Source organism: Elephas maximus, chromosome 21 (assembly GCF_024166365.1).
Source record: "Elephas maximus indicus isolate mEleMax1 chromosome 21, mEleMax1 primary haplotype, whole genome shotgun sequence".
NCBI classification, from domain to species: domain Eukaryota; kingdom Metazoa; phylum Chordata; class Mammalia; order Proboscidea; family Elephantidae; genus Elephas; species Elephas maximus.
The window spans coordinates 15,804,419-15,875,546 of NC_064839.1; the positions used below are offsets into that span (position 1 = coordinate 15,804,419).

Sequence of the window (71,128 nt, forward strand, 5' to 3'; positions counted from 1 at the left end):
TATCGACCCTAGTAAAAACAAAACACTGTCATTCCCATGATGGAAGTAGTCGAGTATAATGAACTTGCCACCAGGTTGCTGGCTGATCACCACTAGGAATGGTGCCACATTGGAGACTCAGTGTTGGGCTCGGTGGAAATTCATGTTGCTGAGTCCATGCATAACCTCCATCACTGCCACCATTAACAGTTTGTTCATGAGCCCATTGGGCAATGACAAGAGTGGCTGGAGAAAGAGGATGACTGGTATCCACAGAAGGTATCATCCTAGCCACTTGATTGTTAAAATCCTCCTCTGCCAAGGTCAGCCTTGGTGAGTATTGACATAAGACACAAATATCTTCACTTCTTTGGCCCATTCAGAGAGGTCTATTCACATACCTATTCCCCGTACCACCTTGTCACCAATATTCCAATCATGTTTCTTCCAAGTCCCTGATCATCCAGCCACAGCCCATGAATCAGTATACAATCACACATCTGGCCGTTTCTCCTTCCAAACAAAGAGAACAACCAAGTGCAATGCTTGAAGTTCTGCCCACTGGGAGGATTTTCCTTCAGCACTGTCCTTCAGGGAGGTCCCAGAAAGGGGCTATAGTCCTACCACTGTCCACTTTCAAATGATGCCTGCATATTGCATAGGGCCATCTATAAACCAGGTAAAAGAAGAGTCTCCTTTTCCTCAGTTAATTTATCATAAGGAACTCCCCAAGAGGCTATCCATAGGTGCAGATTGGGAGAGGGAAGGTAATGTGACAGGGGCGGGAACCCTGGGCATTTGGGCTACTTCCTCATGTAACTTACTTGTGCCTTCAGGTCCTGCTTGAGCCTGATCTCATACATACCACTTCTATTTAATGATAGAGTTCTGCTGTGCACGTCTGTCTTAGTCATCTAGTGCTACTATAACAAAAATACCGTAAGTGGATGGCTTTTACAAAGAGAAATTTACTTTCTCACAGTCTATTAGGCTACAAGTCCAATTTTAGGGCATCAGCTTCAGGGGAAGTCTTTCTCTGTCACCTCTGGAGGATGGCCCGTTATTAATCTTTCCTTTGTCTGGGAGCTTCTCAGCACAGGAACCTCCCATCCAAAGGACGTGCTGTATTCCCAGTGCTGCTTTCTTGGTGGTAGGAGGTGTTCCCGTCTCTCTGCTCACTTCTCTCATTTATATCTCAAAAGAGATTGGCTCAAGACACAATCCAATCTTGTAGATCGAGTCCTGCCTCATTAACATAACTGCTGCCTATCCCACCTCATTAACACCATACGGGTGGAATTTACAACACATAGGAAAATCCATCAGATGACAAACTGGTGGACAATCCCACAATATTGGGAATCACGGCATAGCCAAATTGATACACATATTTTGGGGGGACACAATTCAATCCATGACACCATCCAACTTTATGGCTCTATGGGTGAGGTAACACCCAGTTCATGATGGGCAGCACAGGCTGCATGGTGACTTGATGGCCAATGGTTAAGCATTCAGTCTCTACTAAGGCCCAGTAACAAGCCAAAGCTGTTTCTCAAAAGGAGACTAGTTATCCACAGAGAATGGCAGGGCTTTGCTCCAAAATCCTAAGGATCTGCACTATGATTTGCCAATAGCAACCTGCCAAAGACTCCAAACAACATTACTATCTGCCACTGATACTTCAAGTATCATTAGATCAGCTGGATCATATGGCCCAAGTAGCAGAGCAGCTTGCAGAGTTGCCTGAACTTGTTGCAAAGCGTTCTGTTATTCTGGGCCCCACTCAGAAGTAGCAGCTTTTCAAGTCACTTGATAATAGGCTGGAGTAGCACAACCAAATGAGGAAACGTTACTTCCCAAATCCAAAGAGGCCCACCAGGAATTGAGCCTCCCTTTTAGTTGTGGGAAGGGCCAGATATAACAACTTATTCTATACTTCAGAAGGAATATCTCCACATGCCCATACCACTGGACCCCTAGAAATTTCAGAGGTGGAATGTGCCTGAATTTTTGTCAGATTAAAGTCCCACCCTCTAGCACATAAGAGTCTTCCCAATAAATCTAGAGTTAATGACATTTCTTCTTTACTAGGTCTAATCAGCATAATGTCATCATTGTAACAGACCAGTGTGAGCAAGGTCCTGTGGACTAAATTATGACGTAGGGCTGAAGAGTTGGTATACCCCTGAGATAGGACAGTGAAGGTGTATTGCTGGCCTTGCCAACTGAAGGCAAACCACTTCTCGTGGTCTTTAGAAACCAGAATTGAGAAAAAAGCATTGGCCAGACCAATAGTTGCACACCATGTGCCATGAGCTGTATTAATTTGCTCGAACAGTGACACCACATCTGGAACAGCAGCTGTAATTGAGGTCACCACCTGATTAAGTTTACAATAATCCAATGTCATTCTCCAAGATCCACCTTTGTTTTTGCACAGGCCAAATAAGAAAGTTGAATGGAGATGTGGTGAAAATCACCACCCCTGTATTCTTCAAGTCCTTGATGATGACACTCATCTCTGCAATCCCTCCAGGAATACCGTATTGGTTTTGGTTTACTATTTTCCATGTAAAGGGCAGTTCTAATGGTTTCTACTTGGCTTTTCCTACCATGATAGCCCTTACTCCACATGTCAGTGATGCAATGTGGGGGTTCTGCCTGTTGCTGAGTATGTCTATTCCAATTATGCATTCTCAGAAATCACTACAGGGTAGGTTCAGGGATCCACTGGACCCACTGTGAAAAGGACCTGAGCTGAAACTCCATTAGTAAGCTAATCTCCATAAGCCCCTACTGTGACTGGTGGGCCACAGTGACATTTTGGTTCCCCTGGAATTAGTGTCAGTTCAGAGCTGGTGTCCAGTAATCTCCAAAAAGTCTGATTATTTCCTTTTCCCTAGTAAACTGTCATTCTCGTAAAAGCCCACAAATCCCTTTGAGAAAAGCTGGGAGAAAGATCAACAGTATAAATTTTTGGCAATTTAGTCAAGTCCTTCCTCAAGAGGACCTGGCTTCCTCTTCATTCAACTGGTTGTGGGTCTGTAAACTGGCTCAAGTCTGGGAATTGGCTGAGAAGCTGTGACTCACTATTCTGGTTATTCAAGTTAGAATGCTGTTCACTTGACCTAGAATTCTTCCATTTGTACAGATCGAGCAAATATTTGGTAGATTTCCCATCTATTTCACTGCTAGGGACACCACGAGTAAGTAGCCAATGCCATAAGTCCATACGAGTCAGACTACTCTGATTACTGCTTTGATTCCCCTGTCCATTACAGTAACCATGCCAATCTTGTCTTTGGTGATTGAGTGCTACCAGTTGGCCACAACCACCCCAGGGTCCGATCAGTCCCATTATAGTTAGGAGTCTTAATTCAGTTAGGGCAGTTTCCACTGTCAAATCTGACTTACATAAAATAGCAATCACAACAGTCTTCAGGGATGCTGGGGCTCCCTTCACAAATTTGCTCTTCACAGTTGTGGTGAAAGATGTGTCCTCTGGGCACTCTATGGGTGGGCCTGTAGGTCCAACCAGATGAATCTACTCTAACACGTCAATTTTCCTAAGTATTTTGACACCCTCTTCTACAGTGTACCAAGACAGTTCTGGCATTTCAATTTGATTTAGTGTAGATCACTGCTTAATCCATGCTTCAGTGAACCAACCAAATAAACTATTAGATCCTTTTCTAACCTCTTGAGCTGAAACATTGAATGAACGATCTGTACTTAGTGTGCCCCTATCAATAAACTCAGACTGATCCAACTTTATGTCCCTTGCACCATTACCCCACACCCTTAATAGCCATTCCCACACATATTCCTTAGGTTTCTGTTTGTATATTTTAGAAAAACTAAGCAGTTCTTTTGGAATGTAGTGTACCTCCTCATGGGTCACACTTTGTACTTCACCTCTTGGGGCTCACTGGGACTTAAGTCTAGTTATACGTCTAGAAGCAAAAATGGGCAGTGGACATGGGTCCTGGAAACATTCGGCAAAGTCTTGTAAGTAATTTGCCTCAGGCAATGCCCCAGGCAATGCCGAATGCACTGTCCTAGGTGATATCTCAAAGACTCTTTAGACACAGCTGGGTTAATCTCATCAGATGGGGGTGGAGGGGATAATGGTTTTACTGGAGAGGGTAGCTTAACAGACAAGATGGAGCAATCTCTTCAGATGGGAGTGAGAGGGCTGGTTCTGTCGGCAGAAGTGATTCAACAGAATTTAGGGGCTCAATGTCCCCAGCTTCCTGATTATCTGCCCATATGTCCCCATCCCAAGATTCAGAATCCCATTTCTTCCCAATCAATGCCCCCACTTTAACTTCAGACATTATTCAAGGTTGGGAATTCAAGTGGCATTGTAATTCAGCCACTCTTAGGATAAGACTCTGGGTTTAGTTTTCAGCAATATCAACTCCGTTACTACAAGAAATAATGCTTTCGTCCAGGGCACAAGTGGTAACTTTCAGGTCTTTCACGTAGCCCTTGAGCTGTGACTCTGTAGCCTTGAGCGCATCCCCTTCTTTCCCTACTTTGTCTAGTAACGTAGGCCCAATCAACCAGCTTTCTTACACTTCTTAGTCTGACAAAATTGTAGAAAAGTATCAAATATGCAATCACCCAGAGCTTGTGTCTCACAAATATTTGATCTAATGGTGTGATATTTTGCATATTTCTATTGCCACCTCATATCATTGATTAGCAGTGGCCTCTTTACTACTGGAAGCAGAGTCATCAGTGCCTTTAAGATAGACAGACTTGAGAATCAAGTCAGAAAACTCATGCTTAAAATTTTGTTCCTCTAGAACCACTCTCAGTACCAAATGTCTTAGGCTGGGTTCTCTAGAGAAGCAAAATATGTGAAGTGTATATAAAAAGATGTAGAGATTTATTTATGGGAAATGGCTCAGTTGTGGTGGCCGGCAAGTCCCAAATCCATGGGTCGGGCATCAGGCTGGAGGCTTCTCCTGACTCACATGGTTGCAGGTGCTGATGAACCCAAAATCTTCAGGCCAGTTAGCAGGTTGCTGGCTCATGTCCCAAGAACCAGAGGTCAGATGATGATGAGATGAGTGCAGGATCGAGAGAGACAGAGAGAGAGAGAACTTCGCAAGAACATCTGTATATATAGGATGCAGGCCACATCCCCAAGGAAGCTCCCCTTCCAACTGATTCACTGCTCACATCAGATCACAAAATGGGGGATGATTACATATATCTGCTAAGCCACTGAGAATCATGGCCTAGCCAAGTGGACACATAATATTAACCATCACACTAAGTGAAAGGAGGCAGTCACAAAAGACTACACATTATATGATTCCAGCTATAAGAAATTTCCAGAACAAGCCAATCTATAGACACAAGGATAGATACAAAGTATTTGAGTGGTTACTTAGGGCTGGGGGTGGGGATCATGGGATGGGAGGTTTGGTGGGGTGGTAGCTAAAGGGATCAGTGTTCATTTTTGAGGTGACGAAAATCTTCCAAATTTGTGGTGACGGTTGAACAATTCTGAATATACTAAGAAACACTGAATTGTAGACTTTGAGTAGGCGAATTGTACGTTGTCTTAGTCATCTAGTACTGCTATAACAGAAATAGCGCAAGTGAATGGCTTTAAAAAACAGAAGTTTATTCTCTCATAATCTAGTAGACTAGAAGTCCAAATTCAGGGTGTCAGCTCCAGGAGAAAGCTTTCTTTGTGGGCTCTGGAGGAAGGTTCTTGTCATCAATCTTCCCCTGGACTAGGAGTCTCTCTACTCTGGAACCCTGGGTCCAAAGGATGCACTGTGCTCCTGGCTCTGTTTTCTTGGTGGTATGAGGTCCCCCATCTCTCTGTTTGCTTCTCTCTTTTATATTTCAAAAGAGATTGGCTCAAGACACAATCCAATCTTGTAGATTGAGTTCTGCCTCCTTAACATAATTGTCCCCTATCCCCCCTCATTAACATCATAGAGGCAGGATTTACAACACTTAAGAAAATCTCATCAGATGACAAAATGGTGGACAATCACACAATACTGGGAATAATGGCCCAGCCCAATTGATACACACATTTTTGAGGGAGACAATTTAATCCATGTCATATGGTATGTGAATTATATCTCAAAAAAGCTGTTACAGAAAGAAAGGAAGGAGGGAAGGAAAGAGAGTGGGAAGAAGTGAGAATCCTTTGGACGTTTTTGAGCAAACGGCTACACGATGTTCTGAAAAGATCCCTCTGGTTGCCGTAGGGAAATAGGTCGAAAGGATGAGAATGAAAGCGGCAAAAGGATAGCTGCTGTAGCCCTCCAGAGGGTGGTGGTGGTGATGGAGAAAAGTGGGTGGACCTGAGGAGTAACAAGACAGACCTTGGTGACGGACTAGAAATGGGAAATGATGAAGAGGGAAAAGAAAAAGAGGTTCCTGGGTGACCCAGGATCTGGCTTGTACAACCGAGTGGTGGGCTGAGACAGAGCCACTGGGAGGAAGCCAAGTTTGTAAGGGGGTAAGATCATGAGTCTGAGTCTGGATGTGTTGAGTCTGAGGTACCTCTGAGACATCCCAGGGGAGGCATCAAGGGTGGTGGGATCTGCAGGTGGGAGGAGATGTAAATCTGTGAGACATAAAATGTGGGTGGTGACTGACCCCACAGATCTGCATGAGATTATAAAGGGATAAAGTGTGAAAGAGAAAGACAAGTGGCCTGGGACTAGCCAGATGAAGGAGGATGAGCCAGCAGAGGAAACTGGAAAGCAGTGGGCTGAGTACTGAGGAAAGGAACACGTGAGTTCTGCTCTGTCCTGGGTGCCAAGTGCAGCAGACAGTAAAGGCAAGGTTATGCTGCAAAACAAATCTCCCTAAAATTCCAAAGACCTAAAAAGACAAAGGTGGATTTCCCTCTCACTGTGCAGGTTAAGTGCTGTGGTTGCTAACCAAAGGGTCAGCAGTTTGAATCCACCAGGCACTCCTTGGAAACTGTATGGGGCAGTTCTACTCTATCCTATAGGGCTGCTATGAGTTGGAATCATCTCGACGGCACTGGATTTGGTTTTTATGGTTTTGTGCAGGTCCAGCACAGACCAGCAGGGACTCTGTTTGTCCTGGTCACTCAGGGACCCGTGTTAATGGAGGCTTCATCCTAACACCAGCTTCCACAATTGTCTAGGCAACATGGGAATCGAACACTCTCTCTTATTTGCTGGCTAAGAAAATTACATGACCTTGCTAACTTCAAAAGAGGCAGAGAAAGATACTCATACCAGGGGCTCCCAAAGGAAGAAAGCTGGGAGTTCTTGGTGGGCAGCACTAGTGACTAACACACCAAGGAAAGAGTGACCAAGAGGAGGGGTTGGCTGTCTGAGCCAGATGCTGCGAGCCAAGTAACAAGAAGACAGAAATGGCCTTTAGTTAATGTGATATGGAGGTCCTGGTGACCTGAGGAGGTGTTTGGGTGCCTGAACTGGCCAAAAGCCAGACTGGAATTGGTTGGGGATGGACTGGGAGGTGAGTAAATGAAGACAGGAAGTGTGGGCCACTATTTCCATTATTTCTGCTGGGAGAAGTAGAGAGAGACAGAAAAGATGCCAGCATGATATACGGAAAAAGTTCCATTTTTCTTTTTTAGTGGAAGATACCTTGAGTGTGTGTAAAGGATCGTTGAAAGGGAGAGGTCATCTATGCAAGAGAAAGAAGGGAAAATCAACAGGGTAAGGTGAACACAGAGATCTATATACATGAATGTACCTAGGACCCTGGAATTTCCTGTCCAAACAGCTCTGAGCTCACTACAAGGGCCTGCATGGTGGGCCTCTTCCTCAGGCCCATTCTCCTGTGGGTGGACAGCATCCAACAGTATGTGCATCCCAAGGTCCAAAGGGGGCCAAGCAGTGGCTGTTTGTAAGGCATGCAGACAGAGTCTGGAGGTGCAGGCTAGTGCGTCCATACGTGGTCCTGTGAGGGATGGGACCAGGTGTGGGAGAGAAGGGGGATGGGCCAGGGACCAGTTCTTCTCACACCAGTGTTCCAGCACACTGCTCTAAGGAACTAAGAATACCAAATTTGAGCCTGACCTTCCAGATCATTACAAAGGTATTTGTCAAGGTGGGAGAATATAACGTATTTTATTTAACAATTTGCTAGCTTGATTTACACCTTGTAACTATTTAGACATACAATATGCGGGCCTCCACTTATCCTCTTTTTCTGGCCCCTGCAAATGTTAGGGGTGGACCAAGATACGTTAACTGAAAAAAGCAAATCATAGAATAATGTGCATAATATAATCCCAACCCAATTTTTGTGGGAAAACTGTATATAATAGAGCTATGGAAGGATGCATTTTGATTAAGTCAGCCTTTGCTTTGTGACGAAGACCCATAAAATCTCAGTGACACACAACCATAAGGATTTATTTCTCATGTGTCTTTCACTCCTACAGCTCTGCCCCATTAGTCTCACTCTGGGGCTTAGCCTGGAGGGTCTGTAGCTCCCTGGGGCATTGACTTCCTGTGGCCATGGTAGAAGCCTGAGGCAAGCTCAGACACAGGAGCACATTTCAAGAGTCTGTTCCCTCCATGTTTGCTAATTTCCCTTTGTTGTTGTTGTTGTTGTTGTTAGCTTCAGTGGAGTCTGCCTCCCACTCATGACAACCCCATGCACAACAGAACAAAACACCGCTAGGTCCTGCACCATCTGCATGACCGGTTGCAGATGGTGATCTGCTTCCAAAAATCAGCCAATGAAAACCCTATGGATCACAACTTCCCTTTAGCCAAGCCCCAAATCGGGAGGTGGAGAAGCTCATTCTGCAGATCATAGGCTATGGCAAGGTTGCACATGCATAAAGCTACTTACTACAAGCCAAAAAAAAAAAAAAAAAAACCACAAACCCATTGCCATCCAGTTGATTCTGACTCATAATGACCCTACAGGTTTCCAAAGAGCGCCTGGTGGATTTGAACTGTAGACTTTTTCGTTAGCAGCCATACCTCTTAACCACTACGCCACCAGGGTTTCTGAAAGCTACTACAGTCACAGAAAAATCAGAATCAATCATTGAACCCATTGCACATACCAAACTAAGATTCTCTAAACCCCCCCCCCCGCCAAAAAAACCCCACCGTGGAGTCGATTCCGACTCATAGCGACCTTATAGGAGGAGGGAAATGAGATTTCCAGAGTGTGAGAGGGTTCATTGGTTATTTGTTGCAATTACTAAAAGAATACATGTTTTAATTCTTTCACAACTTGTATGCCTTCTCATATTCCTTCTGTAATAAAATAAAAATAAAAAGATCTCAGTTCTCTCCAATTCCTGTCAAAGTCCTAATATAAAATTTTGACTAGTTGATTAACCTGGAAGACTGGCTAGCCATTTTGAAAAAGAAATTCTTTTTAAGACCCTCAAACCATAAACAAAGCTTAATTCTAAAAGGATGAACCACCTAAATGTAAAAGCAGAACTGTAAAAATTCGTAGGGAGATAATATTTTGCAATCTATCAAGATGCTTTTTCTTTTTGCACATCCTTGGGTGACCTTCCAGCTTTTCAGCCAGAGGCTTGCATTGCCTAGAGGTGGAGGGGGATGGAAGGAGGGAGAGGAGAGGAGAAGGGGGAGGAGGAAGGCCAAGGGGTGGAGGAGGAAGGAGGAGGAGAAGGAGGAAAGAGAAGGGGCAGGAAGAAGGGAAGGGGCTGTCGAACACCCACCAGGCCAGGCACTTTTCCAGAGCAGCCTGGTGGGAGGTAGAGCCTCTTCTTCCCCACCGCCCCAACAGAGGCTCAGAAACCACCATATTCAGTAACTGCATCAAAAACCCAATTCTGCCAGGAGAGGCCATTTGGGGTCCTTGGACAAGAAGGGGGTTGGGATAGGAGGCAAAGGACCTGTGTGTATCAAAGGAGTCACAGGTAGGGTGTCTACTAGGCCTGGTGATGTGAGAAAAGCGAGTTGCAACAACAAGATGCTAGAGGAGATACACATTCAATACCATGTATGTAAAAGTTTAAAAGGTATACAAATGTTACCATTGTGTATGAATACATTCACATGCTGCAAAAAGAAAAATGTGCATGCGAAGGCTGCAGCTTCTGGATGCAGCTACAGGAGGAAAAGAAAGAACGGTTTAAGCTGGTCTGTATCATTTCAGAAGCCCTAGTAACACAGTGGTTAAGAGCAGTTTGAATCCACCGGCTGCTCCTTGGAAACGCTACGGGCTAATTCTACTCTGTCCACTACGAGTCAGAGTCTACCCGACAGGGATTTTTTTTTTGTCATTTCATTTTTAAAGAGGGATCTGAAGCAAATATTCATTTGCTTGTATCTGGGTGGTGGATATATAGGTGGCTGTTACATTATTTTCTATATTTTAAAATATGTGATGGGGAACACAGCCTGCAAATTAGTATAATTTGATCCCAAATTAAAAAAAAAAAACAAAAACACGTGTGTGTATGTGTGTGTGTCTCTCTCTCTGTGTTCAGGGGCTATGCACGTGTCTTTGCACTTGTGCTTCTGTGCATATGTATCTGTGTTGCGTGTGTGTGTACAACTTTATGTGTGTCTGTGTATCTACGTGCATCTGTGAGTGTGCCTGTGTGTGAGCTTCTACGTGTGCACCTTCTTGCGTCTGTGCAACTGTCTGTGTGTCTGTCTCTTTCAGCATCTGCACAGATCTGTGAGTGTATCCGTGTTTATGTGGCTGTGAAATTTTATCCGTAGTTGTACATTTCCGTGTATCGGCGTATGTCCTGTGCATGTGTGTGTGTATCAGTGTGTGGGTGCTTGTCTCTGTGTGCTCATGAATAGGAAAAAGACTTGGGTAGAAAAACACCAAATCATTGGCGTAGCTCCTTCTAGAAGGAAGAAACACAGGGGACTTTTGTTTCCCTTTTGTACATTTTACCGTCGTTTAATTTTTTTTATGATGATCATGTATTCTTTATTAATATTTAAAAATACTTCTAAAAAGACAGTAAAGAGATTCATGGTTTGAAAAATAACATGAAATTACCAGCAGACCCTCAGCGCCCTCTGGGGCTCCTCTGAGCTGATCTGCCCTTTGCTGCCTGGCCTGACCTTTGATCTCATAACTTCTCCACAAAAGCCCTAAGGGCAGAGGACCTGAGGGCACTTTCTAGCCCCACCCCAGGGGCATGGCCCAAAGCAAGCACAAAATTTCTCTGAAGTCTCCCGTTTTATCTTTAAACGCTGGGCAAATTTTGCATTCTCCTCTTTTATGTTTATCTGAAATATATTATCACGAGGTTTTAACACCCAAATCCTGGAGTCGAGGAGCTGGTCAAGGGGACGCCATCTCAGGCACTTTCCCAGGCTCCTTTGCACTGCCCGTGGGTGCTGCTCTCCAGCCTCTCTGAGGTTAGCAGCACCTAGAGAGGAAGATGGGGGCAGAACCACCTGAGAAGCTTTGGAAGGCCAGTTGGGAACGAGGCTAACCACAATCATTTTCAGCTCACACTTGCAGAGCACTTAAACAGGACATGCCATGTTCTACACGTGTGCTATCACATTTTAATTCTCTCAGGAACCCCACCAGACAGGTACTATGATTGTTCCATGTTACACACAAGGAAACTGAGTCTCCGAGAGGTAAACCCAAGGTTGCCCAGCTGGACTCAGGCTCCCCAGCTCCCGCCTGGCACAGATTGTCTCCTGACAGTTATGAGGAAGGGTCAGTTTACCGGCTTTGAACCAAGGAAGGAGTCCCAGGGCAGGTTTCTGATCCACTGGTCTGTTTTTCCCACAGGCTGGACTCCTCAGGAGGGAGAAATTCCCTCAGACCTTTGCAAATGCATGACCCCAGGGCCACTTTAGTGGTCACTTAGAGCCAGGGTAGTGGCCACACAAAGGTATTTACGGGCTGGACTCAATGTTTAAGGCTGTTTTCCTGGGGAACCAGAATAGGCTTAAATTGAGAAAATTGGAGGACCCCAGATAAGGCCTCCATGCCCCCTAGGGATCACAACAGCCTCATCTTGCCAGCCATCCTTCTAGCTTGCTCCATAGTGAGTGCTCTGGGCCCTTCGGGCTGTTCTTGGGCTTCTCCCCATGTAGGGCACCAGAGCTGTGTGGAGATTCATTGACCTGCTGAACCCCAATTGCTGTTGACATGGAACATCCTCACAACAACCCCAAACCCAAGGGGCTGCTGGGGGAAGAGGAAACGGTGAGGAGGGTGGAGGGTCCTGGGGCCAGTTGTCTGGGTGGACAGCCTGGAGGTAGCCATGCTGTCAGATCACCTTCATGTTTGAGTCTAGTCTCTCCTAGGGGTCGGGGAGAAGGCCCTGGAGAGGCCATCACTGTCTCAAGCTTTCCTGGAGCTACCTTTTAGGGCTTGGGGACCTCTCTTTACTGTTTAGTTGTCTGCTTCCCTTCCAGCTCTTAATCTTCGAGAGCCTCAGCCATTAACAGAAAATCCACCCTTCTCCTCCTCCCAGCAAAGCCTGACTTTGCCAGTACACACTTTCTTTGGACTCAGGGCTGCCATCCCATGCCCACCAGCCCAGGGGTAATTCTAGTTGCTCTTAAGAATCCATTCCCCACTAATTGGCTTGGGAATTGTCATGTGACCCAATCTGGGCCAATGGGGTGTGAGAAGGAGGGTTGTGGGGCCACTGGGATAACTCCCTTGCTCTGGATGGGTGTCTATGGAGACGGGAGACTTTGAGCTACATTAATCTTGAGATGAGAGAAGAGCTAGCCTGAGGACAGGCCAAAGTGCTGAGGATGACAGAAGAAAGTGGGGGGACCTGTGGTCCAGGAAGACTCTACTAAGCCACTGAATCAACTCCAGTGTGATTCTACCTCCCCTTTCACATCATGTGAGATAATGCCCCTTTGCTATTGAGTCAATTCCAACCCATGGTGACCCCATGTGTGTCAGAGTAGAACTGCACTCCATAGGGCTTTCAATGGCTGTGATCTTCTGGAAGTAGATTGCCAGGCCTTTCTTTTGCAGCACTGCTGTGTGGATTCAAACCACCAATAGATCCTTTTGAGAATTTAGTGAAAACTCTGAACCCACTCTTGGGAAAAAGACACAAATGCAGAGTTTTGGGCAATTCAGGGGTTGGTTCTCTTGGTCTCCCAGAGGTCCATCCACAGGCCACTTCCATGCTAGGATTCATGGTCAGATCTCCATCTTGCCTAGTTGCTGTCACCCGGATAATATCCCCTAGGCAGGGCAAAGCTACTTCAGCTCTGAGCAGCTGACCTGGACTAGTTGGAAGGCAGATGGTGGTCCTCAGGCAGGAAGAAGGGGGTTGCCTGTAGAACCCAGAGACAGCCCCTGCCATCCCCCACCCCCAATCAGAAACCCTAAGTGCTCACTGTGCATGGTGCCAGGCACCAGGCAGAACTCAGCGATTGCTGGCTGTTTTGTTTTATTGTCTTCAAAGTCTGGCAGGGGCTGACTTGGACCTCTGCTCTCCGGGGAGTAGGCTGGCTGGCCAACAGACAAGAGGCTGGGTTTGGAGAGGCACAAACAGTCCAACGTTTTATTACTTCATTTAGCCTCTGGGTTCTCTGGGGTCCTAACTAGGAGGAAAGAATGAGGATTCCCAAGGTAGAGACAGAAGCCAGGTGGATGTCAGACTCTGAGCTCTGGGCCAGGCCAGCTCAACCCTAGCCTGGACAGGGGCTGTCTCTGAGCCTCTGGGTGGGCTCAGACCAAGGACAGTCTAGGTTTCACCCCAGGGGGCCTGGAGGGAGGAGGGGAAGGAGACAGCCCTGCTGAGAGGGCAGCAGAGTGTCCTTCAGCCTGTTGTTTGCTGGTGTGGTCACAGCCTGCCTAAGAAGGTTGAGTTCAGCAGACTCTGTGATCTCATGTTACTTTCCTTATTGAGGTCCTAATTTTTAAAGGTAACTTTCAAACAACAACAACAAAAAGTACCCAATCACTAACTGGAAGCCAATTTGAAACATCTGGAAACCTGAGGTCTGACCTGCAGAATCTGGATACAAGGCCTGACCTGCTGTATGCTTTCTGTGAGCACATGCAAAGAAGCCTACCTACCACCAAGGACAAGCACCAAGTCCACATTTTCACAAGATATGAAGTATAAGTCTTAATGGCTGAATGACTTAGTCAAATCTCAGTGAAAAAGGAAGTTACATTCTGACTAGACACACATCGTATTTCGTCTCTTGGAATGCAATAATAAGACAAGACGTATTTCACAAGATGTTTCAATATCTTTTCCATCCTAATTATACATCTTCAACTAAAAAAAAATCACGCCATTTCATTATATACCAGAGATCATAAAATGCCTATCATAGTCCATGACCAAGTCTCCCAGTGTAAGAGATGGTTGTCATTTAGCCAAGAACTTTTAAAATACTTGAGAATAAATTATGACCCAAACTTGTTCTTAATGACATGCATAAAGTTCAGCTCTTCAATGAAAGGATTCAGGAATATAAAAACAAAGCACCCAGAAACATTTAGGAAATAAAGATCCTTCAAAATGGTCAGTTCTTGTTTTGATGGAACTGTGCATTTTTAATATAGTTGGTATAAAGTGAAACTCTTAAAAAAAAGGAGGAATTTAAAATAAAGTGGAACATCCTATTTTCAGGGTCACCAATACCACCGGTGAGTTTCGTCTCTTAAACAATGACACTTAGTATCTCTGTAGTTCTATGAATACTTTTGAAGTGTCATATTAAAACCAATCTCTGGCCTTGAGGCAAAGAGAAGCAATTAGTCTTGGAGTTGTGAATAAATAAAAATCCATTTATACTCCCGTCCTTGACATGTACCTTGCAAATCTTAGAAACTTCATCTAGTGGGAAAAGAAACGTTAAATCATGAATACCAATACTAATCACGTTGCGGTGTGGCTTCCTAAAACAGTTTATACCAATCTTTTAAGTATTAATTTATATGTATATATTCATTCATATTGAACATGAAGCAAAGAAACTTGAGCAGCCACCTAGGAGAGAGGAGTGAGGGGCCGCCAGAGCCATGACAAGCAGGTTTTGAGCGGGTCACTGCTCCTCAAACAGGAGCCTGGTGCATTTATCATCTCCCTGCCCGACCACCCCTCCCCAGCATGGGCCTCACTCAGCGGCCTGGAAAGGGGAGACGTTTCTGTCCACTAAGTTCCGAGCACCCACACAGGATGGCTTCCAGTTGTGATCCCAGTCAGTATTCTAGGGAGGGCTCAGGAGCTCAAAATACTTGCATATTTACTCCACTACTTATCTGGGTCCATTCCTTCAAAGCGGGAGCCCTGGTGGTGCAGAGCTTAAAGTGCTCGGCTGCTAACCCAAATGTCGCAGTTGGAACCCACCGGGCGCTCTGCCGGGCAAAGATGCCGCAGTCTGCTTCCGTAAAGATTACAGCCTTGGAAACCCTATGGGGCAGTTCTACTCCGTCCTATAGGGTCGCTATGAATTGGAATGGACTCCAGGGCAGTAGGTTTGGTTTCTGGTTTTCCTCAAAGCTGGGTAGGGTGTGTGTGGACTGGGCTTTGCTGTTTCTTGGCCCTGCAGCCCACTGGAAAGATAGGCGGTCAGCCAGTAAGCTGGCCAGCCCCCCAAGACCTGACCTGGCTAGAGTGTGGAGCGCAGTGGTGCTGTCTGGACGAAACTGGGAGCCAGAATCCCGGAAGCAGTTGAGCGAGGGAAGCCGAGCGGGCGGCCCTTGGGCTGCGCTACAGCCGCCGCACCGATCCCTGACCTACTTCCCGGGCTCCATTCCGTTCCAGGAGCAGCTAAAAATCCATAAATTAAGGAAATTAACTGATGGGGCCTGCGGCGTCTTTGTAAGCTATTTAAATCTATAAATTTACAACATCTTCTGCATATATCAAGTAATTGAACTAACTGCAGGGATGTAACTTTAATGAGAAAATTTCCCCCATCTCCTGTAGTTCGAGTTCTAAAATAAATAAATAAATAAAACCTTCCCTTAGGAGGAAAGTTTCTGCTTATTCCCGCTTGGAGAATTTACAGAAGCGCGGTCTGGGCGCTCCTTCCACGTGTGGGCTCCCCTAATCAAAGGACCTCGCTCCAGCCACCAGCCCGGGGCCTCCGGGCCGGCCCCCAGCGCCCCCCGTGAGCGCAGCCACCAGAGGGCGTCCAGGGCCAGACAGAGCTGGGGGTGCAGGCCCCAGCCAAGCACTCGGCCGGAGCGTACCCACCCTCCTGCGGGAGCCGGGCTCTGGCCTGGGCGCCCTCGGAGCCGGGCGGGGGCGCAGTGCAGGCCGAGCGCACTGGAGGCTCCTCGCTCGGTTTCCTAGGAGCCGGGAAACGGTCGAGGAGGAGAAGTGACGGGCGGGGCACAGGGAAAGAGGAAGGGGAGGAGGAGGTGGAAGAGGAAGAAGGGGCAGTCGACGCAGGGATCTGGGAGGGGCGCCCCGGGCGAAGGCCTAGGCGCCGCGGGAGCCTTGGCCGCAGACGTCTCCATAGCGTCGTGCGCGTAAAGGAAATGGCGCGTCTGGCCGCGGGCGGCCGGCTGGGCGCCCCCTGCCCGCCCTTCCCCCGCGGTGACCAAGCGCGTGTCCGCAGACGTCACGGGCAGCTCTGCTCCCCGGAGAGGGGCAGCCGGGACAGAGACCAGTGAGGGAGGCCGCGCAGGGGGAGGGGCGCCTGGCCGCCGGCCCCACTCCAACCCGGCCGACTCGCAGCCCAGTTTAACAAGTCCCGCCCCCACCCCCGGGCGCCGCGGCGGCTGCTGCTCTCCTCTTTGTAACCGAGGAGTCAAGAAATGTGAGAAACGTGCCCTGTGTTACTTATTTGGGAGCCGAAAATTTATGCCCAGCTGAAAGCGCCCGGGGAAATATTACATCAGATGAAATGACAATGATTAAAATCAGCTTCTCCCCCACCCCCTCCCGAGCCCGGAGGAGGCCTGGGCGCCGCGTGGCCGGCCGGCGGGGGGCGGGGTTGGGCCGCCGAGGGCGCGAGGCCTGAGCGCACGGTTCCCGGGAGGGTCCTGGCGGGGGCCCAGCGGGAAGGCGCGGGTTCCGAGAGAGGCGGGTTGGAATCGCCCAGCAAAAGGAGGGGAAACAGCGCATTTTTGTCGCCTAGCGCGGCAGGCGCGGGCGCGCGGAGCTAATTGCGACTCTAATCCTCTGCCCCGCGGCGCAGCCGAGCCCCGAGCCAGGAGTCGCCGCGCGCTCCCGCTCGCTCTCGCCGCGCTGGGTAATTTGGAGCCGGATCGCTGCCCTTCGCGTCCGGGCTCGGCCGCGGCAGGGCGCGGGCTACGGGGCGGAGTGGGGGGCTGGTTTTCTCCCCAGCAATCGGGGGAGGCCGCTGGAGAAAGAGGAGGGAGGAGAAGAGGTGGGAGCGGCGGGAGGGCAGCCGGAGAGCGGCGCGAAGAGGAGGCGGCGGCGGCGGCCGCGAGAAGGGGAGGAGGCGAGGGGAGGGGAGGCCCCGGCGCGCCGCGCCGCGAGGGGCCGCACGAATCGGGGGCTGGGGCGGGAGGGGTGGGTGGGGGGGAGGGCTGGGGGCGAGAGAGAAAGTAACTCCAGGACGAGACCGGAGCGACCCGCGCAGCAAGCACAGGAGGCAAGGTTGTGCCGGGTGCCGGAGACCCGGCAGCTGCGGGGGGCGGGGGCTGCGCCCAAGCCCGATCTGCCGCTCCTGCTCCGAGGTAAGCCCAGCGCGGCCCGCCACTGCACAACGCTGCGCACCCCTGCCCCCAAAGTGGCCACTATCCCGAGAAAGTCGCCCAGCCCAGGGGCCGGACCTGGGCGGGGGCGGCTGCTTTGTCCCGGTGCTGGCGGCGCGGGGGCGCACAACACAAAGGCCTGGTGCGGGGGGTGCCCACGTGGGCCAGTCTTGGCCGTGGGTGGACCCTGCCCACGCGGGCAGGCGTCGAGCTCGAGCGGGCGGAGGGACGCGCAGGTCCCCGCACTCTGGACCGGGCGCAGGGCGGAGCGTCTTGCGGGGCCATCGAGTTTCTGGGGTCAGAACCGGGCTTGGGCAGCTGGGGTTTCGGGATGAACAGGGCCCAGCTTGGCGCCCAAATCTGAGAAAAAGTCTCCAATGGGACAGATGTGCGTTCCCTGACACCCACCCTGCAAGTCCGCAACACGAAGGGAAAGCCGGTGCGCTGGCGGTCGAGTCCCGAGCGTGGGGTTCGGGGACGGGCCGTGCTCAGACCAGATCGCCACTTCCAGACCCGTGCTCCCCGCCCGCACCCCCTGCTTTGGACGCGCGCACGGGGCACACACTCGCAACCCTCGCGCCCCTGCCAAAGCGTTTTACTATCTCCGGTCGCCCCCCCGTCCCCGACTGCAGAAAGATAAGCTTCAAGTTTTCACTCCGTGTCTCAAATGTGCATGAAGGAATTTAACTGCACGAGTGAATAACAGCATTAGTTTCAATTTTTTTTTTTTAATCCCGGCAACAATAAACTTTGAGAACAAAAGCGCTTTTACGTCGTTAATTAGGCGAGCTTCCCATCTGTGGTCTCAAAGTGTCTGCCTCTTGATTTAACTGTCCCCCGCCCCGCCCCGCTGCACACTCCTCCCCGCCCGGCCAGGCGCTTCTGGTTCCACCGCCGCCTCCGCCCCGCGGCACCCGTGGGCCTCGGCCCAGCCGGCTCAGGCCTCTCGGAAGTTCACACCGGCCGGTGTGCTTCGAGGTGGAGCCGGCGCGCGCCAGGTGCCCAACCTGTCTCCACACGGCCCGCACCCTGGCCAATTCTGCAGCTCCCCCGCCCCCCGGCACCCTCGCCCCAGGCCGGCGCTCAGGGCGCGGAGCTGAGGGGAGCTCGCGAGCCGCCTTCTGTTTACCTTTTATGGTTAAAATAACAGCTTCGCAAAGAAGCGACTTCACGAAGAAGCGATTTAGTGAAATCGTCTCAAGCTGCCGCAGCACAGCCAGTTTAATCGCCCCCAGAGAGCTGAACAACTGCGAGCACAATGGGACACAAAATCATTTTGTGTGTAAATGAGCGTGGCATTCTGCTCGCTTCCCTCTGCTCGGAAGGGCGGGGCTCGGTGGCGGGTGGGCGCACGGCCCGGGTCTCCCGCCGCCGCAGCTTAGAGAAACCGGTCAACACCTAGCCTGTTTGGAAACCCGCAGGCCCTCGCGCGCACTGCAGCCGAGGCCCCGGCAACAGGCGGTTTGGCCCCGCCTCGGGAGGCCGGGAAGCTCCAAGGTCGTGGGTTTGGATGCTCGTGTTGGTGGCATGAACTTGTGTCTCTTACTGCGCCCACTTTTATGCTTCTGACCTCAACAGCGGTCTCAGGAAAAGGTCGTTGTCCAGCACCAATGGATTTGTCGGACGGAGCTCTGGAGGTTCGGGTCAAGGCGTAAAGCCTGGGGCTTCCAATGGTGAGTTGCCATGAACATGGTTGTGCTTGCTATGGAAAAAGGGCCGGTGAGAACAGGATGGGGCAGCTTTTGTCGGGGGTACTCTGTTAAATGTCACTTTGGATGTTGTGCTGACTGTAGGGAAAACCCTGTGCAGTCCTTGGGGAATTCCTTCCTGTTCAGTTTACCTCAGCTGAGTCTTTCCTTCTGACTCCTCCCTCAGCAGAGCCTCCCAGGGCACAAGAATCCATTCCTGAGGTCTCTTTTGGTTTCTCAGAACTTCCTTGAGATAGGTGACCTGGTTTTCTTTTTGTAAGCTGGCTGTAACTCAGGAACGCCCAAAGCACGGGGACCCAGAGCAGAACAGCCCCCCCAGTGGGGGTCGAAGTTAAACATCACTGTCTGCTGCTAGCTACACCCCCACCCCGCCTGCCAACAGCCATGTCAGTCGTAGGAAAGTACCCTTACTTATTTGCAGTGTGATTCTCATTGGATCTTGGTCCACTTCTGGCAGTTGAATGCTGACTATCAAGGCACAAATTTTAGATGCCAGAGTTTAAGGGGAAAATCAGTCCCTTGGGTCCCAGGAATTTCATTTGCTTGCTTTCTCAGCAGTTAAACCTGTGTGAAAACTAAATCCAGATTAGGCTTGTGGAGCCGTGTGTGCTTGTGTGTGTGTTCACAGATCAAAGTTCCTCCCCCGCCCCCCCAAGCGGAAGGGGCTGCAGAAACCTACCGTTCTCTACCCTTTGGCACTGGCCCTGTGAAGTGCCCTGGGGGTGGCTCCTAGGGACTGAGGGTCAGTCTTATTTAAGGTGGTTTGTGACACAGAGGGCTCCCTGAGAGCCCAGGGAGGAGTGGAACCAGTCCATTAGCTGAGCGGCTGTCAGCTTCCTTCTGGCCCCTCTCTAAAGCCTGGGGGAGAGTGTCATGAGGGGTCTGGAAAACATTAGGCACAGAGGTGACCATCCCGGGACTCCAGGGAGAAACTGAGGTGCAGACTCGGCAAACAAAGACAGGTCTTCACTGCTGTTGAGAGTTTGTACAGGAGAGGTGGCTCCCCGAGTGATGGTCCCTCTTCCTGGTGCCCTGGCTTCCACGCGTCCGGCAGGCTGCAGCTGCACGTCCATGGGAGCGGGACGGGGTTGAGAGGTCCCCAGCCCCCCAGCCCATGGAAGGTGCAGAACCTTCCCCGAGCCTCGGTCCACAAGGCTCTCTGCTGATGCAAGAGGAGACACGCTTGGTAACGTGGCTCTAAACCAAAATACCAGGGAAATCAGATTTGTTCTGAAACAGTTTGGGCCAATAATGGTGAGCATATGTTTCAGTACTGTCATTAGCTAAATTAACAGACATGGAGCTGCCCAGAAAACACATGTGTGAGTGCATGTGTGTAATTTGCCATGGCCCTGAGTCTTGCTTTGGGGGATGGGGAGACTGGTGTGTGGGGAGAAAGGATAGTGCCGGGTGGAATGTGGAGAGGAAGGGTTAGGTATCTCAGGCGCTACATGGCACGGGGGCCCAGAGAGCGTGTGCAGAAAAAGATTCTCAGCATCTTTGACTCCATGGAAGACGCGTCTGCTGCCGAGTAAGCCCTCTGGTTTTGTTGGTGGTGCTCCCTGCAGGTACTCTGGGCAGCGATGGAAGCCTAGATGCCTCACCGCAAGGAGCGGCCGAGTGGGTCCTCGCTTCATGCACACAGCAGTGCCGGCGCCACGGTGAGAGCCACCAGGGTGGGCTGGGTCAGTGGCCAGTGGCCCCTTCTTTGCCTCTTCCTGAGCGTCTGCTGACTGGCTACCCTTCCTCATGGTAGCAATGCTCAAGGGATAGCTGTTGACTGGCTGTACGATTATGTATTTTTTAAAACAAAAATGCTCTTAATTTGATGTGAAATTTACTGCATGTATAAAACTTGATGCCTTCGGCGCTGAGGAAGTCACTAATTTAGAGGTGTCTCGTTACTGAGACAAACTTGCAAAAACCCCTGAATCCCAATTCACAAATTGGTGATTCGTTTGTCAGGGGATATTTCACATCTAACACATAAGCCCGCGACCTTTAATTAGAATTTTGCAGTGTGTTTTATGCCCCTGGAGGCTGACACCTTGAAAATTTTTTTTCTTGATTTCTTATTGCTAATAAGCATCTTTCTTTTTTTTCCCTCTGGTACTTTGAAGAAAATGATGCAAATACACTTAATTACAGTGGTGGCCGTAATTTGTCAGCTGAATATGTGATCAGGCATAGGCAGAAGTGATCTGATTAGATCTGTGATCACACTCGCTATAAAGGGAGTGCACAGCGCCATTGTGGAGAAACTCTTATTTTCTGCCTTGTTTCCATTTCCAGGAGGGAGGAAGCATGTCCCGGTTGTCTCTCACCCGGTCGCCTGTGTCTCCCCTGGCCGCCCAGGGGATTCCACTGCCAGCCCAGCTCACCAAGTCTAACGCGCCTGTGCACATTGATGTGGGCGGCCACATGTACACCAGCAGCCTGGCCACACTCACCAAATACCCTGACTCCAGGTAAGAGCCGAGCCCCTCGTAGCGCGAGGTACGCAGTGGTGAGGGGCAGCGTCAGCAGCCTATTGCCAGTGGGGCACTTCTCTGGCAGTCGACAGGGCAGGGCTGATGTAGACCCAGAGAGCTGAGCTCTGGGAGGCCAAGTTCACCTGTTGAAAGATGCTTCGCGCAGGGGCTCGTGACCCAGAGCTGGCAACCTCAGGAATGGTAGGTGGAGCTCCTGACCTGCTGGTAGAGGTCGCGGCCTTCAGATTCTTCTTGAGACTCAGGCTTGGCCTTTGCAGGGGACCGTTTTGTGAGTGATGCTGAATAGTTGTTGGTAGGGGTGAAAGGAGAAGTACTTAATCCTACTTCCGATTCTAACCTTTGTGGAAATACGCAAGGGGAGGGAGGAGGAGGAGCTGCAGGTTGCCATCTTTGTCTGCTTGGGTGGCCACCACCAGACTTGAAGGGATAGCAGCAGGCTCTCTTTGATGCTGGGGGTTGTGGTGGCCAGCTAGGTGGTTCCAGGACATTTGGGGATACCCGTAGCTGTGGATAAGCATGAGCCTTATATACTCATCAGTGGATGAAGTATCTGGCCAGGGCCTTGGCTGGGGGCTTGGGGATACCGCTCAGTAGGAATCTCCCCCATTCTGCCATGCCTCTGGGCCTGTGCCAGTCATTGGTGCCTCTCAGGGGGGTTCCCTTCTTGGGGAGGACCTGGTTTCCCTGTGGACATAGCAGCTACTGGCTGCATGATGTGCATGCTACTGGCTGCTTGCTCCTGGCAGAGCCAGGTGGTCTCCACTCTCCCTGGGGCTGTCAGAGGCTGAGCTCAGGAGGGTTGAGGCTGCAGGGGATCACCCCTGTTTTATACATTGAAATAACAAGAGGAGTTAATTAATCCCCCAGACACCAAGGGACTGTCTCTGGAAGCCTGCGTGCCGGGCTTGCTCCTTGTTGTCGGCGTGACTGCTCAGAGCAGGGATGCTTTGTGGTGCGTGGAGATGGCCGCTCCTGGAGGTGGCTGAGGGCTGGGTGGAGCCCTGCACATGGGCAGGGGTGTGCCCTTGAAGAGGACACTGGAGGTGGATGTGGAATTGAGGGAAGCTGGGGTACAGATGGCAGTTGGGGGTGCATTCCCTTATTCCAGCAGAGACTGCACCTGGAGCACTGGTGAACTTGGGGCTTTGGGGACAGGGCACAAGGCGGTGTCAGCAGTATTGGCGCGCACGCTTGCTTGCAGAGCCCTGTCTAGGACGGGAGATGGATTCTGCTTATTTAATTTCAATTTTGCCTTCTGCGGCATTCCCAAGTTGTTTGAGATAGATCACGCCTTAATCGGTTGATGACATTTGTGAGTTAAATTTGTAAAACCCTTGCCCATGACCCTTTTTTGATGAGTGTTTCCTGAAATCAGATACCTTTCCTTTCTGGAATGATCACAGTCCTGTCCTAGGGGAGGTGAGGGGAGCCCTCCCCACTCTTGTCTCCTGACAGTTGCCCAGGAGCAGAGTGGGCAGGGGGTGGTTGTCCTCTCCCAGGCCCACCAAGGTGGCTCGCTTCTTCCATCGTCCTGCTTTGAGGAGGGGATGCCCTTCCCCTTGGGTGTGGGACCCTTGGCCTGAAGATAGGCCCTGAGGGGTGGCCTTCTGCATTCTTTCGAGGCAGGGCCTCAAGATGAATCTGTTGTTTAGCCTGGGTGACATCTGGCTCAGAGGAGAGCTGCTCCAAGGCTTGAAGCTTTGGCCCAGAGACCAGAAGTTAGCGTGGCCTATAGGGCAGTGAGGACTGGGTCCAAGAAACGGGCTGTGCAGCCGTGCTGGCAGGGGCCCCTCAGGTGTCTCCTCCCCTTACTGAATTCTTAAGATTTAAGAACTGGTTTCTAGCAATTCCGGAAAAGAAGATCAGTCCCTCACCCCGTGTCATTAATGAGTGAGTCACCTGGAGGTGGAGAACTAAGAGCACCAAGGACACCCAGGGGCTGCTGCATGTCAGCAGAGTCCCATGCCAGGTAGCTCTGTGGCAGTCAGGGGGCTCGTCCCTGCACCTGGGTCACTGTGTCCCTGGTACTATGCCTGGGCTTCTGGCTCTTGGGTAGCCAGGGTGGCTCCCACACAAGGAAGTGGAGAGCCTGAGTGCTAGGTGCCTCCTCTGGCCCCGCCCAGGAACAGCTATTGGTCCTCACACAGAAACAGCTGAGCACAGCGGCCTGGGGCTGGGAGCAGACTCCCTGGGTATGTGACCTCACTGGTGCCCTGCCTGCTGGACACGTTGAGGCTGCTGCAATCAGCTCCGTACTGGCTGGAGGAAGCACCAAATTAAGATGGCCAGGAGCTTTGGATCTAATAAAACCTTCCACTCAAACGACCAGGAAATTGGAACCGAAGCTTAAAAAAAAGAAAGGAGACCCACATGACACCTCCCCTTTGTGTACCTGGGCACTGGGCATCAGACTGTGTCTCTTCTGCCCCTGATTGTCTTGGCTGCTGACATGTGAACTGGCCCGCTGGTTCTCTGGAGGACTCCCTGAGGCTGGGAGCCACTGGCAAAGGCCAGGAGAGGTCATAGCAGGAGCTGGACTCTTAAGACCTTGCAGGTATCAGGGGATTACTTTGTGGCAGTTGTCGGTGACAACCCTCCCAACATGCTCTCCCTGGTAGCCCCAGACCCTGAGGGCATGAAAAGCATTTGTCCTATAAGAAGCTGCTCTGCTGCCAGCTTATTCTGGATCAGACACTGAACCATGGAATGATCTAGAGCCTTCAGCCCTGAAATAAGGTAGATTGAGAACCTTCTCACCTTGGATGAATAAGACAATCTAGAAGCCAGCCAGCCCTGGAATGTGGATGAGCCTGGAATCTTCTAGACATGCAGGATGGTCTAGAACCCTAGCCAGCCCTAACCACTAGAGAGATTTGGAACTCAGCCAGGCTCAGAATATTGCTTGCTGCGCAGAACAATAGAGTTCAACTAGAAAGGGTGGGGAGCCAGGGCTTCGCACCAGTTCAGTCACGGCTGATGAAGAAAAATCGGATTTAGTTAAACCTGAGCAATAATCAGAACAGAAAAAATTATAGGTCAAGCCTTGGAACGGGAGACTCAGAAGAGGCGTAGTGAGCCCTTTCAGGAGCCTGATACAGGACTGTGGAGCTCGACACACGTTCAAAGCAGCACCGTTTGTCACCATCTTTGAGTGGGGCACTACTGTTTCCAACTCTGCTGGTCAAGAGATTTGGTTGCTATGCAACGTGCAGGCTGCCCTTGCTTTCTAAGAGGGAGATTTAAGTTTCTAGCAGGGCTTCGACCAGTCATTTTTCCTATTCCGGTTACCACTCCGGTTCACTGACATTTTAAGAATTTGAGTCTGTTCCAATGTCGCTTCATTGGCCTTGACTGAACCAGGAGGAACCAGTTCGAATCCCGGTGGGGAACATTCCCCAGGGAGGCTGAAACCTGGGATTTGCTGACTCACCTGCGGATGTGGCTCTTGCTCGTTCCTGCTGGTACCATATTGGCCCTGACAACTGTCCGTGGCACCTTGCACAGTCACATCTGTCTCCAAGGATGCTGGGGGTGTCCCTCCCTTTGACATCTGAATTTTCAGGCTCTGTTGAGGCCAAGTGTTGGGGCTTTGAAGGATGGACAGGCTGTGGAGTCCAACAAGGCTTTCCAGCAGGGACTGGGTCCTCAGGACCATTGTTCCCAGGCTTGGTGCCTAGGTGGTAGTTGGGGGAAGATCAAGCTCCATAGCCTTCGGCACCCTGAGAGGAGTTGCATCTGAGGTGCACTCTAGCACTGGTTCCAGAGGCTCTGGCCCCTTCACCCCTCCCTGTGGCCTCTGACCTGCTCACACCAAGCCACTGGAACAGGAGGTGGGCCACGGCCCCAGAGAGAACAGGTGACTGCATGGCTGCTCCATACCTGGACAGGCCTTCCTGGCTGAGCAGAGGGCCATGTAGATGGGAACCCTGAGAAGGGTTTTGGGGGCTCTAAACCCTTCTGTTCCTGTTCGGGATGTACAGTGGCAGTTGGACAGGGCCTTAGGAGTGGCTGACTTGGTAGGACAGTGGAGGGGCTGCGGTGGGGACCATCTCAGGAAGAGTCCCTGCCAGTGCAGGCAGAGAGGGAGGGAGGGGCCTTAGGCATCAGCTTGAGGCTGGGCTGGGAGTCCTCGGTCCCAGGTCAAGGCTACCTCCTCTCAGGCTTTGTAGACATGCCGCCTTGCTGGGATCTAGCTGCTGACGAGTGTGTGGACCTGCTTGCCAAAGAATGTCTGGTGGAGCTGTCCTTGGGAGATCCTGCCACCCTCCCTCCTGTCCCCAAGCCTGATTATTAGCTACCCACACCCCACTTTGGGGCTCATAACTGTCCACAGCTCAGCCTGCGTTCTGCAGAGGAAGGTAGCCAAACCAGAGCCCACTACCCTGGGCACTGGGGAGACTCCAGCCCTGGCTCTGAGGCCCAGTCTCTTTCCCAGGAGTAGATAGAGACAGGCAGCAGGGGCCCCCAAGAGCTTCCTGCAGTCCCTGGACTCGCTGTGGGAACCACTTGCCCATCAGAGCACAGGGTGCCAGGACCTGTGTCCTTTTTCATGCCCTCCAGGTGTGCTCATGCTGTGGCATGTGTGCATGTAGGCACGCACTGTGGTGCATGTGTGTGTGCTGTGCATGAGTGCATACACACTGGTGTGTGTGCCTGTGAGTGCACTGTGTGTGGTACGTGTGCAAGCACACTTGTGTGTGTGCTGTGGTGTGTGTGCGCACTGTGACTTGAGTGCACACATTTGTGCACTGAGGCACGTGTGCATGTATTCATGCACTATGGTATGTGTTTAGACACACTGGTGTGCATGTGTGTGTGCATGTGCACACACTCTGTCACCTGTGCACATTTGTGTGCCGGCACGAATCCGTGTATGCCATCCTGTCTGCCTGCCTATTTCTATCACATGGCTCTCTGAGTGAGTGGCTGTGTTTGTTTACCTGTGACTTTGTCAGGTCTGTATAGCTGTGTCCCAGGTTGGCTTGTATTGTCTAGTGTGTGTCTGGATGTGTGTGGGTCTGCCCGTCATTTGTGTGCTGGGGAGGGAGGGAATATATGTGTATGACCCTGTGCCGATTGCCTGGGCGTGTGTGTCTGGTGCTCATTGATGTCCCTCGGGTGGGGTGGCTGTGTGTGGCCATTTGTACTCTGGTAGCTGCTTCCCGCATATTGGCTAGGTGTGTGGCTGTTGGCTGAGGTTCCGGATGGCGGATGTGACTTTTCTGGGTGGGTCTGCCTGCTGAGGGTTGTATACGAGGTCTGTGACTGACTGGTTTGTGTGGGGGGTGAGGTGGCATTGTATGTGTCTGGCTGTAGTTTTCCAGACCTGTGCTGTGTTGGCAGGCTGGTGTGAACAGCTGGGCGTGTCTACATCTGGCTGTGGCCTGTGCATGTGGACCGGCTGCCCCAGGTGTGTGCAGACCCGCGGCACAGTCCCAGGGTCATGTGAGGCTCGTCCCCCTCCGGCAGGACAGGACTCCAGCAGTGAGGATGTAGCCGGTGGACTCAGCCCCCTCCCTCAGACGTTCCCCCTCCCGCTCTTCTCCCAGAATAAGCCGCCTTTTCAATGGCACGGAACCCATTGTCCTGGACAGCTTGAAGCAACATTATTTCATCGACCGGGATGGGGAGATCTTCCGCTACATCCTGAGCTTCCTGCGGACGTCAAAACTGCTGCTGCCGGACGACTTCAAGGTAAGTCCGCAGCTAGCGGCCCCGCGCTGTGCATGCCATGGTATTACACACAGGACTCTGTGACGTAATAAATGGACCCGCGGTCGTCATGGCAACCATAAAAAGTTAAAACGATGAGGCCGGGGGCTAAATCAGTTTTTCTAAACTAATTTTGTTTTCTCACATTTTTATCTTATTTATCAGTGTGTTTTAACAACTTTTTTAACAACAGTTCAGCAGCAGCAGCGGTGCTTACCCCAGTTGAATATTTGTTGTGTGTAAGGATGGTTGTGTGTCAGAGTTACAGGAGATAGAGGCTCATCAGTCTGTCCCCAGTTGGCAGTTTACAAGGGGACATGCCCTGAGCCAAACCTAACATCCACTAGACTAAAGGCTATCCCCAAGTCTCAGGGCGAGTCCATCCAGGGCGGCTAGCTTAGTTCCTGAATCCTGCCTTGGTGGTGAGCCCCCCTCCATGGCACTGAGGTTCCAGGGAGGAAGGAGGCTCTGGCCTGGGCTGGCCTGAGTCATACCAGCAAATGTCCACCCATCTCTCTTTCCTTCCTCCCAGCACCTACCTACCCAAAAGACCAGTGGTCCTGGGACTGTTTTGTGCTTCATCCAGCTGATTTGCTGATTGTGCCAGCAACTGTACTCAGGCTGAAAATACAGTGAAACACAAGGCTGACGTAGGTCCTGCCCCACAGCGCTCACGGTCTAGAGGGAAGACAGATGTTGAACAAATTAACACTTAGAGTTCTGTTGTGGCAAACACGTCAGGGAACTAGAGAGTATCGTGAGAGTGAACAACAGGGAACCTGGCCCGGGTGAGTTTCTGGAGAAAATGATGTTCGTCTCAGTGGTGAAGGGAAGAACTGCAAAGAGGGTGTCGTGTGGCCAGGAGGGGAGGGCAGGAAGGGGCTGCCCTTTGGCCCTCAGGACCTTGGGGGCAGGCCCAGCATTGGCATTTTACTCTGCACATGGTGGGAAGGTGAGTAGGGGATGACAGTCCAATTTACACACTGGAACAGACACGCTGGCTATTGTGTGGAGAGGAATACAGGCAGGGTGGGGAAGTGGACCCAGGAGACCAGTCCTGGGTAGGGCCACTTCCCCAGGCCTAGGGGGACTGTTGGAAGCTTTGGACCAGAGCAGAGGCTGAGAAGATGGAGCAGGGTGGTAGATAAGGCTTACGTTTAGGAAAAGAATGCAACGGACATGAGTGCGTGATGCTCATGGGCAAGGGGCTCTTGAAGAGGGTGTCTCCCTCTTGGGTTGAGTCCTGAGTAGCCACAGGGCCCCAGGGTGGACAAGCCTGGGGGGAGTGTGGCACCCATTCCTGTATGGAGGCGCTAGTGGGATGTCTGTCAGGTGGAGACGTTCTGGGCTGTGAGGAAGATGTGGGAGTTGTTGGCGTGCACCTGTCATTTAAACCCTCAGGGTGGCTAAGACCGGGCTGAGCAGAGGCCTAGGATGGAGCCCTGAGGAACTCTTGTTGAGAGGCAGGTGGTTCCCTGACCACTGGTAGGTCCTGGGGAAGAGTTAGGGCTTGGGCCTTCCTCAGGGTGGTCCACAGGCTGGAGTCAGGAGGTGGAAGGGACTTAGGAGAGCCCGTGTGACAGGCCCTGCTTCTGGGGTTGTGTTTCCTGGTCTCTCCCCCAGGGGCTGTCAGGCCTACCCGTCAGACTTGTGATGGGCCCCCGGCTATGCAGGGTGGGGGCAGGTGTGAGTGGGCCTGCATTTGGCAGGGTAGGAGGCTGATGTAAGGGTCTGAGAGAGACAGTTGGTGTAAGCTCGCCCAGCCCAGGAACAGGCTGCCTGGCTTCCCCTCCCCAGATACCTCATTGCACTTGGTGCCAAGGGTCTCCTTGGGCAGGACCAGACACTTGACAGATCTTGTGTCCTTTAATCCTTACCCTCCTTCTCTGAGCTGGGCATTTATGTCCATTTTAATAGATGAGAAAACAGGTTCAGAGAGGTTCAGTAACCGAGGCTCAGAGGTCTCAGAGCTGGTAGGTGATGAAGCTGAAAATCCAGCGCAGGCAGGTGTGACCGGGGAGGACACTCTTCTGTAATGTCCTTTTTTGCCTCCTCACTGGGCCGTGAGCCTCTCCAGGGCAGGTGAGGGTGGGGCTGCCATGTGCCACCCCGGCCTCTCTCGGTGGGATTCCATGAAGGCAACAGGTTCCCAGGCATGGGCACTGCCTCCATCTCCTCCATCCTAGCCTCCCAGTCTTCCCACAAGGCTTCTCCTGCCAGATTGGAGAGCTCAGGGGGTCTGCAGAGGTGCAGGCCAGCTGCTGCCCTCAGGTAAAGTCTAGACTTCTGCTTGCACGCATTCACCTGAGCCTCACTTTCCCCCTCTGTACGATGGGGCCAACCACCCCAGTCCACACTGTGCCCTGGAGGTCTTGGCCCTCCTGGAGGTGGAAAGGGGGACTCCTCCCCTCGCCTACACCCAGTGTGTGTGTGCCTCAGGACTTCAGCCTGCTGTACGAGGAGGCGCGCTACTACCAGCTGCAGCCCATGGTGCGGGAGCTGGAGCGCTGGCAGCAGGAGCAAGAGCAGCGGCGCCGCAGCCGGGCCTGCGACTGCCTGGTGGTGCGGGTGACGCCGGACCTGGGCGAGCGGATCGCACTCAGCGGCGAGAAGGCCCTCATTGAGGAGGTCTTCCCCGAGACCGGGGACGTCATGTGCAACTCCGTCAACGCCGGCTGGAACCAGGACCCCACGCATGTCATTCGCTTCCCACTCAACGGCTATTGCCGGCTCAACTCGGTGCAGGTGAGCGCTGTGGCTGCTGCACCACCTGCCTCACCCCGTCTGCCCCCCTCACCTCACCCCATCTGCCCCACCCCACCCGCCTCGGTCCCCTCTGCCCAAAGCCCCCGGGCAGCTGAGAGAGACAGAGGGCGGCCCTGTCCCTGGAATGGCGCAGTCCTCCCGTGCCATCTTACAGAAAAGGCAACAATATGTTGATGCATAATTTATATCCCGCTCATAATTAAATGATGGTGCCTGGGGGTTGGACTTAAAAAAATTGATCTGTACTTTTTTTTCCTCCTCCAAAAGGATGTTCTATAAAAATGGCCCAGAGTATTTTCAACAAAGTGTGCTTCATTTGACACCCAGAGTCTGGCTCTGGATTAAAATTAAACCCAGGGAGCCAGGAGAGTGAGGACAGTGACTGAGTGGAGATGGCCTGGAGCCCCTGTCCCGACTCTGCTGGCCTGGGGGCCACGGACACACAAACAGCTGCCTGGAGTGTTTTTTGGCTGGATCTGAGAACTGGGAAGCCCCAGGGTAGAGTGGGGCCTGTTTCCTTACAGCTCTTTCCCAAACCCAAGATCAGACTCCTATCTCCAGGTTTGGGCAGAACGGACTGCCTGGGGAAAACCTGCAGCCTGTGGGTCAGAACTTGCTGAGTTGCAGGGATCAGTGGCTAGATCTTCCCCTCACAGAGGTGCACACAAACGCAGACATGGGGGTTATGCAGAAGTAGATGGAAAAAGGATGCCTCCCCTTTCCACCCCGAGATCCCTGGTGCTGACAAACCCCCAGGCCTCAAAGCAGCTGGGACTCACAGCCCAGGGAAGCAGTGGCTGCCTGGAGGCTGGGGGGCAGGGGGCTCTGTTATTGGGGCAGGCCTCAGGGTGGGAGGGGGCCTAAGACTATGTGTCTGTAAGAGGGGGCAGGATACATGGGGGCACCCTGGAGAGGAAGCAAGGGGCCCAAAGGCTCTGCCTCCCAAGTCGAAGCTCCACACCCCTGAGGCAGCAGGTTGGGGCCTGGGTGGGGCAGCCACCCAGGTTTGGTCACTCAGGATCCCTGGCCCAGCAGGTCTGCCTATGTCCCTCCTGGCTGCTCCTGTCCTTCCTGTAGTTGCCCAACTTGTGGTTCTGCAGGGACCTTTATTGGTGAGTGAGACAGATCTTAACAAGAGAAAGTAGCTTGGAAAACTAGGCCCCACCCCCAGCCCATGCCAGGCAAACTCCGTAGCTGGGCATTACTGACCCTTCTGTTCCCCAGCAGGTCTTGGAGAGGCTGTTCCAGAAGGGGTTCAGCATGGCCGCCTCCTGTGGGGGTGGTGTGGACTCTTCCCAGTTCAGCGAGTATGTGCTGTGCCGTGAGGAGCGGCGGCCGCAGCCCACTCCCACTACCATCCGGATAAAGCAGGAGCCCTTGGACTAGGCCCTTCCTCAGTGCCCACCTGAGACACCCGGGGACCTGGAAACAGTGCTGAGGAGTTCTGTGTGTGAGCTCAGTGGCAAGCAAGAGACTGAGGGCCCTGAGTGTCACAGCAACAGAAGGCCAGATCTGGAGGCCAGCCCATCCAAAGAGACCACAGCAGGACTCCACTGTCTGCCCTCCTGGCCCCTGGGGCTCCCGGCCCAGGCGATGTCCCCAGGGGCGCTGGGCCGACTGAGGCGGGGTCAGCAGAGGCTCTGCCGTCCCACTCCGGAGGAGCTGCTCACCCATCTCCGCGCGTGTCTGACTCTGGTGGGTTTCCTCACGTCAGAAATGGCTTATTTTTCTACAGTATTTAAAATGGAGGTGACAGTATCTGCACACATCAGAGAGGCCCCCGAGGACCAATGCTTCTTTCCCTGGTGCTCAGTTCTCAGACATGCGGTGTGCCCATGCGTTGGGGGGCATCCTGGGCGCTGGGGCCCAGACCCATAATGAGCTGGGCTTTGTCATTCTTGTCCGTGTGCAGGGACAGAACGGGACGGCAGCACGGCAGGGGTGGTGGGAAGCAGGAGGGAGGAGGGTGGTGCAGGGGTGGAGCTGGATGGATCTGTAGCCACCTGAGGTTCTTCGCTTTTGCTGCCACCCGGGGCTCAGGCCCCAGCTGTTTGGGTCACCTGACCATCTCCTAGTGCCAGGGGCTTCCAGTCCTGTGTGTGTGCTCATGCTTGGGTTCCATGTCCCGGTCCACCGGAGGGCCACACCACACTCTTACCTCAGGAATGGGCCCCAGGGTAAAGGGGCCTGTCTGTCAGCATCATCCTTTGGGTCCCAGCTCAGGAAGCCGTCCCTAGCTCTGTTTTTCCCACATGAATTATGCACACTGAATTTTAATTGAACTGTTGTCATGCTAGCCTGCCAATAAGGCCTGGACACAGGCTCTGGACCCCTGATCCCAATGAGGACTGGACCCCCAAGGGGTCCTGACAGACCTGCTGCCTCACCCCTGGCCTTGTCACGCGTCCCCTCATGCTGGCTTTTCCTTGGGAGGAGCAACAGGAGCGGACTGCTTGGTGGGCGGGGCACCCCAGCAGGCACAGCCCTGTGTACAATGTCTGTAGACCTGTATATGATTCCTTTAATATTGTAAAGATGCTGATGTACAATTGTCGCGTGTTTGTGTAAACACAGTATGTTTCTCGTTCATGCCATAAATGAGGCTATAAACAAAAGACTGAGGCTCCTGGACCAAGCAGCAGTTGATCCCCAAATTTGACAGGGAGGTTGGGGTTGAAAGTCCTGAGTTTCCTTCAGTTCAGATGGAGAAAGAGTGGGCAGTGGTAGCTGGGCCAGGGGCAGGGGTCTGAGCTAGGTGTTATTTATTGCATTCGGATGTCGCCTTTGGGCAGCAAAGGTTTGAATTCTGATTTAAGGCCTATAGGGTCGCTGTGAGTCGGGATTGACTCCATGGCAACGGGTTTGGTTTTGGTTTTTTAAACCAAATGTGAACTGGGAAAAAGCAGACAGAAGGCATCCAGGGGACTCTTGAACCCAGTCTTAAATGTTTGGGATTTTCTCTCTCAGTGTCTTTTGGATGGGGTTGCGACCTCTTTTCTGCCCCACAGTAAGGTATGAGGAGGTGGCAGGCCCTGGCTCAGGCCAGCCAGAGGGACAGAGGCTCACAGCCACCGGGCACAAAACAAGATCTCAATACATCTCTTTCCAAGGAAAGGTGTTTGAATGTTCACGTAGGCCTCCAATTTTAATGAGCTTTTTTATTTTCCCTCAAAGCCCTTATGTTCTCACCCACAAAGACCCTTTTCCATGCCTGGTAAGGGCCACCAGCCTCAACCTGCCTCGGAGGCTGGGAGCACAGACCAGCTGCTTCCTGTCTGAGGCCACGAAGCGGACGCCACCCACTGCACAATCTAATTTGCTGGACAAACTTGCTAGGCTTCTCGTCTGCTTAGCAACGCACCTACAGTTGGCAGATTCACATTTTGGCATCTGAGGTTCACATCTGAGAGGAGGAGAAAGTGTTGTGTTTATTAGAAAGGAAGTCTTGTGAAAACAGCTCAATGCTGCGTGTGTGTATATGGATTTTTCTGGCATAATAGCCGGCACCATTCCTGATGGGTAGAGATTCTCTCGCATCTCCAAGCAGACTCTTTTTGATTAAACCATTTCCTAAAAGAGAAGGAAAAAAAAAAAAAGTAACTCTACCTTATTGAATTACTCATTTATTTATCAGTTAAGTAAAATCAGGAGGTATGGTTTTACATAAACTGGGGATTTCTGAATTTGTAGAGAAGATACTCTGCTCCCTCAGTAATGTTATGATTTGATTATATATAGTCTCTATAAACAATAATACATATGATCCATTTCTTTAAAACATTTTTATGCTCCCTAGAATTAATATGTCATCTTTTGATCAAATACCGGCAGTATAGGTGTTACTTCTGCTCTTTGGAAACCTCAAAACTTAACTATTCTTGATTATAAGCAACCGGACAGAGAGCTGTGCCAACATATCAGTTACTTTCCACAGACCTCTGCCAATGCAGGTGAGAACTTGGCAAAGCCACAGCAGATGGCTCCTGCTACCATACTGCTCACATGGGGTGCAAAGTCGGATCACAACACTGGCATCTCTTTAGTTTTTTAAAGCTACCGCTTGTCTGTGCCCTGGTGGTGCAGTGGTTAATAGCTTGGCTGCTAACCAAAAGGTCCATTGTTCGAATCTACCAGGTGCTCCTTGGAAACCCTGTGGGGCAGTTCTATTCTGTTCTGTAGGGCTGCTATGAGTTGGAATCGACTCAACAGCAGTAGGTTTTTTGTTCCTTGGTTTTTTTTTTTTTTGACTGTGTTCCCTACAATAAATAAAGGTTATTTTATAAATTACAGCTCTGATGCTTTGTTTTCTGGTCCACTGAGGCAGCCACCAAAAGGGACCCTGGGTGAAGGGACATTTAGATGATTCTGGAGCTACTGTCTCTCACACTGCGGGCCAGGCTTGGCCTCTCAATGCTCCTTGAGTGGCCTAAGTCCCAAATTTGAGCCCTTCCTGATCTGATGGGATGCTACAGAGGGCTGGGCCCTGAGCCGGTGCATGGGCCCCAGACACCAAACATGGACCCTACTGCAGACTGGATGGTGGCAGGCAGGCCTGGGCTTCCTTTGCCTTCTCTCAAACCCCAGCTCTGAATTCCGGCATTCAGGGTGCCATGGGCCTTTTGCACTATATCGATTTTGCGTATGCTAAGCAAACCGCTCTAATACGTTTGAAAAGCGGGCAGAGAAAGTGCAGACATGAGACCTGGCGAAGCAATGCCATTAAGCCCCTGACCACAGGAAGCCGCTGTGTGTCGGCTGCTCAGCCAACACAACGGAGCCTGATGGACATGGGGTAGGGGTACCCTCTTTCTTGTCCAGGAGGTAGCTTGCAGTTCTCCAGAGAATACTGCCTGCCAAGGGGGCCCATTAGGCCCTAATCCTCTGTGCCTATCTCCAGTGACAGAATCAGTTAGACTGGTCCTAGAGGAGACTAGCGTTCACAAGGTTGTAGTTTCTAAATGGGAGATAAGGCGAGATACAAAAAAGTGGAGCTGTGAGGGTTTTCAATTCAAGGCAGGATGTCTGGCTCAAACTAATAGGAAGCTCTAGACAGAGCTGGAGGGACGTTGGCGCCGGCAGAGGCCAGCTGCTGGCCTTGAGCCTGGGCTGAGGAGGGGTGATGTAGAAGCTGTGGTGTCACAGCTGTGTGGCCATGACTCCAGTTGCCTTTGAGGTGACCAAGCTCAAGGCAGCCACATAACACTTCTCATCTCGTGTGTGGTGAGGATGCTACTAGCCCCCTTTCCTCTCACCCATAGCCCCACTGAAAGGAAGTGGCTCCATGTATAGAGCGATGGGCCCTGGCCGGCCATCTCTGGTGGGCGCTTTGGTATGGAGTTACATACACTCAAGCCTGGGTCACTTGCATAGAGTAAAAACTCACTGTTAATTGCCACAGGGTTTGAGATGATCTACAAGTGAATGTCCTTAAAGTTGATGATTTTAATGCATATGTGTCAAAAGCAGCTCATGCCTTTGTTAGTGTAAGAGACTTCTCATTAGCTCAAATAAGGCTTGTTGCCAGTATCCATGAAAACCTGCAGAGGAGTTACAACGGTAAAGCTCTCATTTCCAACATAAGGCCAAAGACAGTTTCCCTGCTTTATTTCGTAGCCCCACCGCCACCCTATTCTGCGGGAGGTCTTCCTCCTGGGCCCTGACACCTGCTTGGAATTACGTCCATCCAGTAACAACTGTAAAAAAAAAAACTGTATTTAGGTAAAATTGCTAAAATTCACCTCAACTGGGGCATACAGGCAGAAAAACATTCAGAACCCCTTTCTGTTAAGAACTCATTGATGACAGTACTTTTCAGGGCAGCCCTGAGGTTCTCAGGAGGGCCTATGAGAGAGGCCTTTGTGAACCAAGAGAAAAAGGGGCTAGAGGCATCTAGAGCACCTCATCGCGAGGAGCAAGACTAGCAACGACATTCTCTTGTTGTTAGGTGCAGGTCTCTTGTTGTTAGGTCGACTCATAGTGACCCTATGTACAACAGAACGAAACACTGCCTGGTCCTGCACCGTCCTCACAATCATTTTTTTTCTTGAGCCCATTGTTGCAGCCACTGGGTCAATCCATCTTGTTGAGGGTCTTCCTCTTCTTTGCCGACCCTCTGCGAAGCATGATGTCCTTCTCCAGGGACTGATTCCCCCTGATGACATGTCCAAAGTATGAGACGAACTCTTGCCATCCTTGTCTCTCAGGAGCATTCTGGTTGTACTTTTTCCAAGACGGATTTGTTCATTCTTTTGGCAGTCCATGGTATACTGAATATTCTTCAACACCACAATTCTCTTAGAAGCATTGAAGTTTTCCAAGATGACCCAAATGGATCATGGCCCCAGGGAGTTTTGACGGCCAGAAAGGGAGAGAGGGCTGATCAGGAACTCCACCCTGCTCTGCAACCTGTACCTCAGTCCTCACCCTCATGTCTTCCTCCTGGGCCCTGACCACACACATCAGATGAGCAAACCTGCTGGTGCCAACCTGCTCCTGTGGGTCCTTGTGCACTACAGCAGCTCACTCCCTGCCCCGAAACCCAGCCAATGGCAATGAGCATGGGTCAGGGCTTTCCCAGAGATCTCATCCCATAGTTTAAAGATGTGGTCCCATGGCCAACCCCAGACAGCCCAGCCTCTCTCCTTCTCTGGGCCTAAGCTTGAGCAGCTGGGCCGTCCCTGCTAGGCCACTGCAGGCAGCCTACAGAATCCTGTCACCACCACCAGCCTCTCCTGGACCTCAGCTCTGCCAAGGAAACCTCCTCATCTCTCCCTGATGAGCTGGCTCTCTAAAGTGGCTCTCTGCCACTCTCCTCACACCTGAAATGGACTGGCCTTCACCTGCGACCACCCCCACCTCTCTCTCAATGGAGGCCCCACCTCATTTTGAAGAGAAGAAAAGGCAACACCAGGTGGGAATACATTGATCTTCCTGCCCCAAGTCTATGGGCCCACAGCCCCAGCCTCCACCCTCTCTTTTCCTGTCTCTGCCCTCAACAAAGCTAGTCCTTCTGCCCTGCCTAGAACCCACCCCTCCTGCCTTGTCAGACGGTGCCCTCCATTGCTCTGCCTTCTCTCTCCTTCAACCTCACCCTTTCTGTCAAATCATCTCCATCTATTTCCCATCTTCAAACCCTCCCTTGATTCCCATCACCTTCCTGGTTTCTGCCTTCTCCCTCTACGTTTCTTCACAGTCAAGCTGGCTATAACCTCATGTCCTGGGAGAGCCTAGCTCCTTGGAAACCCAACCTCATCCAGTCACACAATATTAAATGTCACCCATTTGCCAAGGATTTCCACCAGTGTTTCTCCAGCTCAGACTACCTCCCTGAAGTCCAGGCCCATATATCCTGCCTGGTAACTCTCCTTGGATGTATCAGAGTTACCTTCAAGTTAACATGTCCAAAACTGAACTTATGCTCTTCTCCTGAACATCTTCTTCAGGCTTCCCCCTTCCTGGGGCACCTCCATCCACACAGCTGCCCACCGGACACCAAGAGTTATCCTTTCCATTCCACCCTTCCTCTTCCTCTCCCCCTGCTCCACCTAATAGCCAAATTCTGTAGATGTTCACCTCAAAATAGCTATCTCAAATGCGTTCACTTCTCTCCAGTTCCTCCACTCCCACTGAAGTCCAAACCATCATCACCTCTTTCCTGGAACACTTCAATAGTCCTCTAACTGGTCTTCTAGCTTCCATTCTTGCTAATAGATTTTTCTTCCAATCCATTCTTTGAAGAGCAGCCAGGGTGATTTTTTGTTTTGTTTTAGTCATGTTACTCCTCTGCTTATGTCTCTTTGATTGGCTTTCCCTCACCCTGAGACTAAAATCCTAAAGGTAGCTGGTGTCCTACAAGACCCTCTGCTCTCTGGCACCTGCCCTCCACCTTTGTACTTTCTACTTATTCTCCAAGTTTTAGCCACAGTGGCCTCATTCTGATTCTTGGAATATTCCAAGTTTTGTTCTCCTCAGGACCTTCACACATGCTGTTTCCTCTCCCTGGAATGCTGTTCTGTGCACCCTTCACTCTGCAAACTCTCCTCATTATTTAGGGCTCTGCTTACATGTCAACTTCGTGAAGAGCTCCTTCCTGGCCACCATCTCTGTTCTCTTCCTCCCATCACTTCCAGTTTGTACTTGTGAGTATATTTTGGTGAGTATTTGTTTGAAGCCTGTAAATCCTTAGCAGGCAAGACTGCACCTGGTTTGCCTGCCCTGTGTCCCCAGAGCCTGGCACAGAGCCTGACACACTGTGGGTCCTCAGCTAATATTCACAGAGATTCTCCGATGGCTCACCCCACAGCTTCTGTCTAGCTTCTGCCAGTGGGGCACAGATATGCAGGTCATGGTGACATCTAACTGGCCAGGCCTTTTGTGTCACCAGCACAGGGAACAGGGCCCAGCTCACAGGACAAGCTTGCTAAATGACCCCCACCAGTTAGGGACTACTTGGTACCTGGACGGACCGCAATCCAGCCGCTTCGCCAACAGCCAGGGTTATGGAGAGGAGGTTGTCTGCAATCTAGAGGCATTTCTCTGTGAGCTTTTAGTGGAAGGGAGAGCCTAGCTCCTGGGAAACCCAACCTCCATCCCAGGCAGATTCCTGGATCTGGTTTGGGAACCCTGGATGGCGACTCTTTTTCCTCAAGCCCCAAAGCTAGACAAATGGGGCATCTGGCAGGTCCACGGTGAGCAATCCGCAACTCAGAGCCACAGGCAGAGTTGGGGGAGGAGCATTACTCCTGGGGATGGTGTCACTCCTGGCATTGCTGCCCCTTGGTAACTATAGGGTCACTATGAGTCAGAATCGGCTTGACGGCAGTAGGTAGGTAACTGTTTATCCACAGGGAAAGGGCACTGCTGTGTTTCTAGTCCTCCCTCCCCTCCAGTGGAAGTATGTCTTGAATGGAATCTATTATATCTTTGAGGCCAAATCATACAACTTTGACTTAAAAAGTAGACTGCCAAGGGTTTGGACATTGGTTATCGAAATGGTCCCTGCTCCACCACAAAGATTCTTATTTCCCCCCCTCCCTGCTCTGAGCCCCACGCATTGATGTACAGCACATTTGTTCACCCTGCAGGGGCTGAGAGGACAAGATGCCCATGACGCTAAGAAAAGCCATGTGTTTATCCGCCGGAAGTGTTCACTGGATGTAATACCTGAGGCTCTGTGAAGTCACCGGAAGAGAAGCCATAGTATCGTGTTCAAGTTTGTCATGACATCAAACATGGGTTCCCCCAAATTCCTTGATTTGTACAAAGACCCAACAGCCTCTCAGGCTTCATCTCCGGTTTTTCCAGAGCAAAAGAGGCTTCCTGAAATTCTAATGAGTCCCAGGAAAAAAGGGAGGCACACTCTCAGGGAAACACAAAGGAGAGGATTGGACGGCAGCAGCATTTGGGTTTTTGCCTCTATTTCCATTACATACCACAGCCAGTCCTCACATCCACCCCTTGGCCTCCGGGCAGCGCTGACAATGCTCTTCCTTGACCCAGGGATGGTAACAGCTGAGTCCTCCAGGGCCTGACTCCATGGACCCTCCTCACATGGGATCATGAGCCAGGACTGTCTTAAAGAGCAGGGCCAAGCCCAGGAGGGACAAGAACACCCAAGCCATGCCAGACCTCAGCGGATGCCCACCCTGCCCCATGAAAACACAGGCCCCAACATCCCGCCAGACCGGACAGGGAGTTGCATCACCAGCGCGGGGCTGGAGTCGCTCTGTGCTAAGCCCGCTGCTCAGAGCCTGTGTCGAGAATGTCACCAGGGCTTCCTTCTCTATGTCCTGGATCCCGTCCAGGTCTCCTGAGGAAGCTGCGGTTTTGGGCGAACAGTCTGCACGGGCAGGAGCTGGGCGGCTGCTCCCACTCTGGATGTGTGCCACGCCCTCTTGGAAGCAAACGCACCCCATTTCCCCGGGCCCACAGAGACACTCCTCGCCCAGCAGCCAAACAGCAGGAAGGCAGATTTGTACGAGTATGTACAAGGTACTGGAATTCTCGCCCAGTTGCCACACAGTATATGGAGCATAATTGGGGAGGTTGTGCAATGCCCGAGAACTGTGGTGTGCTGGGCTGTAAAAGTTCTCATCACAGAGTCCACGGAGCCTTGGGACAGAGCCCAGACACCAGCAATCGCCAGCATCTCCACCATTGGCTGACACCGATGGCCTCCCTCCGGCGGGGGAGAAGCTTGGCTATCCTGAGAGGTGGGGAGCCCGGGTCCCTGCTGGGCCATGGGAGTGAGGGTTGAGTGGAGGGGACCACGCCCACAGCCCCAGGCATCAGCAGCCACCCCACCTGGCAGTGCCCAATGAGGAACAGGGCCACCCCCAAGGCCCTCCTGAGGGAGGGGAGGTGGGACGCTGATGGAGGTTCCACCCAGCCAAGGCTGGAGACTGGCAACCCCATCCCACCCCTGGGGCCTGTGGGTTTTTGCTGGGCTGCATTCTCAATCCCATGGAGCCTCATGGGTGGGTCCATCCCGGGGGCCCAGTGAGTCACTTCCCCAGGCCCTGGAGGCCCTAGTGGAAGGTACCTCCCTCTACAGCAAAGCCTCCTTTGTTTTCCTGCTGGCTTCACTTCACAGCCCTCTCCTCCCCTCTCTCCATGTTGCAAGCTCAGGTCCTGAGGGGTTTAGGGGCACCAGCTGTGAGCAGCACAGAGGTGGGCAAGTGGATGCCACCTGGAGGGTGACCTGGTACTGCAAAAGGCTGGAGTGTGCTTTCTTTTTCCTTCTGTCCCCTGTCCTCCCAGGGCTCAGGCTTTTCCACCTCTCCGGATGTTTAGGGAAGCCCCACCTCCCTGCACAGGCAGTGGGTGTGCAGCCTCCAGCACTGACCCTGGACAGGCACCAGGAGGGAAGGTGGTTTAGATTTACTCCCCCGGCCGGCACTGCCTGCAGCTGCTGAACTGTCCTCCAAAATTGCTCTTGCATCAGGGAGAAGCTTCCTTGGCTCATATGAGTGGAGCACCATCCCTCTCTTGGTTTGCCCCTTGGCCTGCCTCAGTTCTCATGTCCTAGCAAGGAACCCGTGGTGAAAGATGCTCCCAGGAGGAAGTTCGTCAGGACAGCTTCAGACATAGGCTCCAGTCAGCCTTCTTTCCACTGCCCCCTTCCAGCCCTAGCCCGCTGGCCATGTGGGTGGCTGCCACATGAGCCATCTGCACTGGAGGCAGCTGGCCGAAGTGTACCTTGCCTACATAACCTCACAGCCAACTGCTGTTCTTGTTTTGAAGGAGTAGAAAACTAATTTCAAAAAAAGTTGTATGTCCAAAGATAATCTCAAATTTTATTTCCAGTAGCCAAAGGATGGAGGGAAACCCCAATGTCCTGAAAACAGAGGAAAGATGAGGCATATTACAGAACATCCGTTTGATGAAATGTATTTATCCTTTCACACATATTTGTTGAGTGTCTACAACTTGCCAGGCACTGTGGAGCCTCTGGTCTAATCTCGGGGTTACAGCAGGTCAGGCTCACCAAATCCTAACAGTCACAACCATCCAGAGAGGTAGGATCAACTAGTGTCTTTTTTTTTTTTTTTTTAATAATACTTTATTGAGTTTTTTGATGAAAGTTTACACAGCAAGTTAGGTTCCCATTTGACAATTTCCACATAAATTGTTCAGTGATATTAGTTATATTTATCACAATGAGTCAACATGTCTTTAATTGTGTTCTGTTTGTTCATTTTCCAGTACTCTAGTTTCCCTGCCCCCTCATTTCTCATCTTTGCTTTTGAGTAATTGTTGACCTTTTGGTCTCATATTGATGGTTTTTAAGTAGGTCTCGGATCTTACGGGTAATATCCTTTATTTTGTGTGCCACTCTGCTATTTCACTAAAAGGTGATAGGCTCGGTTCTAGGTATGAAGAGTGTCTCAGGGAGATAATCTCAGACAGTCCTCTGCTCTCTATCGTTCCAGTTTGTCTGGATTTTTTTTTTTTTAATAAGAATTTGAGTGTTGCTTTATGTTTTTCTTCCTTTCTATCTGGGACCAACTATTGTGACCAAAGTCAGGATGGTCGGTGGTGGTAGCCGGGCACCATCTAGTTCTTCTGGTCTCAGGGTAGATGAGGTTGGGGCTTGTGTAGACTTGTTTATTCTCAGAGCTTTTGGTTACCTTCTTACTGTTTTGCTCCTGTAGTGTAGAGACCTGTAGTTGTGTCTTAGATGGTCCTTTGCAAGTTTTTAACATCCCAGACACTACTCACTTCACTAGAATTCAGACCATGATTTTTGTGAAATATGATATGCCAATAACTCAGTTGTCCCATGAGACTATGATCCTAAGCCTTCAAACCCAGAAAACCAATCTTGGAAGGTGTCTGATTATGTCTGAGGAGTATCTATATCTATATATAGATTTTTTTTTTTTTAGTATCCATATTTGTGTCTTCAATGAATATATGTGCCTGCATCCACATATTTGTATTTACACATACCGGGCTCTGTCCTATAGGGTCACTATGAGTCAGAATAGACTCGATGGCACTGGGTTTGGTTTGTTTTTTGGTATAGACCAGGCAGAGCCCTGGTGGCGCAGCAGTTAAGAGCTTGGCTGCTAACCAAAACATTGCTGCTCCTTGGAAACCCTACGGGGCAGTCCTACTCTGTCCTATAGGGTTGCTATGGATCAGAATCGACTTGACGGCAACGGGTTTGGTTTGTTTTTTGGTATAGGCTGGGCAGTGTTCGTTATGTTTGTACATAGGGTCGCAATAAATCAGAACCAATTCAACAGCACCTAATGGCAACAATAACAACAACATAGATATTTCCTGGACCCCTGGTGGTGCAGTGGTTAAAGCACTTAGCTGCTAACTGAAAGGTTGATGGCCTGAACCTGCCAACTGCTCTGCAGGAGAAAGATGTGGAAGTCAGCTTAGTAAAGATTACAGCCTTGGAAACCCCTTCGGGCAGTTCTACTCTGACCTATAGGGTCACTGTGAATTGGAGTTGACAGCAGCAGGTTTGGTAGTTTTGGAGAGATACGTCTATCTAGTCTCACCTATACCCATATATATATGCTCAAACACTTGTTTTTCTTTGGCTGTGCTGTGCTCACGACATCCACATTCCATGCCACTTCTCCCATCTCCACAAATAACAAGTCTCCACAGTCTAAAGTGTACTTTCCCCTCCCGCCTCCTCTCCTTGGTAAATGCCAATGAACATTGGTCTCTCTATATTTTTCTTATTCTTGTCTTCTTATAAAAGAGAGATCATATAATATTTGTCTCTATATGCTTGACTTATTTCACTTAGCATTATGCCTTCCAGGTCCATCCATGTTAAAATATGTTCTGCGGACTCATCGTTGTTCTTTATGGTTGCATAGTATTCCATTGTATGTATGTACCACAATTTGCTTATCCACTCATCTGTTGACTGGCACTTTTGGTTGTTTCCATTTACTTGCTATTGTGAATAAAGTAGCAATGAACATAGGTCTGCATATGTCTGTTCATGTCATTATTTTTAGGACTCTAAGGTATATACCACACTACAAAGGCATTTGACTGTGTGGGTCATAACAAATTATGGATAACACTGTGAAGAATGGGAATTCCAGAACAGTTAATTGTGCTCATGAGGAACCTGTACATAGACCAAGAGATAGTCATTTGAACAGAACAAGGGGATACTGCAGGGTTTAAAGTCAGGAAAGGTATGTGTCAGGGATACAACCCTGAAAGGTTGTATCCTTTCACTATACCTATTCAATCCGTATGCTGAGCAAATAATTCAGAAGCTGAACTATACAAAGAAGAACATGGTGCCTGGATTGGTGGAAGACCCATTAACAACCTGTGATATGCAGATGACACAACCTTGCTTCCTGAAAGTGAAGAGGACTTAAAGCACTTACTGATGAAGATTAAAGGCTATAGCCTTCAGTATAGATTATACCTTAACATAAAGAAATAAAAAATCCACATAACCGGACCAGTAAGCAACATCATGATAAATGGAGAAAAGATTGAAGTTGTCAAGGATTTCATTTTTCTTGGATCCACAATCAATCCCCTTGAAGGCAGCAGTTAAGAAATCAAACTACGTATCGCACTGGGCAAATCTTCTGCAAAAGACCTTTTTAAAATGTTGGAAAGCAAAGATGTCACTTTGAGAAATAAGGTACACCTGACCCAAGCCATGGTATTTTCAATCATCTTGTATGTATGGATAATGAATAAGGAAGACCAAAGAAGAATTGATGCCTTTGAATTATGATGTTGGCGAAGAACTTTGAATATACGATGGCCTACCAGAAGAATGAACAAATCTGTTTTGGAAGAAGTACAGCCAGAATGTTCCTTAGAAGTAAGGATGGAGACACTTTGTCTCAAGTACTTTAGACATGTCATCAGGAGGGACCAGTCCCTGGAGAAGGACATCATGCTTGGTAAAGTAGAGGGTCAATGAAAAAGAGGAAGACCCTCAATGAGATGGAATGACAGAGTAGCTGTAACTATAGGCTCAAGCATAGCATTGATTGTGAAGATGGTGCTGGACTGGGCAGTGTGTCGTTCTGTTGTATATAGGGTCCCTATGAGTCAGAACTAAATCGATGTCACCTAACAACAAGGGTATATACCGAGGAGTGGGATTGCTGGGTCATGGGGTAGTTCTATTTCTAGTTTTTTTGAGAAAGCACAATATTGTTTTCCATAGTGGTTGTACCATTTCACAGGCCCACCAGCAATAGGAAAATAAAAAGTTAAGACAAAAACTGGGAGAAAACATTCTCAATACACATATCCTACAAAGGACTTGTATAATAGCTGACAAAGTGCTCCATAATAAGAAGATAGACAACCAAATTTAAAAGTGGGGAAGATATTTGAACAGATACTTGCCAGGCCAAGCAAGCATCACATGAGAAAATGCTTGACATCGTTAGTCATTGTTGTTAGCTGGCAACAAGTTGACTCCAATGAAACATAGTCTGGTTCTGCATCATCCTCACAATTGCCAGCATGTTCCAGTCCATCTTGTAACTATTGCATCAGTCCATCTCACCAAGGGCCTCCCATGCCCTGTTGGCCCTCCATTCACCAAACATGATGTTCTCCTCTAGAGATTGATTCCTCCTGATGACATGCCCAAAGCAAGCAAGTTGGACAGTTCAAACACCCACTAGAGTGGGCTGAAATTAAGAAAGACCAACAATATCAAGTTTTGGTGGAGCAACTGGAGCTTCCATACATTACTTGCAGAAGCATAAGATAATTTAACTAATTTGCAAACAGTTTAGCAGTTTTTATAATGTTAAACATACACTCACCATGTGACCAAGTGATTCCACACCTAGGTATTTACCCAAGAGAAAGAAAAACATATGTTCACACCAAGACTTGTACACCATGTTCACAGCAGCTTTATTCATAGTAGCGCCAAACTGGAAACAACTCAAATGTCTAACAACAGATAAATGGAAAAACAAATTGTGGCATTGTGATGGTTAAGGTTGTGTGTCAACTTGGCTAGGCCATGATTCTCAGTGGTTGGGCAGTTATGATGTAGTTTGGCAGCTGTATGGTGATGTAATCACCTGCGTGATGAGACCTGGTATAATGTGATCACCTCCATGATGAAATCAATTATGAACAGTCTGTTGAAAGGGAGTTTCCTTAGAGGTGTGGCCTGCATCCAATAGGTGGACTTTCTGGCCAAGCTTGGGAGCTTTTGCTCATTCTGATCCTGTAGCTGGCACCTGTTCATCTGACCTCTCGTTCTTGAGACTTGAACTAGCAGCTTACCTACCAGTCTTGGTATTCATCAGCCTCAGCAGCCTGTGAGCCAGTGGCCTGCTGTCTAATTTGCTGATCTTGGGTTCCCAGCCCCTGCAGATATGTGAGTCAGGAGAAGCCTCCAGCCTGACCCACGGACTTGGGGCTTTCTAGCTTCTACAACCGTGTGAGCCATTTCCTTGATATATATATATGCTTCACTGTTTTTGCTTCTCTAGAGAACCCAGCCTAAGACAGGCATATACATACAATGGAATAGTACTCAGCTATAAAAGGAAGAATGACTGATTCATGCAACAGCATGGATGAATCTCAAAAGCATTGTTTTGTGCAAAAGAAGCCAGACTTGTGTAGGAGTAAGAGTGTGTGCCGTATTATCCTATTTATGTAAAAAATTCTAGAAAAGCAAAGTTCATCTATAGGACAGAAAGCAGATTAGTTGTTTCCTGGGATGGAGGTAGCGGGGGGCAGGTTGTCTGGGCCGGGGTATGAGGAGATATTCCAGGGTAGTGGTAGAAATGTTCTATATCTTGTTTGCAGTGGTAGTTACATGATTTTATACATTTGTATACACTTAAAATGGGTATATATTGTGTGTAAATTATTCCTCCATAAATTTTATTTTTTAAAAGGGTCAGGAAAACATTTTTATGCCATTGGGGTAGAGAAGTATTTTTCGAATGAGATAGAAGAACTACGAACCACCAACAAGCGAACTGTACCACATTAAAATGAAAAACTTCTATATATTAAAAGATACTGCCATTAAAGTCAAAAGACAAGCCACATTTTGGGAGATAATATTTACAATTTATATAACCAAAAAAAGAGATTAGTGTCTGGAATATTTCACAAATTATTTTAAGTCAGTAAGAAAAATACAATCTAATAGAAAAATAGCCAGGATATGATCAGGCAAATCATAGGTGAGGAAAACTAATAGTCCATAGATGTGTGAAAAGACATTCAAGTGCACTATCAAATATGGAAATACAAATAAGAATGGCACACTTTCCTCATCTGTTAACACTAACTGTTGGCAAGGATGTGGGGAAACGTGAACAGTTTGGTGCTCCTAATGGGAAGGAGTCTTCATAGAACGATTTGGAGAGAAATTTGACAAGAGCTAGGACAAGTAGAAGATGTTCATCCACCATGACCTGACAGCTCCGCATTTACGCCGTCTCAACCGAACCAAACTCACTGCCATCGAGTCGATTACCGACTCATAGTGACCCTATAGGACAGAGTAGAACTGCCCCATAGAGTTTCCAAGGAGCACCTGGTGGATTCGAACTGCCCACCTTTTGGTTAGCAGCCATAGCTCTTAACCATTACGCCACCAGGGTTTCCATTTATGCCCTAGAGACCCTTAAAGTTCAGTGCTCAAAGAGACTCTAAAATGTGTTGAGCACAGCATTGCTTATTAGCTCAAAAGTGGGAATATCCCAAATTTCCATTAATGGATAAATAAAACATAGTCAAGTCATACAATGGAATAGCATTAAAATGAAGTAATTAAAATGACCCAAGCCATGGTATTTTCAATCACCTCATATGCATGCAAAAGCTGGACAATGAATAAGGAAGACCAAAGAAGAATTGATGCCTTTGAATTATGGTATTGGCGAAGAATATTGAATATACCACGGACTGTTTTGCCAGAAGAACAAGTAAGTCTGTCTTGGGAGAAGTACGGCCAGGGTGTTCTTTGGAAGTAAGGATAGCAAGACTTTGTCTCATGTACTTTAGACGTGTTATTAGGAGGGACCAGTCCCTGGAGAAGGTCATCATGTTAGGTAAAGTAGAGGGTCAGTGAAAAAGAGGAAGACCCTCAATGACATGGATTGACACAGTGGCTGCAACAATAGGCTCAAACATAGCAATGATTGTGAGGATGAGGCAGGACTGGGCAGTGTTCCATTCTATTGTATATACAGTCACGATGAGTCAGAACTGACTTGATAGCACCTAACAACAACGAAATGAAAAAAACTTCATCTACCTGTTATCTATACAGTATATGTATCAGTTGAGCCCTGGTGGTGCAGTGGTTAAGAGTTCAGCTGCTAACTGAAAGACAGGCAGTTCGAATCCACCAGCCTCTCCTTGGAAACCCTATGGGGCAGTTCTACTGTCTCCTCTAGGGTCGCTGCGAGTTGGAATCTGCTCAAGAGCAATGACTTTGGGTTTTTTTTGTTATAATTTTTATTGTAGTTTAAGTGAAAGTTTACAAATCGAGTCAGTCTCACACAAAAACCCATATACACCTTGCTAAAAAATAATAATAATAATAACACCTTGCTACACACTCGCAATTACTCTCCCCCTAATGAGGCAGCCCACTCTCTCCCTCCACTGTCTCTTTTCGTGTCCATCTCGCCAGCTTCTAACCCCCTCTACCCTCTCATCTCCCTTCCAGGCAGGAGATGCCAACATAGTCTCAAGTGTCCATCTGATCCAAGAAGCTCACTCCTCACCAGTATCCCTCTCCAACCCATTGTCCAGTCCAATCCATGTCTGAAGAGTTGGCTTCAGGAATGGTTCCTGTCCTGGGGCAAGGGAAGGTCTGGGGGCCATGACCACTGAGGTCCTTCTAGTCTCAGTCAGACCATTAAGTCTGGTCTTTTTATGAGAATTTGGGATCTGCATCCCACTGCTCTCCTGCTCCCTCAGGGGTTCTCTGTTGTGTTCCCTGTCAGGGCAGTCATAGGTTGTAGCCGGGCACCATCTAGTTCTTCTGGTCTCAGGATGATGTAGTCTCTGGTTCATGTGGCCCTTTCTGTCTCTTGGGCTCATAATCACCTTGTGTCCTTGGTGTTCTTCATTCTCCTTTGATCCAGGTGGGTTGAGACCAATTGATGCATCTTAGATGGCTGCTTGCTAGCGTTTAAGACCCCAGACACCACTCTTCAAAGTGGGATGCAGAATGTTTTCTTAATAGATTTTATTATGCCAATTGACTTAGATGTCCCCTGAAACCATGGTCCCCAGACCCCTGCCCCTGCTATGCTGGCCTCCAAAGCATTCAGTTTATTCAGGAAGCTTCTTTGCTTTTGGTTTAGTCCAGTTGTGCTGACCTCCCCTGTATTGTGTGTTGTCTTTCCCTTCACCTAAAGTAGTTCCTATCTACTATCTAATTAGTGAATACCCGTCTCCCCCCTCCCTCCCCAACCTCGTAACCACAAAAGAATGTTTTCTTCTCAGTTTAAACTATTTCTCAAGTTCTTATAATAGTGGTCTTATACAATATCTGTCCGTTTGCAACTGACTAATTTCACTCAGCATAATGGCTTCCAGGTTCCTCCATGTTTTGAAATGTTCCACAGATTCCTCACTGTTCTTTATCGATGCATAGTATTCCATTGTGTGAATATACCATAATTTATTTATCCATTCATTTGTTGATGGGCACCTTGGTTGCTTCCATTTTTTGTTTTTATATATGTATCAGTAAAAAAAAAAAAAAAAAAAAAGGAAAAATCTGAAAAAAAAAAAAAGTTGAGTGAAAAAGCAAGCTATGAAATGGTATGTACTGCCCAGAAAGGGAAGTGCTAAGCAGGACCCTGAAAAGGGGTCCCCACTTTAGCCTCAAAGAAAGGGCAGTGTTGGGAAAGGGACAGGTGACCAGCTGAAGAACTGCCCATGGATAAAGAGTTTCTCAGACTCTAGGACTTCCCAACAGAGATCTGATTCCAAGCTCTCTATCAGCAACAGAGGTCCTCTGAATGTGTGAGATGCTGAAGCCTGCCCATCTCACCCATGGCAATAAGCTATGAACAAGCACTTGCAAGCGTTGTGATCCCACACAACCTGAGCCTTGCAGAATTCTAGATGAAAGAGCCCACAGGGCCTCCAAGCACCACTGCTCATCACAACCCTGCCTTCGTTTTCCTTCTTTGTTACCATCCCACTTGCTTTGGTTCCACAGGCTTGCTTTGAGGTTTGGCCTTCTCAGATCTTGAATATAAACTTAGATTTTTAAGACACCAGCATAAAATCCTAATAAAAACAACAACCTAATTTTCCACCTGTGCTTTGTCTCCAAACAGGAAATGCACATAAGAGTAGCTGGTAGGTTGTAACCTTTTCCTTTCCTTAAAAAAAGAAAAGCTACTTTCTCCTTCACACCCTCTCACTCTAATCTCTATAAGCCCTAACCAGTTTTGGGGTGGAGCCCTGCTGTGATTTTTAATTTATGACATCTGACCCTCCTTTCAAGACTGTTTTAGGAAGCTGAGAGAATGCAGGAGTCTGAGGCTTGTCTCTGATCACATCCACACTTGGGTCTGTCTTTTCCTCGCCTTTGCCTGTCTTTGCCAGTATATATATATAACAAAACATTTGTCATGTCAACCTTTTTACATGTACAATTCAATGACATTAATTAAGTCATCGAGTTGTGCAACTATCACCATTTTCCATTCCCGAGTTTTTTCATCACCCTTTAAGGCCCTTTTTTCCCAGAGAACACTGCTTAGAAATGAGAATCACTTCTCTTGACCCTTCAGATCTCCACCTGGCTCTCTGCCTGATTGCTTGGCCTCCCTTTTATTGTTCAAGGGTGCCATTGACTCTGGTTTCTAGTTGGGTCCACTCCGTGGGAGTCATCTGTCCGAAATTGGAGGGAGAGAGGAGAGTGAAGGAAGGTATTTATTCCCCGAAGGGCCACCCTCATAGAAGGTCATTGTCCAAAGGAGTCCTTGTTTTTCACACACAAAACCAGATTCTTGTGACATTATCCTGAAAGTGAAAGAAGCCCACATTGCCGTTTTCTTAGTAACTTCTCCCTCATTCCCATTTTCTCTCTCCCTCTCACTCATAGTTAAGCTTCTACTCATTCATTCGACATCACTTTATGTGGTACTGCTGTGCTCTAGGCACAGACAGGATGACAATGAGGAGTTGGAGATAGTCTCCACCTTTGAGGAGGAAGTGGTGTGTTAGGGAGAAGTGCAGACGTACAGCTGCGAGGCCCAAGAAGGGATGATGGTTTGTGGCCTACAGACTCACTGAAAGGTGACCCTCTTGGGCTTTCTCTATCATGAAGTCAAACCCAAACTAGGCGCAGTGGTTAAGAGCTCAGCTGTTAAGCAGAAGGTCGGGAGTTTGAATCCACCAGCTGCTCCTTGGAAACCCCATGGGGCAGTTCTATTCTGTCCTGCAGGGTCACTGTGAGTTGGAATCATGATTAAATGAGAAAAGCAGGGCGGCAAACTGGTTCATTCCAGTTCAAACCCCTGCCGAGAATTTGCATTTCTAACAAGTTCCTGGACACATTAATGCTGCTGATTAGAGATCAATCCTGAGAATCACAAGTAGAGCAGCGGTTCCCTAAACTTATTATACATAAGCATCATTTGGGGATATTTTTAAAATATAGATAATGATTCAGCCTACCTGGGGTGGAAATACAAATTCTCAGCAGAGGTTTAAACTGGTATGAACCGGTTTGATGCCCTGGAGAAAATTAATTCATGATTACTTGGCATCCCACAGTAATATCAATCAATCAAGATTTACTGAGCACCTGCTGCAGGTGAGGCCCGAGTTAAGTGCCTTGGACTGGGGGCAGGGTACAAGTTAAGATGAATGAACCCCTTTCCTGCCCTCTTGAAGACTACGGCCTACTGGGGTGTCCTATGAATGCAGCTGTCAACACTACTCAAGGCTTTCTGAGAAGAAACAGCCAGTAGGCACTGGGGAGAGTAGGGGACTCCACAAGCCCTTTTCCCATACAGGGAAGGGGTTCAGAGTGGTTTAAACAGATAAGATACACCACTATTGAACTCTTCAGTCAACCAGTGACTGCTCAGTTACTAACCAGGTGTTCAAACTGCTGGGAAGTTACCACCTGAAAGGTTGTTTTCCCAGAGGGCCTCTGGAGCAGCTCTCTCCAACAGGCCTGTGAGCAGGCCTCCTGAGGGGCCTGTCAGCCCAGGAGTGATCGCTATGAGCGTAGCTTCCCATCTTTTAAAAACAACAACACAACTCGTAATCATAAACCTATCTGCATAAAAGTAGATTGCCTGGGGTAGGCCCCTGCCGGCAAGCTCCTGCCTTCAACAAGTAAAAAACCAGCAGTTGGAGGTACAGAAGGAATCAGCAAGGAGGGTATCCCTTCAGCTGAGGTGGTCAGGGAAATGTTTGCTGAGTGATGGAGAAGCAACAGAGTTGGGCCCTGAGCCCGAGAGGGGTCTGGAGAGGCACAGGTAATGATAACAATGATGATAATGTCCCACAAATATTAGCTGTGTTCCAGGTGCCGGGCTAAGGGCTTCCCATAAACTGTTTCCTCAGCCATTCTCAGAGAACTATGGGGTAGATATTGCCATCCACACTTACAGGTGAGGAGCCAAAGGTAAAAGCAAGTGACCTGCCTGTGGTGACTCTTCACCACAGGACCAGGCTGCTTCAGGAGAAGATCCCAGACAGAGGGCACAGCATGGGTGATGGCCAACAGTTGAGATGGGGGACCCAGACAGCAGGTTTGGGGAGCAGCAGGAGGCTAGTTAGGCAGCAGCGAAGCCCTGCTGAGGTGTTGAGAGGCAGCCCAATGGTGAGGGCTTCCTGGGCCAGGCTGAGGGGTCAGGCTGGAGGTGAGGCAGGAGTTGGTGGGGGTGGTGGTGGGCGGCCAGGCGGGCGGCCCTGCCGGCTGTGGTGCTTCAGGCGGAAGTCGCCCTCCCTCAGCCCCTTTCATTCACATAAAGCTGGGTTTGTTTCCATTTATCTGGTTGACTTTTTAGCCAAGATGCTGTTAGAAAAACATATTGCTCTAATTTAATCCACATGTGCACCCCCAGGACGGAGTCTAAAAGGAAACTGCAGGTCCTGAGGCCCAGGCTGAAGCCTCAGCCCCGTGGACATAGCAGGGAAGGACCCCGGCCTCAGGAGGGACCCTGGCCCACCTTTCAGGGCCCTTCCTAAAGTGAGTCCCCAGCCACCTGCATCATGGGCAGGCAGATGGGAGGTGTGGGTGGGAAAAGGAGACCCTGAGACAGCCTCTGTGGCTGCAGCTGGATCCTCCCTGGCCTGCCCCTAGCACCTGTCCACAACTGGAAACGTAAAGAGGAGGAGGCCAGTGGGGGTGGGTGGCTGGCACATGATGGGGTTTGTTCCATAATGGGCTCCCCCCACTCCGTTTCCCAAGATCAAAGTCTCAAAATCCTGAAACAAGCAGGGTGACATGAGAGAAGCCGTGGATAACCCAGGGCCAGTGCTGCATGATGTGGCACAAGACTCACGTCCAACCTCATCCGAACGCTTTAAGAGGTTCATTGCACAGCACACCTCACTGGCAGCAGGCCAGCCCACTCGTTTCAATTTTCTCTTCAAACTCCGCTCCCATCACATACCTGATTTTGAGTAGAACTATGGTTTTATTTTTTATGGTTCTACTCAAACTATAGTATTTGGAGAAGCCGATTGCCAAACATTAGAAAAAACGCATAGAGGAAGATCTACCTCACACTGACGTTTTCTCCATGACTAGGATTGGAGACATAAGACTGAAGGACAGAATTGAAACCTCTGACTTTGTCTGAAGATCTCAGATCCTTCTAGGGGCTTGTGAGTCCAGAGCCTGGTGAACTAATCCACACGGAAATGACGATCCTGGTTCCCCATGCTCACCAGTTCCACCACTTCCGTCTGCTCCAAAACGTACTGTCTCACTTGATCTGAGCTTGACTTCTAAGCAAAGGCACATTTAAACTCCCCAGCTGTGATGAAATTGATGTCAGAGGCAGCACTGGAGGTAGAGCTGGGGTTTGGCACTGTCAGGGGACCCTCTTAGCCTTGGAGCCAGTTTGGGTGGTATCTCAAAGGACACAGCTACAAAGAAGGGATTTGGGCAGACTGTGGGCTTTCAAGTGTACTAAAATGTATTTCTATCAGAAACAGCAAAGGAAATGAAAACAGTGTCTGAGAATGTCAAAGTGGGATGGTTTCCATTTCCTGCCGGCAAGTCAGGGAGCAGTCCTTGTTAGTCACTGTGGCAGCATTCTCAGGGCCTCCTTCCCCAAAGGCAGAGCAGGCTCTCTGGGGTTTTAATATTGAAAGATTTGGGATCTCCCAGGCTTCCAGTGTTCTCTCCAATCTCAAGACGGGTTGTCTTCATTTCTTAGGGCTGCAGTAACAAAACACCACAAAATGGATGGTTTAAAAGACCAGAAATTTATTGTCTCACAGTTCTGCAAGACAATTTGGCTAGAAGTCCAAATTCCAGGCATCAGCACGGCCATTCTCTCTCTGCCTCAGAGGAAGATCCTTCCTGTCTCTTCCAGCTTCTGGTATCCCTGGGCATTTCTTGGTATTCCTTGGCTTGAAGATGCATCTTCACATGGTATCTGTCTTCCCCTGCGTGATTGTTTCCTGTCTGTCCATCCCCTGCATAAGACACCACTTGTAAGGGATTAGGACCCTACCCTCCTTCTATTATGACCTCCTTAAATGGTAATATTTTCAAAGAAAGGTCCTATTTCTAAACAAGGCCACATTCATAGGTACAGGGTTAAAGGTCAATGTATCTTTTGGAAGGACACAATTCAATCCATAACACAGGGGTTCAGCTGTACGGCCAGGATGAAGCTGTCAGGAGCTTCCTCAAGTGGGGGGGAGGGGCCCAGGAGGCCCTCCTGAGATGTGGCCAGCACCCACCTTGGGTCTTGTACAGATGGGTGAGGGTGGGGGAGTGATCCTGGATTTAGCAAGGACTGGTGTCCAGGCCAGGCTTGAGCCATTCTGGTATTATGGAAGTGACTCAGCCCAATTCCTGGCTAATCCTTTGGTGAACTCAGTGTGGAGAAGCTATCAGGCATACAGAGGGGACACTTAGCAAAAACCTGGGGTCAGTCAACAAGCAGGGAACAGAGACTGCTAGATTCATATCTATCCCAAAGGGAAGGCCCCATGCTCTACAGATCCCATTGCCAGAGCAGGGGGTCAGGGTGGGATAAGGAGGCCCCACAGACATGAGCTGCTACACACAGTGTTCCAAGGAGGAATCTGCTCACAAAAACCTCGAGCAGTGGAACATAGATGTCCTTTTACCTCCTTGGTTGGGCCGGGCCTAAATTTCGGTTTATTACATTTGCCTTTCCAAGTTCCAGTGACCCAGTGAGATGAAATTACCTTTGACCATTAACTATCCAAGTTAAAGATGGCAGGACATACTTGTGCCGGCCCCCGGCTCGCACGTCTCGAGGACAAGGATGGCTGCCCACACTCCTTTGATGGAAACTTTTTTATGGCTTGACAAGGATTTGATGTGATTCTTTTTTCCATGAAGGATGGGGCCGTTAGACACAAGCTATACAGTAATCCTGTAATCTTGAGGCTTAAACAAAACATATTCCAACAATCTAGTCTGGTGTTATGAATGAATGTTTATTTTAAAATTTTGCTACGGCATTTTTTTTTTTTAAGGGCAAGAGAAGGGAGTTTCTTGGAGCCTGTTTTCTCTCTGCCCCTAAGCAAGGTCTGGCTGCTGGAAAGCCTGCGTCACACGTTCAGGTTGTAATTAACCTCGGAACTCCTTGCGATCAAGGGGGAAGGAGAGGGCATCTGACAAAGAGTTAACCAACAGATGTCACTTTGGCGGCTGCTGGCCCACTGCCGCTGGGTCATTTGCTGGGTGGAAGCTGATTCTGCTGCTGTCATAAACAGAGAGCGGTAATAATTATACACGGCTGTATTAGGCATAACAGGCTGGATGCGTAACGTTCTGTTAAAAAATCCAGCTCATAGCTCGTTCCTGTCAAGATACAAAGGGGACAACCTCCAGTTCCTAGTTTTGAAAGTTGTCTGGCAGGATTCTTACCGACTTTCCAATAGGGAAATAGGTCATGTTCTTTCATGGCTAATTCGGCCAAGGTCCAGGAATGGCAAAGGGGTTTGCTCTGAAGCCAAGAGCGGCAGACTCCAGGAAGCCAGGCGCACGGCGGGGCTGCCTTTTTCCATTTGAAAAATGAAAGAATTAAATTCAAAACAAACAACTTCAATTTAACACCAAACTACAGGATAACCAATCTTAAAAATGTCACCTCGTAATGGATCTTAATACCCACAGAAAACACAAAAACAGCACCATCGTTCCCCAGCAATGCAGCGCAAACTCGCAGAATTTCAGTGAAGGAGAAAGAAGGGAAAAACACCTTATTACTTCCAACCCCTGCGAGCCATTTTGGTCTCCAAAGGTTTTAGGCTGCCCGAGGCCGTGTGTCTGCAGTGTTTCGGGAAATGACTTGCCTTTGCACGAACGCGGCTCTGTTCTGCAGCGAGGCTGCCTGCCCCGGAGCAGCGCCGCTTCATTTCTGGTTAACTCTTCCTTCCCGGGGCCTGCTGCTCTCAGGAGCAGTGAGGACAAGGCTGGCGGCTGCCAGGGCCCAGGACGCCAAAGTCATGCAACCTGGTCTCCTACAGGGCACAGAGTTTGCACCTCCAGGAGCAGCTTCTTAAAGGAGGGACACAGGACACAAGGGAATGGCCAGCTGCCCCCATTGCTCTTTGGAGAATCTACTCCCAAACCAAGCTGCAAAGCAACTGCCATTAAACATCAAAACACACAGACACACATACTCACACATGGCTTAAGCTGGGAGACGGAAGTGAGGCCCTGTGGGCCCACACCGGCCAATTCAGCCTTCAGGGTCCCTGCCCCAGGGCCAGGCAGGACGTTCTTCCTCTGGTTACGAGGACGGTGCAAGCAGGGACCAGCCTGCCCTCAGGGCACAACGTGGGCTTGAAGATGCTTAGCGCCCCCGTGACACTGACTAACGGAGGCAGAGTGACAAAAACACATTTGTGCTGCCCGTCTGGGCGCAGAGACGACTGAAAACTGCTTAGCACCTAAGAGGTTAATACAATTCCTAAGTGTTCGGCAATCACTGCAATTTAGTGCCATTTCGATTATTACACAATAAACAGACCATGTTGTCTGGAAGCAAATTTTTATGAGTATAGCTAAAGGGGCTGCAACTTATTTAGCTGCTGAAACTCGGAAGGGCAGGAGCATTTCCGAATGCTAACACCATGGATCAGAAAAGCAGGTACCCGAGAAAGGTTATTCTCAGGTCACTGCTCTGGCAACCAAACACCGTGACCTTTAAAATGAGCATGTCGTTACGGAAAAATAAAGTTTACAAAAGCATTCTTTGAACAGAACCATCTTAATAATAATATTGTTGTTTTTCAGAGGGAAATATTTGGGAATTTTCAGAAACAGGTTATGTTCAGGAAAAAACATCATGTTAACACGGGCTGGGACTGTGCCAGCTCTAAAGGACAATATGTAAACCGTTTCGGCTACCTTTAGTATGTATTAAACACACATGCACATGCACACACACACACACACAGGCAGCCATTAGTAGACATTGGCCACTGCTGTATTTTATAGGTATTTGGGTGCAATGTCACAAGCCAGACTGAATTCCTAATAAAACAAGAGAATCAAATGTTTAAACTGGAGGACAGGGAATGTGGGGAGATGCTGCAAATCTCAAATCCTGTACAAAATTTCCCTGCACTCTGAGCTCCAATAGGCAATTTTTGACTCCAAGGCAAAGGATTCAGATCCGGGGAGGAGAACCTAGTCCTAGCGGCTCCGATGGGGAAAGGGAATCACCCAGATGTGCTTCAAGATTCAAGGTTAAGATGTGCTCACGTGCCGAGAGCCTTCATGTGTACCGTTTTAAGGCTTGCCAAGTGCTCTTACATACATGAGGTATCTGGAGCCATCAAGCAGCTCTGTGAGCAAAAGCAAGGTTACTTTTATTCCCGTTTTACAGATAGGGTAACTGAGGTTCCACCTAAAAAGAAACAGCCTTGTTAGCTCACACCAACAGCTGCTATATTCCAGAAACTGCTCCCAGGAGTTGTGAAATCCCAGGAGAAATGAGGTCTAAGTTTCCTACCTTAGGGGAATTGGACAGTCCTGTAGCTAAAGAAGAAACCCTGGTGGTGTAGTGGTTAAGTGCTACAACTGCTAACCAAAAGGTTGGCAGTTCAAACCCACCAGGAGCTTCTTGGAAAACCTATGGGGCTGTTCTACTCTGTCCTATAGGGTTGCTATGAGTCAGACTCAACTCGACAGCAACGAGTTTTTGGGTTTTTTGGTAGCTTTTTTTTTTAAAGAGAGGATCCCTGGTGGCGCAGTGGTTAAGCACTCAGGTGCTAACCAAAAGTTTGAACCCACCAGCTGCTCTGCAGCAGAAGGATGTGGTGGTCTGCTTCCGTAAGGACTTACAGCCTTGGAAACCCTACGGGGCGGTTCTAGTCTTTCCTATAGGGTCGCTATGAGTTGGAATTGACTCGATGGCAATGGTTTTTGGTTTGGTAGCTAATGAACCACAACCCACAGAGCTTGACGTGCCAGTGTGCGGAGAGAGGCAAAGGTGCAAAGGCCCACCCTGACCACAGGGTATGAGGAATAAGCCTGCTGCTGAGAGAGGTGGATGTGGCTGTGGCAGCATAGCCGCTGCTGGATGGAAGGGAGGGTTGGGCTGGGTCCTGGGCCCGGATCAGTGGCCTGGCCAACAGCTACTGGTGCAGAGAGTGGAAAGGCATATTTCTGGTTGAGTAGGTCTGGGATGGCGCCCAGGGACCCAAGTGAACAGTGATTCTCATCAGAAGGGTGCAGAGCTTGAGAAGCCCTGGTTTTGGGTCACATTTTTTTGTTTGAAGCATCCTTCTTAGATCTTTCAAAAAGGCTGATACTCTTTGGAGGGGGCAGCACATGCAGTTCTTGACATGAATTTATAAGATACTCTCAACCACCGTTCAGTCTGTCCATCCATCCATTGGTCCATCTACCTATCTACTCAGTAATCCTTCCTGGACACCTACTCCATGCCAAACCATATTCCAGCTACAGGAATGATAAAGAGGTTCCAGCAGGCACATGAGGGAGTTGGCCTGAACGGGGACTGGTGACCCAGAAAGGAGACACCACTGTAGGAACCCACAGGCAGGTGAACCCACCATGGTTGGACACAATGCCAGCCCTGGGCTCAGTGTCCCGCAAGCAGGTGTTGTCTGGACCACTGTGGCAGATGGCTAACAGTACAGCTTGTCCCCTAGGGCACTAAGCATCTCCTAAAAGAATCAACATCCTGCCTCTTCAGAAGGGAAAATGCATGATGGTTGCATGGTGAGAGAGAGGAGACGGGATGGGCATGAAGGAAGAAGGGGAATAGGAGGAGAATGACAAGGGCAGCCTCGAAGAGACTGTGCAGAAAATTCTGCATTGAGCCTCTTTAGAGACCTAGGTAAGGTCTTTTAGGGATCCAGAAGCTTAGAGCTTTAGGGATTCAGGCTTAGAGCCTTCTTGTCCCCCTATTCCAACTATTTTGAATTCTCTTTGGAGCATTGTTTGTAATTTGTCATTCAAAACAACCGTAGTACCTATAAAGTCATCATCCATGTGGTCCAGTCTTGGGGTAGTGTCTCAGAAAGAGAAACTATCTACCAGCCTAAATGGAATTTCAAAGAGGACAAAGTTCAATCCCAACATTTCTCAAACACTCTGAAGGAGTTACCACAGCACTGCTTCTTAAACCTGTCCCTTTTCTCCTGCCTCTTACCTCATATACCGCAGCCGCCCTTCCCAACCCCACCTTTTCAACGCTTTCCAACACTATCCCCCAGGCCTCTCCCTCTTGACCTTGGACCTTCTCTCCCTCCCTCTTTCTTCTGATTCTGTTGCACAAAATCCCCAAAAGGACTGGTCTGGCCATTGAGTGAGGGAAGTTGCTGGGTGGCTGTGAGTCACTCGTACGCCTTATCTGTAAAGTGGGAACAAAACCATGACCTTATGGGTTTGTAGTGAGAATTAAATGAAATAACATAAATAAAGCATTTAATAGAAGGATCAGCACATGCTGGACAAATAAATAACAGTTTCCATATGAAAATCTGAATATGTGGAGAAAATCACATAAAATGATTCTATAAAAAAATTAATTTATAAATTTTGGGAAATATTCTCGTAATTTATGGCAAGGAGAACTGGAGAGCATAGTTACTTTTAATGCAGTATTTTCCCCCAACAATTCCCAAACTGATATTCTAATGAAAATGGGCCTCCAAAATTCTGCATTTTTATCGTGCGTTTCTATGCTAGCATTTGTGTTATATTCTGAGTTAACAAACATCAAAAGCTAAAAAATTACATATGCATAAAAATGGGGAAAGGGATATGTATGCATCTTTTGTAATTCTCAGCGGAATGTCCTCAAACCTCTAGCCCTACCAGATACTCTCAGCTTAAAACCACATGGTAATTTTGAAAGAGGAGAGCATTAATGACTACAAAACAATAAGAAGGCTGTTCAGGCACGTGCTAAAAAAAAGAAAAACACCTTTAAAACCAGGCTGTCCTTAACATTGGATGCCTCCTGATGAATACCCCTCTCAGCAATGTTCGCTTATGTTCTTTCTGCATTAAAATAGCGTTCAAGTCATTTTATATAGCACGAAGTTAATGCAAACCCAAAACAGAATAAAAGGGGAAGAGTGTCAAAAGAACAAACTTTTAAATTCTGCAGTTTTTTTTATTATTAGATGCTATTCCTAACTTGTTAAAATTGATCAAATAGAAAGCTGCGAAAAGAGAAAAAATTAAGCCAACTAGAAAAGTGTGACTTGGATTTAATATTTTATAATTGCCATGGGACATACCAAGATCAATGAATTTTTGCCTGAGATGAACGTCAGAAAGAGATGTACTTCAGTCTTTTAGGGAACATTGGTCTATTTAATTCCGTGTCTGATGCATGTGAAATAGGCCTGCCTTGGCCTTCTTTCTTCGCCAGGGGCATCGCTGGCAGCAGACATTACCACTTTTAATAGGCCGCTGTCTGAGGAATGGCAAGGGATCCGATAACCCATCGACTCTAATGGATCTGCCTGTTTATTCACTTACACCTTTTTTTTCCCTGGCTAATTTTAGTTTTGCATGCTGAGTTGTTTCGCTTTGAATTAAATGAATAGAAACAAAGGAAAAAGCCTGTGCAGCTAATAAACCGTGATTATGTTCACGGCCCTCTCAACAGGCTTCTCTACATACCAGGTATACCATCTGACAACAGATTTGCTGTGGCATTTTCTCCACTTGTTGGTGAAATTAACGTTTTATACATGCTCAAATTTAGAGGAAAAATTAGATTATTCAAATCACTTTCTGGAGAACGTGCTGTTGTTTGTAGTGGACCTAAATGCCCAGCCTCAGACTCCAGAGGTTCTCAGATTTCACACACTGGTCAGTGACTTTTCCTGCCTGGGGCGGTCACCCCAGAGCTCTGCAGGGTCACACAAACAGGACACGTGTCCAAATGCTTTGTTTTGTCTAATGAAAAACCAGAGAGACACAAGGAGACTGTGTCTGCGTGCCCTTCAACGTAAGCACAGGAGTCAGTGGTTTAAAAACATCCTCCTTCTGTCTGCCCAGAGAACTTGAAAATGGGTTCCAGAAACCTTTTAGGCCAATACCTGCCAAGGAATGTAAGAGGGACAAAAAAGGATACACCATATAAAAGACGGGGAAAACAGCACTAGCTTCGCCTCATTTTCTGAACAAGAGCCACTTCCCATTATGGGGCTTAGAATTGTCACAAAGACCTGACTACAGAGAGTCTGGGTAGCTCCTGTCCCCACCCCACATGGGCTCTCTGGTTCCCCCTGGTCCCAGCAGGTTCGAGGGGGCTACCGCCTCTGCCACCACCAGTAAAGTCAGGATGGATAGAGGGTGGTGGTCTGAGCTCCAGAGGAGCCATCCCTGCGTAGGGGAGGGGGCGCATGGCTGACAAAATTCCCCAAAGACCAGATAATTCTCCTCCACACAGCTCATCCCCCTGGTAACTGACCAAAGATGCCACCGCACTGTGGCTGCACTGTCTCCTGGCAGGAAATTAAATAATAGTGTTGCCCATTTGGAAGCTAAAATAATTTACCAAGCCATTTGGAAAATACTGGGAAAATTGAGACAAGCAAGGAGAAACAGAAGGTGATTTGTCACTGAACCAAACAAAAATATGGCTCTTCTCATGTTAATTAGAATGTTAACAACCCCCTGAATTAAACCTCTTTTAAATGAAACAATAACCTAATATCTGCTTTTGCCCTCACACAATCAAAATAGGTAGCTTTATGACCGTTTCTCTCAGCCACTTTCTATCAGGACAAGAAGAAAGCCCCTGAGCTTCCCAGCTGTATCCAGTTTCATTCAACGCTTCTCTTTCCCCCACCGAGTCTAAACAAAGTCAGTCTCAGCTCACAGACTCCCCAGCCCTGCCTTTCTCGGACTCACATTCCTTACCCCACGCTTTCTTCCCTCCAAGCCCCAAGTCACCCAAATCATCTTTCCTTCATTCAGCAGCATTTCTTCAGCAAAGGTGCTTCAATGCCTAGCACGTGCAGATGCTGGACTAGGTGTTTAATACGGTGACGTGGACTAAGACGCACTTTTATTTGCTAAAGAAATGAAGAAAACTAGTTTGTGGTGTCCTCGGCTTCCCTCTCTGCAATGTTATTCAATCCTATTGTTCAACACAGAGTCCAAAAGGCTGGTTCTCTGTTATCAATACACACGTTGCAATAAAATAATGCCTGGGTCAACAATACCTACTGTAAGCGCATCCTCAGAATATAAGAAACTCTGCAGACACAGAATCATTATATTTCTCCGCAATTCATGTGTGTGGACCGGGATCCTGATTCCCAGACCCACTGTGCAAGGCAGACTGGGAACAACAGACTCAAGTTGGAAGTGATTTACTTCATTAGCTGGGATTACAAGTTTAACTTACAAACCAGAGGTCAAAATTTCTCATTAACAAGGGGGCCATGAATCGCTGCAGGCTTTGGTTCAAGAGGAGACCACTCTTATTACTAACTACACATTTCAATCTGTCTTTGATGTTCTCCTTCTTCCCTCCTCCCTTTTATTTTTTGGCAGAGGAGCTGATTTTAATTGTGGCACTACAAGGCGGCTCCTTCCATCCCAGGGAGCAGCCTCCTGTCTGCTGGTGCTGAACAAGCCAGGCTGCAAGATTGGGTGCAGTCCATTGCTCAGGGCACATTTTAATGGCTCCCTTTTCCTACAAGGCTTGGATTGTTTTCCACGTGATTCTGGTTAATTTAGCTGCGGGAAAGGGCATCGGTTTTCCTTGTGAGCTTCTGATCCGTTTGCCTGGGCGAGGTGAAATCTATTAAAACAGAGGAGGAAGAGTCATCCTAACTTTCTTAACACAAACTAGACCCAGCACATCCTCCAACACCCACAACAGAGAAAGGAGTTTGACAGAGACCGTTACTCCGTAAAAAGTGCCCTTTTGAGAAATCAGCCATTGTGGTTTACAAAATACCCAGATTGTCTTCACTGCCTCTTCAAAACCACGCCCAAGGGTTAAAAGAAGCAACTCCAACGAGATAAAATTTTTGCAGAATATGCTATATGAAGAATCTGAAAAGCCAACACCACAATCTTTCTCCAGATAAGCCTACCAGGGAAATACAGCCACGGCCGGGGGCGTGCCACACAAATAATAAACTGCTTAACGTGCACTTTCTATTTCTAAAGGCCACCGTGGCACAATGACCGTTTTAACTGAGCCAGGGCTTCCAATGGAGCCACTGATGGAAATGATTACAATATCTAATTATTTAGAAGCATAGCAGTTATCGAAAATAACTAAATTGTTATTCTGGTCTAGTCTGGTAAGAAGGTCACATTCAAACCACACAAGCTCTAAATACTCCTCAGTTAATACTAACGTGCAGGAACGTTGCCGTTAACGTTGGTTCTCCTGAGAAATGTTTCCTTAATCGCCGCATCAGGAGCCCACAGGTAACATGGGGACCCTCGCAGGAGTGCCCACTGCCAGTGGGGAGGCTGCTGAGCTGCCCCCGTTTCTGAAGACGGAGTCGGCGTCCGGAACTGGCTCTGACCCAGCTGGCTGCCTGCACTCACAATGCACCCCGAGTCCAGCCACGTTCCGGGCAAGGCAGTTTGCTGTGCAGTCATGGTGCTTTTGGGAAGGAAAACTCACTGTGCAAAACATCAAGGCAAGGGTCGGGGGGGAGGCTAGGCGCAGTGTGCCACCCCGCTTCCCATTCTGCGCTCCATGGGGCTTCTCGTCCTTAGAGGAATCAGTGCTTTATTTTGCTTTCTTAGCTAATATTAAGTTTTAGTCCTTTATTTCTCCAGTTCCCTTTAACAAAAATACTGGATAGAACTCAAGTAATCCATCTGCCCTGGAGGTGAGAAGCCCTTGGCTGACCAGCCGCTTGGACCTGGGAAGGAATGGTGGCTGGGGCTTCGGGGTTGCACGGGCCCTAGGCAGCCTGGTGGCCACTTCCTGCCGCCCGACAGCGCCCCGGGCCAGGCCTGGCAGTCACCTTGACCGGGCTGCTGGGACCGCCATCTCAGCTCGCCCACGCGGGGGGCCCGGGCAGCCTTTCAGCTGCCACAGGGGGCTATCTTAACAACCAGACTCCTTAGAAAGGTCATTATTGCTAGTCTAATTTCAAACAGGCACCACAATGAAGGACTGTCTTTGTGTGGGATTAATTTTAAAACCTCAGGATTTGATGTCAGTGGGAAAGAACCAGCGTGGGACTCACACGGCTGCCTTCTCCTGCTTCTGGCCAGCGCCTGGGGCTGGTTTCTGAGGAGATGAGAACTCTGACAAGCCCTTCAGTCAAGCTGAAAGCAGGCAGCCGTCCAGCAACACTCACAGGCCTCCCGGGCATCCTGTGACCCTTCCGAAAAGTCACATTCACTTTGCTCTTGAGAAACGAAAAATAATGCTGGAGGCATTTTATTTTAAACCATGTGAAATAAGGAAATGTGAAGATGCGAAAATGAAGCGGGGGTGGGGGGGCTAGAATTCATTTCTTTCCTTTGCAAAGGCTTAGAAGGCAAACTGGTTCATTTTGAAAGTGTAAAAATCTGATCCATTCACCAGCAGGCAGGGACTACAAAATGCTTAAGGTAAAATATGTAAATATGGAAAATTATCTGTTGAAAACGATCTCCTTTTGTGCTTGAAAGGATTTTTTAAAGCATCTTTATTTCTATTCTGCATTAATATACTGTTGAACAGAAAAGTTACTTTTTGGTTTTAAAAAACAAAACAAAACAAAAACCAAGATGCTGAAAATACAGTGATTCTGAAATGAAGTCCCACGGATAAAGGAAGGACAAAAAGGATTCCTACCTTATTGTTCACTTGTATGGCATTTTTAAAGTAATAATTTAAAGAATATCATTAACATAAAAATTGATAATATCTACTTTTCAAAAACAGTGTTTGCCTGAAAACTTGAAGCAACCCCCCGTCCCCCAGGCTCTGCTACCATTTCATTTCAAAGCTTTTGTGGGCTTCCACCTGCCCCAGCCTCCACCTTCGTCTTAAATAGAATTGCATCTCAACGCACATCACAAATCTTGTTGGCATAAAACAGCTTATATTTCTAAATATTCTTAAATTAATTTTTTTAATCTGTAGAAGAAAATGGCAAAACAAAGGCACATAGTTATACTATGATTCATCTAGTTTGATTTAAACGTACTTTATTGCAACAAAATTAGCTTTAGTTACATGATTTCCAACTTCTAGAAATCAACTTTTTTTTTTTCCCCTAATCCCATTTCTTTCACAAGGGAGTTCAACCACTTAATGGATCGTCTCATCCAACCAACATCTCCTGGATGCTAGTTGTTTTCTGTCTTTTCCTGGGTGGAACTATCCCGACTGGCACCCAGCCCCATGCCCCTCAGCCAGGGACCGGGCCTATCTGAAACTGAGACCGGTGTGTGCCTGAGGCCGGATCCGCTGAGCTCTCAAATCAAGTGTACCCAAGGCTCAGATCCTACAGGGCACCTGTACACTCAATCCTGTGTTTATTACAGCAGCCTTGTTGGAGGGAAGCGAAAAATTATTCTTGGTTTTGCAAACCCTTGAATATTTTCTGAAAGATCAGACAATAGGAAGTAGAGCACTTCCTCAAAACAGTTTCCAAATCTGTTTTCTTTGACTGTAAACTCTCATGTTTCTATCCCTGTTTTCTTTAGAGAAAGCCATTGTTTCCACATTTTTGTTCCTGTAAATCTTTCATTTCCTCACCTGATTCACCAAAAAAAGTAAAAAATTTCAAAAATCACACATGAGCACGCCCACGCACACACACACACGCACACACACACGTGCACACAAACACGCACCTGTGGTTTCCTAGGTTATCTCCCATAATGCTGGAAGGTGAATCCACAGAGCCCCCCTCCCAACCCCCTCCCCCAGGCCTGGGTGGATTAAACTTGCCAAAGAGAGTGGGGTTTTGGAGGATTGTGGGAGCCTGAGAACTTCTGATGCAGTTAGTAAGATGGGGGTAGAAGTGAGGGATCCACAGTGGGCATAATGATATTTTGTTTATCATAGATTTTTTTGCATTAATTTTATTTAAAAAATATTGCATTAAAATATTATTTATCTTGAATACTGAGTTTTTTGTGCACCCTTTAATTTTGCCCCCAGGTGAATGCCTCACTCTCCTCATCCTAATCCTGGCCCTGTGCTGGGGAATGGATGCCCCACTGGACTGGCCAGGCTCCAGTCTGGACCAGCCACCATGGCACTGGATTCCCCCTACGTTTCTTCTAACAGAAGCCAGAGGCCCTGCAGCTGAGGCACTGGCCCAAGCCAGGTCTGGCAGAGGCAGATTCTGTCCACATAACCATGGGAAGGGGCAAACCTCCTGCCCTACTGGGCAACCCTGGGAAGCAAAGGCAATCCCAGGGATCAGAGTCCACTTCCTCTGGATGATGCTTTCAGAGAAATCAGCAGCAAGGGCACTGATTTTTCAATTCTGGGTCCTTGCTAACCAAAATGTCAGCAGTTTGAATCCACCAGTTGCTCCTTGGAAACCCTATGGGGCAGTTCTACTCTGTCCTATAGGGTCGCTATGAGTCGGAATCGACTGGACCGCAGTGGGTTTGCTTTGGTTGGGTTTCTATGCAAAAATAATCAAGTCTTCAGTCTGAGCAGCAGGATTAACAGATCTCTAGCTTAGAGGGAAGGAGCCCTGGTGCCACAATGATTAAGCCCTCAGCTGCTAATTAAAAGATTGATGTTTGAACCCATTAACAACCTGCATTATACAGATGATACAACCTTGCTTGCTGAAAGTGAAGAGGAAGCACTTACTGATGAAGATCAAAGACGATAGCCTTCAGTATGGATTACGCCTCAACATAAAAAAACAAAAATCCTTACAACTGGACCAATAAACAACAGCATGATAAATGGAGAAAAGATTGAAGTTGTCAGGAGCTTCATTTTACTTGGATCCACAATCAACGCCCATGGAAACAGCAGTCAAGAAGTCAAACAGTGCATTACATTAGGCAAATCTGCTGCAAAAGACCTCTTTAAAGTGTTAAAAAGCAAAGAAGTCACCTTGAAGACTAAGGTGCACCTGACCCAAGTTTTCAATAGCCTCATATGCATGCGAACGCTGGACAATGAATAAGGAAGACCGAAGAATTGATGCCTTTGAATCATGGTGTTGGCAAAGGATACTGAATATACCGTGGACTGTCAAAAGAACAAACAAATCTGTTTTGGAGGAACTACAACAGGAATGCTCTTTAGAAGCGAAGGTGGTGAGACTACATCTCACATACTTTGGACGTGTTATCAGGAGAGATCAGTCCCTGGAGGAGGACATCATGCTCGGTAAAGTAGAGGGTCAGCAAAAAAGGGGAAGACCCTCAATGAGATGGATTGACACATTGGTGCCACAGGGGGCTCACGCATGACAATGATTGTGAGGATGGCGCAGGACTGGGCAGTGTTTAGTTCTGTTGTATGTAGGATTGCTATGAGTTGGAACTGACTCTACGGCATCTAACAACAACATAGGCTTTGCAGAAGAAAAGACCTGGCAAGCTGCTCTTGTACAGATACTGCCTAGGAAACCCTATGAGGCAGTTCTACTTTGTCATATAAGGTCACTATGAGTTGGAACTGACTCAACGGGCCTGGTGTACTACAACAACAACAGCTTAGAGGGAAGGTAGAAAGTGCAGCGGAGAAGAACCTTGGTTGTCCCAGCTGGAAATTTAGGCATATGGAAATGCATCTCTGTGTATGATGTTCTCAGCTGGCTGAAAATCACCCAGACCAAGGACACAGCAGTCACCAGACCCAGCCCAGCCCAAACTCAGCTCTTCATCTTCCCTCCCTGACGGTCCTTTCTGTGTATCTAGGCCCCCTGGCTAGGAAACTGAAAGCCCCTCTGCTCTTCTCCCTCCTTTTTTCCCCTTGGCTAGCCCCAGGGGGAGTTAGCTCATGTACCTCTCACTTCTATTCCTTTTTCCACATCCTTTCAGCTCTTCACTTTGCATTATGCCAACAGCCGCTAGATGCACTATTTCCCCCGACTAAACCTCTTTTAAAAATTAGCCTCTGTTATACATGTGGTGGAGCCCTGGTGGCATAGTGGTTAAGAGCTCGCCTGCTAACCAAAAGGTCAGCGGTTCCAATCCACCAGCCACTCCTTGGAAACCCTATGGGATGGCTCTACTCTGTCCTATAGGGTCGCTCTGAGTTGGAATCGACTCGATGGCAACGGGTTTGGTTTTTATTTACACACGTGGTACATTAGCCCATTTGCCTCCAGAACATCTACAACGTTATTACCAAACCAAACCCTCTGCTGTCGAGTTGATTCTGACTCAGAACTACCCTATAGGATAGAAGTGCCCCATAAGGTTTTAGAGGCTGTAAATCTTTATGGAAGCAGACTGCTACATTTTTCACCTGCAGAATGGCTGGTGGGTTCAAACCGATGACCTTTTGGTTAGCAGCCTAGTGCTTTAGCCACTGCACCACCAGGGCTCCCCTACAACATTATTTAGAAAACAAAAACCAAACTCGTTACCTTTGAGTTGATTTCACCTCAGCGACCGTATAGGACAAAGTACAACTGCCCTGTAGGGTTTCCAAGGAATAGCTGGTGGATTTGAACTGCTGACCTTTTGGATCAGCAGCCAAGCTCTTAACCACTGTGCTACTAAATTCTCCTTGGACTCCCATAATCCATGTCTAGCCCCACCCCACCCCCCCAAAAAAACCAACTGAGTTTGTATATATTCTTTCTGACTTTTTTCTATGCTTGTGAGACACATACTGAATTCCATTACAACTATGTAGTATTAGTCGTCATTGATTAATTTTGTGGATTTTTTTTTTACATAAACTACATATAGGATCGCTATGAGTCAAAACAGACCTGATGGCACATGAGAACAACATACATATTTTGTTCTGCAAATACTTTTTTTTACTCTGAGAGATCTATTTGCATCCTTATAGGTCCAACTCAGTTTTAATTTTTACAAGGTCCCAGTTATCTAGCTTATCCTCTGGAGTTTGTGGGTTGTTAGCTATGGTTTGTATCCTGTTAATGCCATGTATTAGGGTTTCTAGCATTGATCCTACTTTTTCTTCTATGGTCTTTATAGTTTTTGCTTTTATATATAGGTCTTTGAATTAGTTTTTGTGTATGGTGTGAGGTTTGGGCCCTGTTTCATTTTGTTGCAGATGGACATCCAGTTTTGCCAGCACCATTTGTTAAAAAGACTGTCTTTTCCCCATTTGATGGACTTTGAGCTGTTGTCAAAGATCAGGTGACCATAGGCAGATAGATTTACATCTGGGTTCTCCCAACTCAGTTTTAAAAAATTGCTGCATGAGATTCCTGCTGTGAAGATGCCTCAATCTATTTAGGCATTCCAATATTGATGGACATTCGGGTTTCTGCTACTTCAAGTGCTGCTGCAATAATTACCTCTCGGTACATATACGTTTCTTGAGGGTAGATAATGGAGAGGGGAAATTACCAGGTAAGAGAGTGTCATGGACTGAATTGTGTTCCCCAAAAATATGTGTCAACTTGGCTAGGCCAAGACTCCCAGTACTGTGTGGTTGTCCACCATTGTGTGATCTGATGTGATTATGCTGTAAATTATATATCCTAACCTCTATGATGTTAATGAGGCAGGATTAGAGGCAAATATGATAATGAGGTAGGACTCAATCTACAGGATTCGGTTGTATGTTGAGTCAATCTCTTTTGAGATATAAAAGAGAGAAGCAAGCAGAGAGACATGGGAACCTCATACCACCAAGAAAGCAGCCCCGGGAGCAGAGCACGTCCTTTGGCCCCAGGGTTCCTGTGCAGAGAAGCCCCTAGACCAAGGGAAGATTGATGGCGAGGACCTTCCTCCAGAGCTGATAGAGAAAGAAATCCTTTTCCAGGAGCCGGTGCCCTGAATTCAGACTTTTAGCCTCCTAGATTGTGGCAGAATAAATTTTCTCTTTGTTAAAGCCACCCACTTGTAGTATTTCTGTTATAGCAGCACTACATAACTAATACACAGGGTATGCATATTTCTAGTTCTAAAGGAAGAAGCCTTGGTGGCACAATGGTTAAGCTCTAGTCTGCTAACAGAAAGGTTGGCGGTTCAAACCTACCCAGCAGCCCCACAGAAGAAAGACCTGGCGATCTGCTCCCATAAAGATTAAACCAAAAAAAAAAACCCATTGCCGTCCAGTTGATTCAGACTCATAGTGACCCTATAGGGCAGAGTAGAACTGCCCCATAGGGTTTCCGAGGAGCGCCTGGTAGATTTGAACTGCTGACTTTTTGGTTACCAGCAGTAGCATTTAACCACTATGCCACCAGAAAAAAAAAATAATAATAAAGATTACAGCCTAGAAAATCCTGTGGGGCAGTTCTACTCTGCCACATGGGGTCTCCAAGAGTTGAAAACAACAACAATTCCAAAGGATACTGCTAGGCCCTCTGAAGTAGCTGGACCAATAGGTGATGCCACCAGCAGCATCTGAGAGCAGTCTTCACATCCTTGTCAACACCTGATACTATCAAACTTCAAAGTTTTTGCTCATTTGATGGCTGACAAACCTTGCCTCATTTTAATTTGCATTTCCCAAAAGATTTGGCAGGGTCAAGTATCTTTTTTTTTTTGGTAATAAATTGGCGTGCCATTTTCCT

The 71,128-nt window shown here is 48.7% G+C and overlaps 1 protein-coding gene across 3 annotated transcripts; it reads left to right on the forward strand.

Moving 5' to 3' along the window:
• The first annotated feature begins 16,931 nt into the window (after positions 1-16,931).
• KCTD15 (potassium channel tetramerization domain containing 15) lies at positions 16,932-33,960 on the forward strand. Of its 3 annotated transcripts, none has more exons than XM_049863724.1 (7): positions 16,932-17,144; positions 19,192-19,286; positions 20,891-20,983; positions 21,615-21,790; positions 27,364-27,508; positions 29,966-30,271; positions 31,520-33,960. In XM_049863724.1, the coding sequence occupies exons 3-7, from the start codon at positions 20,918-20,920 to the stop codon at positions 31,676-31,678; spliced, it is 852 nt and encodes a 283-aa protein (XP_049719681.1). In that variant the 5' UTR covers positions 16,932-17,144; positions 19,192-19,286; positions 20,891-20,917; the 3' UTR covers positions 31,679-33,960. The 3 variants fall into 3 exon arrangements, with proteins under 3 accessions (XP_049719681.1, XP_049719679.1, XP_049719680.1); XM_049863722.1 differs by lacking the exon at positions 16,932-17,144 and adding an exon at positions 17,510-17,595 and having other exon boundaries at positions 31,517-33,960; XM_049863723.1 differs by lacking the exon at positions 16,932-17,144 and having other exon boundaries at positions 18,551-19,286; positions 31,517-33,960.
• Positions 33,961-71,128: the final 37,168 nt, after the last annotated feature.

Coding starts and splice junctions, on each gene's coding strand:
- KCTD15 (XM_049863722.1), top strand. CDS start 20,918: ATGCCTCACCGCAAGGAGCGGCCGAGTGGGTCCTCGCTTCATGCACAC. Junction 21,791..27,363: donor ACCAAATACCCTGACTCCAG/GTAAGAGCCGAG, acceptor CTCTTCTCCCAG/AATAAGCCGCCTTTTCAATG. Junction 30,272..31,516: donor GCCGGCTCAACTCGGTGCAG/GTGAGCGCTGTG, acceptor TCTGTTCCCCAG/CAGGTCTTGGAGAGGCTGTT.